At 38.2% G+C, this 72,089-nt stretch overlaps 3 protein-coding genes across 4 annotated transcripts in view; 1 reads left to right on the top strand and 2 right to left on the bottom strand.

The window, feature by feature from the left end:
- The window catches only part of LOC104439721 (AP2-like ethylene-responsive transcription factor At1g79700), a 25,160-nt gene extending 9,080 nt beyond the window's left edge, over nucleotides 1-16,080 (top strand). Inside the window, exons 2-9 of the mRNA XM_039309634.1 lie at nucleotides 12,945-13,136; nucleotides 13,241-13,323; nucleotides 13,476-13,484; nucleotides 13,670-13,758; nucleotides 13,882-13,955; nucleotides 14,092-14,142; nucleotides 14,290-14,366; nucleotides 15,530-16,080. Of these exons, the coding sequence (XP_039165568.1) occupies nucleotides 12,945-13,136; nucleotides 13,241-13,323; nucleotides 13,476-13,484; nucleotides 13,670-13,758; nucleotides 13,882-13,955; nucleotides 14,092-14,142; nucleotides 14,290-14,366; nucleotides 15,530-16,080 (1,126 nt within the window). The remainder of the gene's footprint in view (nucleotides 1-12,944; nucleotides 13,137-13,240; nucleotides 13,324-13,475; nucleotides 13,485-13,669; nucleotides 13,759-13,881; nucleotides 13,956-14,091; nucleotides 14,143-14,289; nucleotides 14,367-15,529) is intronic.
- Nucleotides 16,081-43,592: 27,512 nt separating this feature from the next.
- Nucleotides 43,593-52,016, bottom strand: LOC120292137 (transcription initiation factor TFIID subunit 4b-like). Of its 2 annotated transcripts, none has more exons than XM_039310107.1 (15): nucleotides 51,678-52,016; nucleotides 51,448-51,549; nucleotides 51,215-51,320; nucleotides 48,693-49,228; nucleotides 48,502-48,597; nucleotides 46,919-47,710; nucleotides 45,992-46,110; nucleotides 45,797-45,884; nucleotides 45,552-45,687; nucleotides 45,399-45,454; nucleotides 45,274-45,330; nucleotides 45,059-45,199; nucleotides 44,801-44,866; nucleotides 44,328-44,568; nucleotides 43,593-44,098 (listed from the first exon to the last, which is right to left on the bottom strand). In XM_039310107.1, exons 2-15 carry the CDS (start codon nucleotides 51,484-51,486, stop codon nucleotides 43,926-43,928), a joined length of 2,646 nt encoding a protein of 881 aa, XP_039166041.1. In that variant the 5' UTR covers nucleotides 51,487-51,549; nucleotides 51,678-52,016; the 3' UTR covers nucleotides 43,593-43,925. The 2 variants fall into 2 exon arrangements, with proteins under 2 accessions (XP_039166041.1, XP_039166042.1); XM_039310108.1 differs by having other exon boundaries at nucleotides 51,254-51,320.
- Nucleotides 52,017-64,249: 12,233 nt separating this feature from the next.
- LOC120292138 (transcription initiation factor TFIID subunit 4b-like) lies at nucleotides 64,250-68,452 on the bottom strand. The gene is made up of 5 exons (XM_039310109.1): nucleotides 68,193-68,452; nucleotides 67,485-67,830; nucleotides 67,254-67,354; nucleotides 67,066-67,171; nucleotides 64,250-65,077 (listed from the first exon to the last, which is right to left on the bottom strand). Exons 3-5 carry the CDS (start codon nucleotides 67,290-67,292, stop codon nucleotides 64,500-64,502), a joined length of 723 nt encoding a protein of 240 aa, XP_039166043.1. The 5' UTR covers nucleotides 67,293-67,354; nucleotides 67,485-67,830; nucleotides 68,193-68,452; the 3' UTR covers nucleotides 64,250-64,499.
- Nucleotides 68,453-72,089: the final 3,637 nt, after the last annotated feature.

The following is a 72,089-nucleotide window of genomic DNA, read 5'->3' as shown; positions in this document are numbered from 1 at the left end:
AAGGAGAAAGATGCCGCAACATTATAGGCAAAACTTGAAGCACTCTATGTGAAGAAATGCTTGAACAATCGCTTGTACATGTTGAAGATGATGTTTTAATTTAGATATATTGAAGGTATGTCTATCATAACCCACTTGGATGAATTTAATAAACTCATGATGGATCTGAAGAATGTCTGTAAGATACTTAATGATGAAGAATATGGCATGATATTGTTAGCCTCTCTACTAGAGTCATGGGAGCACTTGATCGATTCACTATTGCAGGGGTGTACTACAATTACCTCAGAAAAGGTAAAATCCGCCTTATTCTTTAGGGGGTGGCAGAGAAAGTTGTGAGATGGCAGTTTGGCGTAAGGAGTAGCACAAGCAATGACAATTCGAGGTAGTGAACAACATTGAGGGCTTAGTAGCAGTAGATGTAAAAGTAGATTGAAATCACACCATAGAAAGTCCAAGGGACGCGTGAAGTGCTTTAAGTGTCATGAGGAGAGGCACATCAAGAGAGATTGTCCAAAGCGGAGGAATAAAACTGATAGACAGAATGCTAGAAGCAATGTGGCAAACGTTGCCGATGGGAGCAATAGTGATGCAAAAACTGTTTTATGTGTGACTATTACTTCGTTAGGAGATGAATTGGTGCTAGATTCGGGTGTTCTTATCATATGACGCCTTATAAGAATTGGTTTACTACTTACGAGATTGTAGAAGGTGGTAGAGTTCTTTTGGAGAATAACGTAGTCTGTAAGGTTGTGGGGATAGGGACAATTTGGATTCGGATGCGCAATGGGGTGGTGCGCACATTGACGGATGTGAGGCATGTACCAAAGCTCAAGAAGAATATTATTTCTCTAGGGATACTCGACGACATCGGGTGTAGGTACACCGCTGAAGATTGAGTACTGAAGATCTCTTGAGTTGCCATGACAGTAATGAAAGTGAAGAAAGTAAATACTCTCTATCATTTACTAGGAGAGACCGTGATCAAAACCACTGCAGTTTCATCAGGTGAGTCAGACCCTAACTTGACTTAGTTATGGCATATGCGTTTAGGATACATGAGTGAGACAGGTATGACGATGCTGAGTGAAAGGGGGTTGTTGAAGGGTCAAAAGACAGGGAAGCTGGATTTATATGAAACACTACCTCTTTGGGAAGTAGCACTGAGTTAAGTTTACTACAGTTGTTCATTCGACCAAACAACTAATTGAATATATTCATTCAGATGTTTAGGGCCCATCTTCGGTTCCTTCGAAAGGAGGTGCCCAATATATGTTGATATTTATCGACGATTATTCGAAGAAGATATGGGTATACTTTCTAAAACACAAATATGATGTGTTTGATCGGTTTAAGAAATTTAAGGCATTGATTGAGAAGTAGTCATATAAACAAATCAAGTGCTCGAGAACCGATAATGGCATGGAGTTCTATGGTAAAGATTTTACCGAGTTCTGTGAGAAAGAAAGTATTGTGAGACACCGCACGGTACCTGCGACACCATAGTAAAATGGCGTGGAAGATCGGAAGAATAGAAATTTGCTTGAGAGAGCTTAATGCATGCTTTTGCATACATGACTTGGTAAGGAATTTTGGGCCGAAGCGGTAAACATGGCATGTTACCTAGTTAATCGATCTCCATCATCTGCTATCGAGTGGAAGACTCCTGAGGAAGTATGGTTGTGGAAACCTGTTGATTATTCCAGATTACGTATATTCGGATGTCATGTGTATGCTTGTGCAAGTGATGATAAGCTTGAGTTGAGGGCGAAGAAGTGCATATTTCTGGGTTATGCACATGTGGTGCATTGATCTCAGATCACCCGGTTTTCTAATCAACAGAGATGTGATATTTGATAAGACTGCAATACTTCAACAGAGGAGTTCTGAGACCAGCAGAGAAGACAGATCATGGTGTCATTAGTGAGGTGGAGCTTCAGGTGGAGATTTGGAGACCTCAAAGGTAACATAAGTTGAGACAGTAGATGAGACTGTAGTTTCTAAAGTTGGTAATAGTGAACAACCAACAAAGCTACAACATACTATAGTCGCAAATAGATAAAGAAGACAAATTAAATCATTGGTATGTTATGGTTATACATATATTACTTATGCATTGATTGTAGGTGATGAGGTGGAGACAGATGAGCCTTCATCTTACTTTGAGGCGATGGCTAGTTCGGAGTCGTCGTAGTGGCTAGGGGTTATGAGTGAAGAGATGTAATCACTCCATCGAAATCAAACATGGGAGCTAGTCAAAGTACCCAAGAGTTAAAAGATTGTCGAAAGTAAATGGGTCTTCAAATGGAAAGAGGGCATTACCAGCATGGTATAAGGTGAGACTTGTGGCAAAGGAATATACGTAGTGTGAGGGCATTGACTATAAAGAGGTGTTCTCTCTTGTGATAAGACATACTTCTATTCGTGTTTTACTTGCTGTAGTTGCTTCGTAGGATCTCGAGTTAGAGCAACTAGATGTGAAAACTGCGTTTCTTTACGGTGAGTTAAAAGAGTAGATTTACATGAGGCAACCTGATGGATTTGCTATTATAGGTAAGGAAGATTACGTTTGCTTGTTGAAGAAATCTTTGTATGGATTGAAAGAGTCTCCTAAGCAATGGCATAAACGTCTTGATACTTTCATGGCTAGTCAAGACTATAAAAAAAGTCAAATGGATAGCTGTGTCTATTTTAGGAGATTTGAGAATGGTTATTTGATTTATCTACTTTTATATGTTAATGATATCTTGATAGCAGTTAAGAATTTGTCTGATATTGATGTGTTGAAAAGACGGTTAAATGTTGAATTTGAGATGAAAGATTTAGGTGCTACAAATAAAATTTTGGGTATGGAGATTTTGCGTGATAGGACTACAGGAATTTTACGTCTATCCCAGAAGAAATATATTGAGAAGATTATGGCATGTTTTAATATGCAGTCAGCAAAATCTGTAAGTACACATTTAGCGAAGCACTTTAAACTTATAGATAAATTATCACCGCAGACTGAGGAGAAGGAGAAACATATGTCCCGTGTTTCTTATTCTAGTGTCGTTGGTAGTATTATGTATGCTATGGTGTGTACTAGGCTTGATATTTCACAAGTTGTGAACGTGGTTAGTCGCTATATGAAGTGTCCTAGTAAAGCTCATTGAGAAGCTGTGAAGTGGATCCTTAGATATTTTAAGGGGACAATAGATGTTGGTATAGTGTATCGAAGGGAAAGCAATGGAAGTGAGACCATCAGTTTTGTGGATTCGGATCACGCCGATGACTTGGATAATCGCAAATCTTTAACAAAGTACGTGCTTACGCTAGCAGGTGGTGCAATTAGTTGGAAAGCATCATTACATGATTATATTGTCTCATCTTCGATTGAGGCAGAATACATGACACTAACATTTGTAGCAAAAGAGACGATATGGTTACAAAGTTTGCTCTCAGACTTTGGGTTAGAATAGAAAAGTGTGGATATACACTATGATAACCAAGGTGCGATATATTTGGCGTATAATCCAGTTTATCACGAGCGAACAAAACATATCAACATCATGTACCACTTCATCCGAGATGTCTTAACTAGGGGTAATGTTATTGTCAAAAAGATTGCTACAACAAATAACCCAGCAGACATGATGGCTAATTCTATTCATTTGATGAAGCTCAAGCTCTGCTTAAGCTCTATTGGCATACGTGGAGAGTGAGCACCCGCTAGGGCGTTGGGAGAGCAGCATAGATGATGAGTACTATAACTTGGTTTCAAACATCGAGCCAAGGTGAAGAATTGTTAAATTATGCCTTGAGTTTGAGCGTTTGCAAAACGCGATTTGCTTGGATAAAATTTTTATTATTTGATCGTAAATATACTTTTTTTATGATAAATTCAAGATTATGTACAAGAAAAGAAATTCATTTTTTTTTTTTTGGGCCTTGGATGTCTTCAGTTAATAGAAAGAGGTTTTATTGGACTCCATGAAGGATTACAAAAGATGAAATAAAATAGAATAACAAAAGGAAGCAAAGTTTATTCTTTATTTGCGGAAGCCTGCAGAAGCCGAAAGATGTTATCTTCATGGGGCCAAAAAGTCAAGACTTTGACTTTTGGGCGCACACAATATAAAATCGTACGTGGACCAACTCCTTTGCATGTCCACAATCCGAGAGATTTATGGAGCCGCAAATCTTTTTAAGCCACGCGAAGCCTTCCAAAGGAAAGTGAAGACTTATGTACGTGGATCAAAGACGAACACAGAAGTTTTTGATTTTGGCGTATGTAGAGCATTTCTGTTTTGAGCTTGAACAAATGGTAATTTTATGCTGTAAGTTTATGTCTAAGTAAGTGGTTTATTTATAAATACTTTGGCTTTGGGGTTAAATTTAAGTGTGGGGAACACTTGAGCGTGTGAGTGATTGTAAATTATGATTCTCCAATTATAATGGATTATTTGCTGCTGGCTCTCTTTGTGGATGTATGTACTGATATTCGGACCGAATCATGTAAATTTATAGTATTTTTATTATTTCTCATTTATTTCTCTAGTGATTTCGCGTTAACGTAAATTACAAGATTCTATCATTTTCGCGTATAATATTCCAACACTGGCCTACGAAGAAATCGAATCCTAAGGAGAGATTCCTACTTTCAAGTCAATCATGGTGCTAGTCCACTTTGGCTAAGCTAATGATGAAAATTCCAAGTGCTGTTGCTAGATTGAGATATGAAGGATTTTCTAAGGATCTAACTTTGTGTGACATAGACACACAATATAGGTTTAAACCTCCGTGGTGCTGAGCACAAGCAAATCCACTTTTCAGCTACTTATTCGAGACTCTAGTTCAGGTCATACATGACCCACAGAGTTAACGGGGATGATTTTTCAACCAAAATTATCCATGTAAGGTGTACTTTTAACATCATGAAAGGATATATCTCCGTGAATTCATTGAATTATCTACGTGAGGTGGGTTTTCCTTGTCATTGAAAAAAAGAAGAATATAATGGGTCCGCTTGTTTTATGGCAAATGAATCATTTGAAAAACATTTGCTGAAAAAATGTTCATTAGCTTAGAAAAACTAGAAAAAAAAATATTTTCATCATCATCAATAATCCATGTCTAGACATTTTAATTGATGACAAGAATATTATTCATATATTCATCTTTGTAAGCGATATAATAGTTTTTTTTTTGAGTAATTTTTTTCTGAATTCTTAATTTTTCGTGAAACAAACGCACGCTTTCATTTTAAATGTTGAAATGCCAAAATGCCATGGGCCATTGGGGATTCTTAGGCATTTAACACGTCTTTCTCGAGGGTCTAAAACTGCTAAGGGGTCGAAGGAGGGTAATAGACATAAGAGTGGCCGAAAAAGAAGTGAATTGGAGCGATGAAACTCGAGTTAAAAAAAAAAAGCTATGAAACTGGCCAATAAACCAAATAAATAAATATAAAAAGACAATAAATAAAATATGAAAAATAAAAGAAAGGTGATGAAGTTGATACATGATTCTATTTGTTTCGTAAAAATGAATTATTTAAAAATATTTTCTAAAACCTATTACTTGTATTACTTATAAAAATAAAAAAAATAGAAAATATTTTAGTTAGTTAATGAATATTTTTTTTCATTAACTAATCATTTTCAACCATACAAACGAATAGGTTTTAGAAAAATATTTTTCCATAAATGTTCATATGTATCTTTGAAAATAATTAGGCTCATCAAACATGACGATAGGCCCAATTTAATCTTGGTCTTTGGTGGACACGACTTCACGTCTAGCGAATTGCAAGGACACCAGCAACGTAACGGTGGTACGTACCATGACATGAACTAAAAATGACGACTTGATTTTTTTATTTTTTCCGTCCACTCTCGAGGGGTGAGTGATGATATCATACTCCACGAGCTTAGTTAATGGAGATTTCTATGGTGGAAGATCGTTTTCCCCGCTCGGTTCTCCAATCACCCGTTTCGTTCATCTGATGCTAACATGTGCACTCCTTTCCTCCACCATAGAAAGTCAAATCCGGGGGGATGGGGATAGACGGCCATCACGATCGGCCCCATTGCTCGTCCTTTCCACACCCTCGGCCCTCGCCCACGCCCTACTGTGCCCCTGGATCTTTGCCCTTTGACCTCCCTCTTATCTCCTCCTTTTGCCCTTTCCAAAGTTGCCATTACTTCGTGCTTGGTGACAGCATCGAACCTAGGTTAGATCCAAGGCGATCGACCTTAGCTTGAGGTCGCTAAATCCCCCAGTGTCAGTTTGGGACTTTGTGTGATTAGGAGTGATCAAAGATCTAGCACTCAGAGTCACTACTAAAATTCCCGGTTCCATAAAATTAGAACCGGTGATTTTGATCTGATTCCCGATTCCAAGGATGGAACTGCTTGGACCAGACCGATTATTTTAAAATTTTTAATTTTGTTTCTTCAAAATTATAAAATATATAATTTGATCAATCAATTATTAGGGATTTTCATGCAAATATTTAGACAAAAAGCCAAGAAAGGTATACTTTGGTTAGGCGCATGACCTGGCTTTTATTCACGACCTCTCTTACGGTTTCAATGTGCTCGTTTGATGTGGGACTCTTGACTTGTCTCTACTATTATGTCTAGCCTTTCATGCGAATGTCGAGACTCTCATATCAAATGGGCACATAGAGATCGTAAGAGGGGGCTGTGAATAAAAACTGAGTCATGTGCCTGCCAAAACTTGACTTTCTCGACCTTTTGGCTAAGTGTGGATGATGCTCATTTTGTGGGTAAAGCACCAATGCTTGATTTTAAAGGAGGGGAAACGAGTGCATCACTATAATATTTCACCACCGGTTCCACAACCAATTGGTTCGATTTGTAGTCCTAGAAATGGGGAATCGATCCTACCGGCCTGATTCTATGTAGGATTGGACTATACCGGGAAGCCGGTTACACCTACCTTTAATTGAGGTTGATCAATCTTGATCCAAGCTACTCTATCTCTAGATTGTATGCAGCTGCTATAGATAAGACAAGTCTCATGGAATTAATTTAGCAACGAGAGAAAACATTTCACCATAATCGACTCGCAAATATCCTTCATAACTAAATGAGTTTTGTATTGTTTTATCTCTCCATTTGCACACTTCTTCTTCTTGAACAACTACTTGTAATCAATTGCCTTTTAATTTTAGGTAATTTTACCAAACTCCACATTTCACTTTTGTCTAGTGAGTTCATCCCATCTTTCATGGCTTTCTATTAGAGTTTGGCATCTTTCATGCTTCTTGCTTCCTTCACAATATTTGGATCTTTGGATCATCTCTTGTAACCATCAGAGCAAAATTCTCATTACCAGCAAGTATGGTATATCTCTCAGGTAGTTTTCTTAGCCGCATGTACCTTCTTAAGACCGATTTAGGTGGTGCTTCAACTTTAAACTCAATTTTAGAATCTATTGTGTGTGGTCCACCTTATCAAGCTCATTAGTTTCAGAATCTGTAATTTCTGTTCCAGCTTGTGTAGCCTCTTTTTTTTTCTTTTTTCCTTCCTTCAAACTAACATCCTACTCAACCATTTATGGTTTTGAGGAGCTTGTGGAATACTCTAATTTGTCGTCAATTCTCTAAACACCACATCCTTATTGTAGATTACATGATTATTATCAGGATTTCACAGCTTATGCTCTTTGACACCATTCTTGTACACAATGAATATGCATTTCTCTTACTTCCTCTCAAACTTGTTCCTCTTTTTCTTTGGCATATGTACATACGCTTTAAAGTGAAACACTCTAACATGAGATATGTCGGCTTCTTTCCAAATAGTTCCTTGAATGGTGTCTACTCTTTCAAAGCTAAGGTGTAGGACCTGTACTTTAAATAGCATGCGATAGCCACTGCTTGCCTCCAAAATTCAGCTGCTTAGTTTGTACCACTTAATATATTCCTTTCTTGTCCACGAGAGATTGATTAAGCCTCTTTGCCACCCCATTCTACTAAGGTGAATATGGCGTTGTCTTCTACCTTCTTGTGTCCCTGGTAGCACATAATTCATCAAATTTCATTAAATAGGATTCTCCTTCGTTGTCAGTCCGTAAAATTTATATTTTCCCATCAAGCTAATTTTCCACCAAAGTTTTGAACTCACAAAACCTTTCACGTACATCATTTTTCCTCTCGCAAGAAATATATCCGCATCTATGGAAAAAATCATCAATAAAAATAATATCTTGATTTTCCAATCAATGCTATAGGTGTAAAACCAAAGATGTTGCTATCCGGTAATCCCTTTTGCTCTCCCTCTTATGAATTCATACTCGATTCTATTCTCCATGTAGACAATGTCACAAAATTCGAAATCCATATAACAGTTTGGGATTTCATTCATCGTCTTCTTTTAAGGTAAGGGTCACCAAATCCTTTCTCATTGATACAACCCATTCTCCATCGTGCCATAGTGTCGAAGGTCTTCGACTTATTCTCGCGATGCAACTCTCACCATCGATCATAATTTTTCTATATACTTCCACAATTTTCCATACCATTCACCTCTAGCGATCACCATAGATACATGGGTGAGGTTGCATGAATATTTATTGCTGGTGATAGTAATGCCAACATCTGCCATAGTTTTGAAAAATGAAAATGCATCACATTCAGAAGATTCTTGATTGTCCCATGTGTTATTTTCAACTTCACCTTTTCACAATTAACAAGACCAAATGTTGTGTCATCTCTCATTCACATTGTACCTCTCCGATGTAGCTTATAACAACAAAACCAATCCTTATGAGGTGTCGTGTGGAAAGACGCTTTGGTATTAATTACCCATGCATTGCGGTCATCCTGAGATGAATTGCAGATAAGATACATGTATCCTGTGCTCCTGTCATCATCCTTTGCAGTACTTGAGGATGGTGCTATATATCGCTTCTCTAGCGTTACATTTTTGCTTTTGCAATCCCTCTTTAAGTGTCCAGCCTTTTTGCAATTCAAACACTATATTTCCAATCAATCTCAGCTTTTAGATCTTCTTCTAGACTTATTCCTATCACCAAATCTAGATTTGGATCGTTCACTGCTCTTACGAAAAGGAGCCTCATTCGTTGCACCATTAGAACCTACTCTCCCATTTCTTCAGATATTAGAGTAGAACAATTATATGTTTGTATGAATTCGGCAGTGAACATAACCGGGTACATGCTTTATCTTCCTATCTAGATTAGCATCAGTAGATCCAAGTTGCCCACAAATAGTATAAAACTTGTTTAAATGTGTAGAAAAGGATCACCTTCATATATCCAAAGGTTGTAAAGTTGTTCCCGGAAACAACTTGTTCAAGAGCGACTTGTTCTGATAAAAGCTTTTTATTTTCGTTTAGAGATCATTCACCATCATTTCAGAAGTCATGTTCACCAAGATATTATCTGTAAGACATAACCGGATTAGGCTTCGTGCCTTTTGATCGTTGTTGATCCACTTCTTCAATTCAGTGGACGTGGACTCCTTCGTCTTCTCCCGGGATTCTCCTTAAGTTTATCATCTTTAATCACCAGCCACAAATCTCTATCTACAAGCAAGGCCTTCATATTCAATTTTAATAACTTGAAACCCTTTCCTTTGAACTTCTTTACTTCAATCCGTGATTGACCAACTTACATCTCCCCAATATTCAATTTTTCAGATCTCTCTTCATAAAAAAACCCTAACCTTAAACCTTGCTATAATATCAAATGTTAGGATTAGGTGCACAAATACGAAGAAATAGAGTGTAAAGACAAGAAAGAGAGATCGAGATGCAAAATTTACCTTGGTTAAATTAGGATCACACCTAACAGAGGATTCTACTATTTAGCACTTTTTACTTCCCTAGTACCACTCTCAATTACAAGAGAGATAAATTATATATTGATGGCGTAAGAAAACCGTAAGGGTTAGGAAAGCCCTATGCCACTTAGTAGTTACTCATGGGTCAAGATCCAAACTACCAAGCCCTTTGGTGGCTTGGTGGCGTTGCCCCTTGTGACCCCCATAGGAGTTGAATCTTGTGCCATCCTATTAATGTGGAGTATGAATCAAAATCCTACATGATTCTTGATTAATCCTAGATGCAAATTACTATATGCATGCATGAATATCATAAATGAGGGTTCAACTATTCGGCTCGAAGTTGCAATGCCCCAATTTATGTCATGTTTAATGCAAAGTATAAATCAAAAGGAATGAAAATAACTTAAGGTTTGACAACTATAGAATATGCAGCCAAATTATGAGCTAAAGTTGAACAACCTACCAATCTTACCTACCTCGATAAGGACTAACCCTAGGATACCAAAGGACTTGAGGGCAAGAGGGAAGGGGGTGGAGCTTGTTGAGCCACCAATGGAGTATTCAAGGGACGGTGATGAACGGGCGTTAGGGATGTGTAGCAATTTTTGGGCGATGCCAAGGGGAGCTCTGGATGTGATAGAAGTTGACTGAAATGACTACAAAACTTGGAGATTGTCGGGGAAGCCACGGATGCACGAAGGACGTTAACAAGCTTGATCGAAAGATGGTGGCATCGAGGCAGAGCTAGCGAGCTGCTGGACATTGAAAGACTCCTAGGGATGTGATGGGGGCTTTTGCAGGAGTTCGTCGAGGTTGAGAGGATTTTCAGGGAGTCGTTGGTGTGAAAACCAAGGAAAGGACTGTCGGAGAGAGGGGTGGGCATTTTCAGGATTAGTCCAATTTCCACTTGAAACCTGAAATCTAACTGTCAGAATCGGTTTCTAAATTTTTGGAATACAGAACCTACTCTACATATTTTGGAACCTGAAATCCATCCTTTCATAGGTTCCAAGGTCTACACATATTCTAGTTATATTCTTAATTGAATGATTGTAGTGAATTGTCATCACTAATGACCATCATTTACTGTTATAATCTACTATTCACAATTCATATTTGGAAATATGAAGAATATGAAATATTAATAAAATAGAAGTTTCAGTCATAAATATGCCCAAATGGAAGCTCTCATCAATGGTGTTAAATTACATAGTCGTCATTAGATGTCCATAAAATTGCAAAGATACAAATACTTGTTCTAGGTTCCATACCTACCCATCGAAACCAGCTCCCCAGTTTTTGGAAATTGAAACCTACCTTATATATATCTTGAAACTTGGAATTGGACCCGTTCCCACTGATCCAATTCCTGTTCCCACCGATCCGATTCTATGGTTCTCGTATCTCCCCTAAAACCAAGCTCACTCCTAGCCAGAAAGAGCTTCGCCATGGGAATGTTTCAAAGTTTTTCTGAGAGTTCTAAATGGTGTTTTAAGCTTGTAATGATTAATGGAGGGGTCTATTTATAGGCTCTGGCTCAAACTGGAATTAGAGATATTGTGATAATATTTATAGTATATCTGCCAATTATCTCTAATGTGCACATTAACGGATGAATGGTCGAGATCAAGGTGAATTCAGGGCGGAGAGTGAGGATTAGATTTGGTCGATTAATCAAATCACGGAGATAAGATTGCAATTTAATTCCACGGTATTTGCTGATTAAGAAAAAATGGCAACTAAAAGCATTTGTCGGATCAATCAACAACTAAGCAATCAAATCGTATAACATACATGAAATCAGAGGAAATATTCACTTATGGCCAGCCACTCGAGGCTTAGTAGCGCAGGAGATGGTCTACGGTAGCATCCATACAGAAGCCTCGTGAGTTGCACGTGAGAAAGGCATGTGCGTGGCACATGATTTGAGGCATGTGCATGGCACATGACCTCCAATGCTTAGGCGCCTTTTCCAGTTTGTGATGATCCATGGAGATGCAGTGGAATAGCCATGTAAATGGCATACGATCTTGGCATGTGATTGGCATTAATGTTATTGTAGATTTCAAGGCTTGTGGACATCAATTTGAGGGCTTGTGGACATCCATGATTGTGTCACATGGTGTTGTGCAATACTGCCTTATTTACCATCTCCGCTTCCTGTAATTATGGAATTGTTATTTGGTTTACAGTTTAGGATCCTACGTTTCTCATATTTTTGAAAAGCGTGCTCCCGAACTCATTGAGCTAGTTTTTTGCTTCCATAAAATTTTGAAATGTGATTCTAGGTGCACCTTGCTTTCTTGAGTTCAATTTTGAGCTTCAAGAATTTTGGGATTTCAAATCACGACTTTTCGCTCCTTTTTTAATCTTGAAATCTTCTATGGATTACTCATTGAGTCACCTCTGGTTCCCTGTAACATGGTTAATCCTAAAATGCAATGAAATGTATCCTAGAACCTAGATGTAATGCCAATATGGATAATGTAAATGATTTTTTTTTGTTCAAGGATTGAGGTCGATCCCTGATTTCATGATGCAGATATGAGAGAACTAAAATTTAGGCATCAACAGTACTGGCTCATAATGTCTTATGAAATAGACTAAAGAAAACTAGATCTAATCAGGCATATTATTCTGTTCATAACGTCCTCGGTTATAGGTTTATAAAAATTAGGTCTAATCAGGCATCTTAGCACACTCCAATCTGGCTCCTTCTAAGCGATATCCATGATGAGACATAAGACTTCCGTCGTGCCTGCCAACGGGTCCAATAGAGTATTTATTACCCATTAAACGAAAGCAAGATCATTAAATTAACTTAGTTAAGATGGGAACGACACAAGGTAGGGAATTGCACTCACTTGAAAACAAGAGAAGAGGTTATGACAAGCCGTTTAGACGGCAACATTTAAAAAAAAGAAAATTGTCAATAAAAAAACTCACCGTTTGGCCGGCCTCTCATCTTAATTTGCCAGCCCATAACCTTCCATGGCCACCTCCTTTATAACCCTTCCCTTCACTGGAGGACCCAGTTGTTCCTTCTATTCCTTAATTATTATTATTTTTTGTTTCACTTTCTTCATCTTCTTCTTCTGCTTCGTTTATGTTCTGGCTTTGTCATTAGTCCCATGGTGAAGTTATCGCAGCAAAGCCGGAGAGATGTCGCTGCTGCGAGCGAAAGCAACAAGAGCAGTAACAACGGCAGTGCTGTGACCAGTGTTGTCAATGGTGGGGTGGCCAAGGTGAAGCGGACTCGGAGGACCGTGCCGAGAGACTCTCCTCCTCAACGTAGCTCGATATACCGAGGAGTCACAAGGTCATTGTCAGCTGCTGCCTTCTATCTTGCTTCTCGTGCTTGAATTCGACTTTAGCTTCGATGAATGATCTGGTCTGGCTTGTTCTTGTTGTTAACTTATTCAGGCACCGGTGGACCGGCCGATATGAGGCGCACCTGTGGGACAAGAATTGCTGGAACGTATCGCAGAACAAGAAGGGACGGCAAGGTTCGCGAACTGAATAGATGTATATCGATGATGAGATCTAAAAATTGTGTTTTTGGTGATATATCAATAGCTGATGATGGGTTCTTCTCTTTTGCCATCTGGGTATCTGCAAATGTTGGTGATTTGCGTGGGATCTTGCTCAATCACTTCAGTGTATCTTGGTAAGTGCCTTACTTGATTGATCCCCCACTAATGTTTGATTCCCATTGAAGATGACGTTTTATCAGTTAGTCCTTAATTATTATTATTTTAATTATTCTTGCTTTTCTCTTCTTAATATTCTCCTTCATTACTTTTGGCTCTCTGATGAAAACCATTCATTCTAACTTCTCTGGTGTTTTCTTAGGCGCTTACGACAACGAAGAAGCAGCCGCGCACGCTTACGACTTGGCAGCGCTCAAATACTGGGGGAGAGACACTATTCTCAATTTTCCGGTAACTATGCCGTCGTCGTCGTTATTTTCTGTTTTTTTTTCGGTCACCATAAAGATTATACTCAACATGGTTATGATAAAATACGACAATTAAGAAATATAATTTTTTTCTCTTCCAATGTAGGTTTCGACGTACGAAACGGAGCTAGTAGAAATGGAGGGACAGTCAAGAGAAGAGTACATCGGATCATTAAGAAGGTGAGGCCATCACCTAACGTAGCATAGCACGGCCGACTCGATTCATTTGATCCAACCTTGATCTAGGGAAATTAAATGTAGACGACGGGGGTGACGTCATACATTTGAATAAATTGGTGTTGATTATGTCATGCAGGAAAAGCAGTGGGTTTTCTCGGGGAGTTTCGAAATATAGAGGCGTTGCAAGGTGCTTATGTTTTTCCCATGATTCATATATATATTTATTTATTTATAGTAATCATTACATTATCATAATGTTGTGGTTATGTAAAGTATGGTAGATTTAGAGCCAACCCTTGATTTAATTATCTTTTCTATTCTTTGTTTAATTTAGGCATCATCAAAATGGAAGATGGGAAGCTCGCATTGGGAGAGTCTTCGGAAACAAATATCTTTATCTTGGGACATATGGTAAATTCCTTCTTTTTGATCATTATCAATTTGAATATTATCAAGAAAAAAACTTATAGATCCGAAGTGAAATATCGCGAAAGATCCTCTCTAATCATCTTGTCATTTAATTAGTGAGAATAATACGTGGATCATCTAATTTATGAATAACATGTTAGTCAAATGGCATTTTTTTTCAAGACAACGTTGCTTGTCGAACTCTCAACTTCAATTGATAATATCTAGCGACTTTGCGACCTATTCTTTTCAGAATCTAAAATTGAGATACCTCTTAAAAAAATTTAGAAGGAAAGTCCTACATAAGACGGGCAACTTAATTACACTACTCTTATGCTCTTCATCCATACTTCCTTTCACACTTGTCTAAGATTGATGTTAAATTGGCTTTTGTTATGTCCAGGACACAAATGCCAAACGTATAGATTCTTTCTTTTGTGTGGTGAAAATTGAAAATAGAAGAATCTATATGTTTGGCATTCCTGAGTAGAATCTGTGGTTCTAGCCTTAGAATCGGTAGGTCGGTTTTAGGTTTGTGGAACTAGAAAGCGAACTATTTTCTTTAGAATCGGCCTTGAACTAGTTGGCCCAAGCCAATTTGGTCCTGTTCTCGGATTTAATCAAACCTGTTGCTCACTTCTAGTGAATGGTATAAAATATGGAATAATATATTGGAAAATTTAGAAAAATTAAGCCAAGCCAGCAATGTCTCATTTTTTTTTTTTATATGGAAGTCCCGCAACCATCGGCAGGACAAAATTTATTAGGTGAAATGGTACCTCTATTTGGTGCACTATGGTTAAAGAACTAATTGTTAGGATGCACATACTCCCTCTAGCCTAAAGGACTAGTAAATTAATTGATTTTAATTAATAAGTAATGATAAGTAAGATCGAATAATTGAATCGAGACAATTACCTTTTTGATGATATCCTAAGTATTTTTATTTACCATACATGAGAAAATAAGAAGGTATAAATATTTAAGATGGAGATACTTGATTAGATGTGTTGTGTGATCACGTCGTGCAAAATAGAGGTAGCTAAATATCCTTTTGAAATTGCTTCTTTCGATCATATTTTCTTTGTGGCTATGTTTGTTTTTGCTTCGCTATGGCAACTTTTTCTCAAGAGCCTATGTTGAGCCATGTCTCATTGATTTTGCAGCCACGCAAGAAGAAGCTGCCGTTGCATATGATATGGCGGCCATAGAGTACCGAGGACTCAACGCCGTCACAAACTTTGACCTCAGTCGTTACATCAAATGGCTAAAACCTAACGCCGACGCCGCCGCCGCCGCCGCCGCCGCCAGAGGCATTACTCAACCCAATACCAACAATAATAACACCGACGTCTTAACCTCAAACCTTAGTGATGGGTTCGGTCTTAGCTATTCCCAGAAACCCCAAACATCAGATTCTAATCAAGAAGCTATCCAAGCTCAGCCTCGGAGCACCACGTCAGCCCTAGGGCTTTTGCTTCAGTCGTCGAAATTCAGGGAGATGATGGAGATGGCGTCTCGGGCTGACGATGCGGCATCGGCGACACCGCAGGAGGAGTCCACTGAGGCCTTGAAACGCAGCTTCCCTGCTGATGTTCAGACATACTTCGAGTGTCATCAAGATTCCTACAACTTCGGTGGCGACGGAGATGACATTATCTTCCGCGAGCTCAACACGTACGTTCCGCCGAGTTATCAATGTGAGTTCGACGCATAAAGGGAGGGAGATTACTCTCAGCTCGCGAAGAGGCACGCTCTAATCATTATACTAGGTCATTTTTTTTTTCTGTGCATACGAAGCAACCGACCCTACGCCGGAGAAGAGTGCCGGAAAAAAAACTGAGTCATTCAAAACTTTTATCAGTTCGATCATCGGTGAAAACAAACATCTCCACAAGCACCGAAGGGTGACCAAAGAGTCATCATACCCAGGTTGAATTAGAATGCACCTTCGCATAATTACGACGGAGCTAGTGGAAATATTTCATTCCACCTTGGTGGTCTTTAATAAGGTTCTAGGGTCTTTTCAATTTAAGGAGGGAAGGAAAAAGATTAGTGATGATCATTCGGTTTATTTGTTGTAGATGTAGAGGATCATAGAAGGGTTGTGTATGCCCCAATTGAATTTTGAGACATATGATAAGATGGCATTCTTTTTGTTGACAAGTGGAATGAATTTGTTCGTCCATCTATCTCATGACTCATGAGCCAATCAAATTAAGCCGTCTAGGCATATATATATATTGTCTCTTCTAGATGCACAACAAGCATAATATCCTTTTTATGTGATACAGTTTTAAAATAATAAAGCTCTTATGTAGTGGTGCCACGTGACTCAACCTCACGAGTGTTATTAATATAAATGGTTTTACACTATGAAACATATTACGAATCCGTTTTATATTTTTGTCTATTCTGCACCTGTAGTTTATAACATTGGAGCACTGCTTTACTTTATATATTGGTATGTGTATAAAATGAAAAATTATGTGAGAAACTATATTTAATGAAAAATATCAAATATATCTGTGTGTGCGCGTGCGCGCTGGTTCACTCATTGTTGACCATCTTGCCACGTCAGTAATTTTCAATAAAAAATGATCGAAATTATTATATTGAAAATCCGCATAAAAGTTTAAGATTATATTGCAAAATTAAAATTTTTTGAATTGAATTAATATTTGTACGATAAATTTAGAACTCATTAGATAGTTTCGCTTTCTTCGGCATTACTACTATAACAGGCCTGATAATGAATAAATTAAAGAAAAGTGCCGTGCCTTGGTCTCGGTAATCACAATGTGTGTTGGCCAGGCGACGTCACCACAAGGTGAGATCATATATTTTAGGGACCGGCTCAAAATCTAATTTGTAGTAAAATGATTTCATAAAAAACAAAGTATACATCATTTTTTTTTTGGGTAACCCAAGAACCTTGTAAGTAGGACCCACCACCACAGTACTCAGGTAAGAATCCCTAACAATGCTGCCTCTGGGATTCGAACTTCTCCCCTTCATGAGGGGAAGAGAGCCCGAGCCAACTGCGCTACTAAGAGCGGTGGTAAGTATACATCATTTTTAGTAAATCTTTATATTTCAAAAGGAAAATAGCACGTCTCATCATATATAGTTATTATCAATAACTTCATCTATTTTATGGTACATACTTTCATTAAGAGTAATAAGAACTAGGGGTGATCATGGTTTGGGTTAGGCTGGTCTAGCATCTAACCTAGGGACCAACCTGCATAGTGTTAGTCGTCAAATTTTCGAACCGAGGACCAACCTGTTGAGCCTAAGACTGAGGATCAGATCAACCCTATGGGTCCAGTCTGGTTCCAAGGTCAACCCAGAATCGGCCAATTATTTTGTTTGTTTCATTTTTTATATTCCTTAGAAGAACAAACATATTCTTTCAAATTATATGTTCATCAGCAATGCGACATCGATAAACCAAACTATGAACACCAGTACATATCAAACATAAATATAATATAAGATAACAACATAAATTTACACTTGCTAAAAACAATAAACCATTAAAACAAACAAGTGAGGGGAGTGGCAAGGTGAGTAACAAAGGTGAGCGACAAGGTGAGTGGCGAGCAAGGCGAGCAGGCGAGCAAGGCCATGGCGAGCGAGTGAGGTTGAGGCTAGTGAAAAAGGTTTCTTCTTTTTTGTCGAATTATGATTGGGTTTCTTTCTACTTTTTAATTTATACAATAAATTGAACTATGAAGTGAATAGATAAGGAGGTGCTAGAATTTAGAATAGACAAAAACATATATTAGATATATAATACATAATATATATTATGATAGAGTTAGTTCGGATTGGACCGACCTAGTCCCCTTAAGAATCGGACTAGGACTTGCCGGGTTAGGCCGGTCTAGGGTTGGTCCACGATTAACCCTCGACCGATGCTCACCCTAATAAGAACCAATTTGTCGGTTAAAATTAGATGTTGATGGTGCACTTTACTAGTTCATGGTAAATCTTCTCAATTTTTTATAAGTAATTTCAAATCATAAAGAACCATCAGTAATAAACCATTTTCATGCGTAGTAAACCATATTTATTCTTAGTAAACTTCTTCATTTCAATTAAATATACTTAGATAATTCTTTAATTAGATAATATGTTTATTATTAATACTAGATTATGTAAATAGGAAAAACAAAAAAGTGGACAGAGGGAGAGATGTCGTGCCACTGCCCACCACCTTTCTTCTTCTTCTTCTTCTTCTTCAAATAATAATAATAATAATAATAATATTTTATTTTTAAATTTAAATTTAAAATTAATTTTTTTTTTCAAACGACTTGTTTGATTTGATTTGATTTATTTTGCTTTTGAGTTTCTTAGTGCATTAACTAACCAATATTTGGTTTGGTTGGTTAATTTTTGTCAATATTACACTCGTGAAAAAGAGACGGTCACTAAATATTATATGTGACTATGAATATGTGTTTTTACTACAAATGAAATATCTTACCACGAAAGAGGACTATTTACTGTATAGTGTATATGTTACTAAAGTATAAGTAAGTTTTAAAAGAATAATGGGCAACTGTATCAGAAAGTTAATAAATGGACGGCTTAGATTAATTGAGATAAGTCTTAACAACGAGATTGAACCTTATAGTTAGGTCACTTGACCATAAAAGCCGCGTGCGTGGGAAAGCGAAAGATGAATGCCATATATCGCTGCAATGTGTTATCAAATTGCCCGGCCACTAGGCAACTCCAAGAGTTTATTCACTTTTCTTTTACGTGAATCAATTGAAAAGAGTACGTTATTGCTGCAACTATTGAAATGATGAAAATATCTATTTGGGCTAAGGTCCATATAAATCAGATTCATTTTAACTAATGATCATATAAATCCATATATCATGCACGTAGGAAATCCATAAACCTGATCAATGTAGACTCCGGTTCATACAAGTATTTCTAGGTCTGCCATTATTCATCATATATACAGCATACGGTTGCTTACAGCAATGCAACATGCAACCATTTACAAGGAAACACCATAAACAATAAACAAGAATAATACAATAGCAATAATATCTCATTTTGAAGAATATGAAACAAGAATCTCGCCAACACTCTCCCTCAAGTTGGGGTGAAGAGTTCGTTGGAGGTCAATTTGTCCACCACAATTTGGAAAAACCCTTTTGACAATGCTTTGGTGAAGACATCTACACATTGAACTGACTACGAATGTACGGAGTCTCAATTGTTTTATCCTGAATCTTCTCTCTCACAAAGTGACGATCTACTTCAATATGTTTGGTTCTCTCATGAAAAATTGGATTCGAAGCAATGTGAGTTGTAGCTTGATTATCACAAAATAGCTTTGTAGGTGTAGCTGTAGGCTTACATACCAATTCCTGAAGTAAAAGACGTAGCCACACAATTTCACTAGTAGTGGTGGCCATGATGTGATACTTGGCTTTTGCACTTGAACATGCAACAACCGTTTGTGTTTTGCTCTTCCAAGTGACAATATTACCACCAACAAATGTATAGAAACCAGTTGTGGATTTTCTATCCACCAGACTTCCAGCCCAATCTACATTAGTTTAACCCACTATATCTGTGTAACCATTGTTCTTCATCAAGATTCCCCTCCCTGGTGAAGCTTTCAAATATCGTAGGAGATGATCCACCAATCTCATGTGACCTATAGTGGGATTATGCATAAATTGGCCTACATAACCAATAACATATGCAATATCAGGTCTAGTGATAGTTAAGTAAATCAAGCATCCTACTAACCGTCGAAACTAACCAACATCCTGCAGTGGTACACTATTAGAAAAAAAACTTGCTGTTATACTCCATAGGGACACTTGCAGGTTTTATTTCGAACTTACCAGTCTCTTTTAATAAATCAAGAACATACTTTCTTTGGGATAAAAATAGTCCTTTGTGAGAGTGTGCCACTTCAATGCCCAAAAAATAACGCAAATTGCCAAGGTCTTTGATATCAAATTCCTTGCTCAAATGATGCTCGAGTGCTTCAATTCTAGGTTGGTTACTACTACTTGTAATGACCAAATCATCACCATACACAAGAATAATAGCAATACCCTAGTCATTTGACTTTGTGAACATAGAGGAATCCGAAGCACCTCTCTTGAACCTGAATTTGATAAGTGTTGTACTAAGCTTGCCATACCAAGCTCTGGGTGACTATTTAAGGCCATAAAGAGCATTCTTCACTTTATAGACAATTCCATCCTTACCCTGTAACGAATGCCCAGGTGGTAAATTCATGTAGACTTCTTCTTCTAAGTCTCTATGTAGAAAGACATTCTTCACATCCATTTGGAACGAGAGGCCACCGATGATTTACTAATATAGACATAAGTACTCACATTGTGTTCATCTTAACCACTAGAGCAAATGTTTCTTTATAGTCTATGCCGTAGATTTGGGTGTAACCCTTGGCGACAAGCCTATCTTTGTACCTCTCGACCTTGCCATCACTATTATATTTGATCTTATAGATCCAACTACATCCCAGTCTTTTTTTCTTTTGGCAACTACACCAACTCCCAAGTCTAGTTTCAATTCAGCACCTCAATCTCATCTTTCATGGCTTTAATCCACACACTTTTCTTATTTGCTTCCTCAAAACTCTTGGCTCCTATTGTTCTTCAATGGCAGACATAAAACTCAAATAATTGTAAGACACTTTGTCATATCCAACAAAATTCTAAATGAGGTGCTGAATTGTATGAAAGGTAGAAAAATCTTGAAAACGGGTTGAAGGTTTAAGGATATGAGTTGACTTGTGAACAAGAATAGGTGTGAGAACCTCTACTGTCAAAGTCTCATTATCAACTCTTCACTTACAGCTTCAAAATTTTCACTAGGCACTAACACACTTGATTCTGACGATGAGTGCCTAATAACCCCAGCCTCCTGACTTTTGGTAACAATCCCATCCCCTTGGTGATTTTCTACAACAGCCCCAGTTTCAACCTCCTGATTTTTGGGGTTATTTTATGTGCTGCCAACCACTATAGGGACAAGAGCGGGCTCAAATTTGGTAGAAAAGTCTTGATAGTTGTCCTCCCTCTAAATTTGAGCCCTATTGGAAAAAACAAGATGAAAGCCTTCATTAGATCCATGGATCTCTTGATGTGGGATGTTGTATGAAATGAGATTAATCCAACATCGGACTCAGCTACCACTCCTATAGCTTCAAATGCAGTAGAGTCCAATGAAAACATAACTCCAGCTACTATAATCAATCAAACAGAGCTCGCAAAAAGAGAAGCATTGGATGCCAAAAATTTCTAGTCTTTACTCTGCTCTATCTCCTACTCAATGTAATTGCATTTCTTCAAGGAAACAACTAAAGAGATATGGGACAAATTGCAAGTCACCTTTAATGGAATTGACAGAGTAAAGGAAACTAAAATGAACATTCATCTTGTCAAATATGAATCATTCAACATGAAGTCATATCTGTCATTAACATGTCTAATAGGTTCACTGATATCATCAATGGGCTTGCATATCAAGGAAGACCATTATCTTTAGAAGATAAAGTGAATAAGATTCTTCAAGCACTCTCAAAGGATTGGAACAACATCAAGACTTCCATTTGAGAAACACAAAGAATAATGCCTCTTTCACTTGATGAACTCATTGGAATCCTCATGTCCTATGAAGTCGAGGGCAATAATGATGAAAGTAATTCCAAAGGTAAGAAACCAATAGTTTTGAAATCTAACATCAATGATTCAAGTGATTCAAATTCTAATGAAGATGAAAAAGTTGATGAAGAGCTAGCCCTAATGGTAATGAAATTCAGAAAAATGGACAAAAAAGGTTGAAAATTGAAAGGGAAGAAAAAGTTGAAGCAACCAGTATAGAATAAATCATCACAAATGAACTATCAAAATTGATGGAGCACTCTTAGATGAAAGTTGGAAAGTAGCAATGCGAGGAAGAACTATTCCAGTTTAAAGCAAGTGAAGTATAGGAATTTATACCAAGACCTAGGCATCATCCAGTTATTGGAACCAAATGAGTTTTCGGAAACAATTAGATGAGAATGGCAAAGTGACTAGAAATAAAGCAAGACCGGTGGCCAACGGATACTCACAAGAAGAATGAGTCAACTACGACAAAACCTATGCACCCGTGGTCAGGTTAGAAGCCATTTGCTACTTCTTGCTTATGCTTGTTATTGTTGTTGGAGAAATCCTCATGAAGAGTTTTGAAGTTGACAAAATGTTTCCGTCAGTCTAGTCTGAAGGTCTGCAGACTCTGTAGTTAAAGTCCGAAGACTTCCGGACAGAGACTCAAGACTCAAAGTCTATCCTCATTGGAGTCTCGATCCGTTGAAGAAAGGTTATCCCGAACGGATGTTTTGTTCAGGATTTAACCTTATCATCTGGAGAAGATCTCGTGGCTGGAGAAGACGTATCATAATCCTTTGATTGATCAAGATTGATTCAATGACTGAAGATTCGATGATTGTCTAAATATTATTGGAAGGTTTTACTTATGGAAACCGAGATCCTGATTGTATGGGCGAACGTGATTGATGGGCTATCAACACGTTCCTTTAATAGCTCGAACGATCTTCCTAATTGATTCCGTCCAACGGGTAGATTGGAGGAATTCCTTTGGAAAGTGCCAACGGGTATGATGGCATAGAGGAGTATATAAAGAAGACGTTCTTAGTTGTTTAAGAGAGAGTGCGCGATAGAAAAATTCCAAAGTCTGAAGCTCCTATTTGTTTAGATAAATCTCTTGAGCGAATACTTGTATACAAAAGAGAGTCTATATTTGTGAGAGACCTTGAGGAGGTGTGATAGAACATCTACACTGTGGAATCAAGGCAAATATGTGCTGTAACTTCTCTTTTGATCATAGTGAAATCCAGCCGGTGGGCTGTCAGTGTGGAAGAGTGGACGTAGGCTTGGAATAAGCCGAACCACTATAAATCTGTGTTTGATTTTCTCTTCCTTACTCTCTCTACCTCGATCGTATTTCAATCTGTTAAGAATTGCTTCCGTATTTGAGAAAAATTGTTTGTGCGCCTATTCACCCCCCTCTAGGTGTTTATACTAGCAATATCAATTGGTATCAGAGCCTGTGTACTTACTTTATTTGAAGTGTTTTACTTCATAGTAAAAGATCCATGGCTAGTATGCTAGCACCGGGGGGCGATGGAAGGGCAAAGCAATACCAGACCACCTTACTTTGATGGAAAGGATTACAACATCTGGAAGAACAAGATGAAAGCTTTCCTACGATCAAAGGATCCCTCGGAATGGGATGTTGTAGAAAAAGGAATTACTCCTATCACCTGCATCGGTCTCGAAAGAGGAAAAGAAACTGAAGAATCCGGCGGAATGTCTCGGGAAGAAATAACCAAGAGACGACACTCGATGCAAAAGCAATTTATTCCTTATATTGTGCTTTATCACCAACTGAATATAATATAATATCTTCTTGTGGTACAAGCAAAAGAAGTTTGGGACAGATTGCATATCACCTATGAAGGAACAGATCGAGTGAAGGAAACAAGAATCAACATTCTTCTCGGTCAATACGAAGCCTTTAGAATGAAACCAGGAGAATCAATATCTGACATGTTTAGTCGTTTTACAGATATTGTAAATGGTCTTGAAAATCAAGGTCAACCAACTTCTGATCCCATGAAGGTAAACAAGCTACTGCGTGGACTCTCTAAGGATTGGAATCACATAAAGACTTCGATAAGAGAGACGCAGAGAATAATGCCACTATCTGTTGATGAGCTGATTGGAACTCTTCAGTCCTATGAAGTGGAAAGGATCAATGAAGATGAAGATCCAAGAGGTAAGAAATCCATTGCATTAAAATCAAATGATGATTCTGATGTTACAGATCTCGAAGAAGATATGGACGATGAGGAGCTTGCTCTCATGATAAGAAGATTCAGAAAACTAAACAGAAAAGGAAGAAGGTTCAACTCAAAGAAACAAGGCTTTCAAAGACAGCAGACCAAGTCTGTTGATGATGAGGAACCAAACAAAGATGTAGTCGCTTTGAATGCAAGAAAAAGGGACACATCAGACCCAACTGTCCTCTTTTGAAGAAGAAGAAAGGAAAAGCTGAAAATTTTCGAAAAGCTCTCAAAGCTGAAACCTGGAGTGACACTGAGTGTGAAGAAAGTGATAATGAATATGCCAATCTATGTCTGATGGCACAATCGGACTCGGACTGGATCGACTCGGGATCGACTCGGACAGTGAATTTGAGGCAAGTAATTTTAAAATCCTGTCAAAGTTTCTAAATATATTGAGGAACTATGTTTTAGTCTTAAGACTTCTCTCAAAAGTATTTCCAAACTAAAAAAGGAAAACTCAGCTCTAAAACAAAAGGAAAATGTTTTAGCAGAAAGAGTTAAAAGTCTAGACTTGTCTGTTTCCAATCTTAAAGAAAATGAAGAAAATCTTTTAAAAGAAAATGCTTTTTTAAAAACAGACTTATCTAATATATCAAAGAAATTTTCTATGGGTTCTAAAAAACTTGAGAAAATTCTTTCAAAGATAAAGACCTTACTTCAATAAGTCTGGTCTAGGTATGACAGAAGAAACAATTCCCTTGATTGATTTTCCTAAAGTAAAAGAAAGAATTAAGAAAAGGCTTTGAGTGAGGTTTACAAAAATCACTTCAAGAAAGTCTTTGTAAAACCCGTAGGTAGAAATGCTCTCGGATGTTCTAAGTGCAACAGTCTTGATCACTTTGAAAAAGAGTGTCCTATGGTATGGAAACCTATTAAGAAAGTATGGGCTAATATCTTGTTTATCTTACTAACACCAAAGGACCCAAGAAAATTTGGGTACCAAAGAAAGCTTGAGACTCTTTGTTAAATGCAGTCTCCATCAAGAAACAGTAAAGTGGTATCTTGACAGCGGATGCTCAAGACACATGACGGGAGACTCAAATTGCTTTATAAAGCTTGCTCAAGTAAATGGTGGAAAAGTTTCATTTGGAGGAAACAGCAAAGGAAGTATTGTGGGATTTGGAACCGTGAAAATTGGAACTCTCACAATAAGTAATGTTTCCTTAGTGGAAGGACTCAATTACAATCTTCTCAGCATTAGTCAATTGTGTGATACTGGTTTCCAGATCTCCTTTCAAGAAGGAACTTGTTCCGGAATCAATAAAGACTCTACTCAATCTTTTCTGGGTCGAAGACATGGAAACATCTATCTTCTGGATGTGAAACCAAATGAATCGCAATGTCTGATCTCAATTCAAGACGAAGCAAGCTTATGGCACAAAAAGCTTGGACATGTCAATATGAAGCAATTAGCCAAAATCTCATCAAAACAGCTTGTTCGAGGTCTACCAAAATTGCCATACCAAAAGACTGATTCATGCACTCCATGTATTCTGGGAAAGCAGGTAAAAAATTCTTTTAAGCCAATAAATCATGTCTCTACTAATCATGTTCTACAGTTGCTGCATATGGATCTCTTCGGACCAACCAGAACTCTGAGTATTGGGGGTAAGAAGTATTGCCTAGTAATTGTTGATGATTACTCCCGTTTTACTTGGGTATATTTCCTTTCAAGTAAGTCCGAAACCTTTTCGTATTTTGAAAATTTTGCTAAAAAGGTTCAAAATGAAAAGGTTGTGTTATCTCTAGTATAAGAACAGATCATGGAGGTGAATTTGAAAATCAAGATTTTACAAAGTTCTCGTGATGAATCGGCTGTAAGCATATGTTTTCCTCTCCGTATACTCCTCAAAGCAAAATGGAGTTGTGGAAAGAAAGAACATATCTCTTCAAGAAATGGCTAGAACTCTTTTAATTGAAAGTAAAATTTCTTCTCGATTTTGGGCTGAAGTTGTTTCAACAGCTTGCTATATCATCAATAGAGTTTTCTTAAGATCTATTCTTGAAAACCCCTTATGAGATATTCAAAGAAAAGAAGCCTATTGTTTCATACTTTCATGTATTTGGTTGCAAATGTTTTATATTAAAAAATGCAAAAGATCGAGTTGGTAAGTTTGAAGAAAGATCAGATGAAGGTATCTTCCTTGGATATTCTATATCAAGCAAAGCTTACGAGTCTATAACAAAAGAGCAATTCGTAGAGGAGTCAATGAATGTCAAATTTCAAGACTCAATGCAAGATGAATCAAGTCAGACTCATCAAGAAGAATCTGAACCTACATCAGACCCTCCAAAGTCTACAACTCAAGAAGCATCTCAGACTCTTGAAAACCAGCATCGGGTCGTTAGTGAAGATCCAAATAAAGAAAGAGATCATCAACCAGACAAATCAACAAGCAACTGGAAGCATAAGTCCAGTCATCCCAAAGATCTTATAATCGGCGAAATAAATGAAGGAATTCGCACAAGATCCAAAAGGCGAGAAGAGTCTAGTGCCGTGGCACTCGTTTCTGAAATTGAACCAAAGGGCATAGAAGAAGCTTTATCGATGAAAGCTGGATTGAAGCTATGCAAGAAGAACTCGACAGTTTAGCATAAATGATGTTTGGGAATTGACATCCAAACCAAAAGGAAAAACTGTTATTGGAGCCAAATGGGTGTTCAGAAACAAAATGAACGAGAAAGGAAAAGTCGTATGAAATAAAGCAAGACTCGTGGCCAAGGGATATACGCAAGAAGAGGGAATAGACTATGATGAGACTTACGCTCCAAAGTGGCAAGGTTAGAAGCTATTCGACTATTACTTGCGTTTGCTTGTTATAAGAATTTCAAGTTATTCCAAATGGACGTCAAAAGCGCCTTCCTAAATGGATTTATCCATGAGGAAGTTTATGTGGAACAACCGCCAGTGGTTTGAAGACCCAAAGAAGCTTGACTCGTCTTTATACCGAAAAAGGCTTTGTATGGTTTAAAGCAAGCACCTCGGGCTTGGTACGACAGTTAAGTAATTTCCTATTACAAAATGGTTTTGTCAAAGGTAAAGTAGATACGACTTTATTTATCAAGAAGGAAAATAAAATTTTCTTACTTGTTCAAATATATGTGGATGATATTATTTTTGGATCCTCCAATGAAAGTCTCAGGCAAGAAATTTTCAAAGTCTATGCAGGATGAGTTTGAAATGAGTATGATGGGAGAATTAACATTCTTTCTTGGTCTTCAAATAAAACAATTGAAGGAAGGAACTTTCATTTTTCAAGAAAAATATGTTAATGATCTTGTCAAAAGGTTTGGACTGGAGAATTGCAAAAAGACCGACATACCAATGTCAAGTTCTTTAAAGATAGACAAAGATGAAGAAGGGAAGAAAGTTGATCAAAAGCTGTACGGGAGCATTATTGGATCACTTCTTTATCTTACCGCCTCTAGACCCGATATTTTGTTGAGTGTTTGCATCTCGTGCTAGGTTTCAATCGAGATCCTAGAGAATCCCATCTCTCTGCTGCCAAACGCATCATAAAATACGTTGCTTCATCATCAAGCATCGGTCTTTGGTATCCTAAGAAGGAGACTTTAAACTGGGATATTCGAGACGCAAATCTAGCCGGTTGCAAAGTTGATAGAAAGAGCACTTCAGAACTTGCCAATTGCTTGGAAGCGAACAGTGTCTTGGTTTTCAAGGAAACAAAGTATCGTGTCTCTTTCAACAAAATGCAGTATGTAGCTCTTGGAAGCTGCTGTTCACAAATTCTATGGATAAAACAACAGCTAAGAGATTTTGAAATTGAAGACTCTTGCATAGAGATTAATTGCGACAACACCAGCGCTATCAACCTCACCAAAAATCCAATTCTCCACTCAAGAGCGAAGCATATAGAAATTCGACATCACTTTATTAGAGATCATGTTCAAAATGGAGATGTTTCAATTCAATTTGTTGACTCAAAGAATCAGCTGGCTGATATACTCACGAAGCCTTTGGAGAAAAATCAATTTGAGTCTATACGGACCAGACTCAATATTTTGAGGTATGAGGATATCAAAGTCTAAAGACTTTCAGACTCAGGCTTACAAGACTTTATCAACAGTCTTGTCTCGACCTTCAGACTGTAAGTCTTTCTCTCTCCAATCTTATCTTGAAAAGGTACGATCATCAGACTGTGTTTAAATTGTTGCCGTAAATATTACATCGATTCATTTTCAAAAGGGAAGTTATTTTTGAAATAGCTATTTTTACGGATAAAATCAGTTATTTTGAAAAGGCATATTTTTATTTCCTTTGTGACGATTCGTTTACTCTTCTTTTTAACCGAACGATCACTATCGATTACTCTTCACTTTTCTATTTACTCTCTCTCAAAAACCTTAGAAAGCATCGATCTTCCATTCCCGTTTGTCTACTTCTCTAAATCTTCAAAAAGTTATCATCTTTTATGGGAAAGTCAAGCTAGGAAACTTCCAAACACCGAGTTAAAGATGTCTTCTTCACGAAAGTCGTCAAGAATCGCAAGCGGGGGACCACGAGAGAATGAGTAAAGGGCCTACGCACTTTGATCTTCGAAGATGAAGTTTCTCCCGGATCAGCAACCGAGCCCACAACATTCTCAGCAGCGTCATTCTCCATCATCTAGTCCTCAAGGCGTTGTTCATCAGGAAGAAATCATCGAGGAAGCAGACCCCGTAAGAGTTCAAAAGCCTGCTTTTATCTACAAGCTATATCGTGCTTTAAAAGGAATTCGTACTCCTTTGAACTATGTTGATAGTTTTGTTAAAGAAAAAGGATATAGGAACGAATATATCTTTCTGAAAAGAATGGAAAGTTTGGGAATCGCTCGTAAAAGGGTGGCTGAGGAAACCCTTGCGAATATCCCAAGTGATCCTCGTGACTGGGGGCCAAATCCTGTAGATGGGAATGATGATGACAATCTGTTCAGTCTATTTCAACCGAAAATGGGTATTGCGGCTGAAATTCAAGGAAAAAGGGGAGATTTGTTCAGATCAAAGGAACAAAAGGATCTGTACTCGAAATTGCTGAAGCGTGGGGTAATAAACCCTAGGAGTGTGGACTTTGATATTTTGGATGCCGTGAAAGTGAACTTGAGGGAAAAGTTCAGTTATCTTCAACTTGAAAAGTTCATTCGACTCAACCGAGGCTTATGCTGAATTGACCGCTTACTTCTATTCAAATCTTAGCTTTTAGATGCGAATAGATTTTCCTTCGGTGTCAAAGAACAAGACTATGTTGTGGATATGGATATGCCGAGATGTGTTAGAAGTTGAGAGAGGCATATATCAACCGATTAAAGTTTCCATTGCTCGGGCCACACTTGAATTGGTGAAGGACAGGAGAACAGAAGAGAAGATCACCTACTCAAGGATGAATGCATTCAACATCTTGCTTCACAAGACTGTGATTAATTGCCTTCGGCCGAAATCAACTTCCAAAACTGATGTTTCAAGCTCTGAGGCAAAATTGATGTATGCCATCCTCTCGTGGAAAGAAGTTTTCTCTTCCTCATACTGTCATGTTTCACATGTATAGAGCAGTGATGAAGGACATATGTCAACTCCCTTACCCAAGCCTTGTTACGAAGTTATTCAGACATCTGAATATTCAGCCTCTGCAAATCTTTTGTGTTCGATCATGCGATAATATGGTGGTAGGACTAAAAATGGTGACCAAAATGCGTCTGAAGGAACTGAGCAAGGAATTGGAGAAATTCAAGGAGAAGACTCCTGCCAAGTCTCATCAACTCTCTTCTGCTACTAAGAGAAAAGGGAAGGAGCCCATGGCTGCTCCATCAAAGAAAAGAAGAGCTCTCCTCGTTGAGGATGAAGATGATGACGATGACATCACCATCTCTGCAATGGCTTTGAAGAACTTAAGTCGTTCTGTTCCACAGAAAGAATCGGAACAAAAGACGAAAGAAGCAGAGGAGAAGGAAGAAGAAGAGAGAGAAGCAAAGGAGAAGGAAGATGAAGAAAGAGAAACAGAGCAAGAAGCAGAGCAAGAAAGACCCGAAGAAGAAAGAAGAGAAGGAGAACCTGAGGAAATCTCTTCTCCACCGTAGGCATGAAAACGGGGGAGTTCGGGAGAAAGGAGTGACATCTTCATTTCCGGATGAAAGTGAAGGAGTCGGTCGTTCGCCCTGTAGACCCGTAAGATGTTTATGCATCTCAATTTCCAGAGGAAGGTCATGAAGCTTCATCGCCCAACCCGCAAGATTATGCTGATCCACCATCGTCTGCTTTTACTCCATCAGAACGAGCGAAGCAAGTACTCAGACTGATAATGGAGCAGATTTTCGCAGAATCATGGATATTCTCTTGGAGATGAAAGGTCAGATTTATGCATTGGGATGCGAAGTTCAAAGCTTGAAGAATGAAGGTCAAGCTTCTTCCTGTTCATTAAATGAAAAGATGCAAGCCCTCTCTATTCAAAATCAGGCCAATGCCAAGAGTGAGGAGGTTGTACAGCTGAAGGAAGACTTTAAGAGGCTGGAAGGCATTGTTCAGTCTATGGAAGATTTCCAGCTTGTCCGCGTTCCCAAGCAATCTTGATTTCATCTCATCCCTTTTAAATGATGACAAAAAGGGGGAGAGATGCATGATTTGAAAACTTTCAATCTTTTTAATTGTTTGTTGGATTGTGTTTAACTAGAATTGTCTATTTATTTTTTGTTTTTGAAAAACTTTGACTTTGTTTTGTGTCCGGATAAGAACTCTTTGGCCTAGACTTGGATTTGACTGCTTCTATTTATCAATTTTGATATCTTATGAATGGCTTAATCATATACTGGACTAACCTATTTTCTGTGGTTGCAGATTCTAGTGTTATTCTATTAGACATTTATTTCTATAAGATATGCATATGTGGTAGAGAAATGTTTTGCGGGTCAAAGTTATCCAAATGTAGGAAGGTTTTGTCACCATAAAAAAGGGGGAGATTGTTGGAGAAATCCTCATGAAGAGTTTTGAAGTTGACAAAATGTTTCCGTCGTCTAGTCTGAAGGTCTGCAGACTCTGTTAGTTAAAGTCTGAAGACTTCCAGATAGCCAGACTCAAGACTCAAAGTCTATCCTCATTGACAGTTTCTGATCCGTTGAAGAAAGGTTATCCCGAACTGGATGTTTTGTTCAGGATTTAAGCTTATCATCTGGAGAAGATCTCGTGGCTGGAGAAGACGTATCAGAATCCTTTGATTGACCAAGATTGATTCAATGACTGAAGATTCAATGATTGTCTAAATATTATTGGAAGGTTTTACTTATGGAAACTGAGATCCTGATTGTATGGGCGAACGGGATTGATGGGCTATCAACACGTTCCTTTAATAGCTCGAACGATCTTCCTAATTGATTCCGTCCAACGGGTAGATTGGAGGAATTCCTTTGGAAAGTGCCAACGGGTATGATGGCATAAAGGAGTATATAAAGAAGACGTTCTTAGTTGTTTAAGAGAGAGTGCGCGATAGAAAAATTCCAAAGTCTCGAAGCTCCTATTTGTTTAGATAAATCTCTTGAGCGAATACTTGTATACAAAAGAGAGTCTATATTTGTGAGAGACCTTGAGGAGGTGTGATAGAACATCTACACTGTGGAATCAAGGCAAATCTGTGCTGTAACTTCTCTTTTGATCATAGTGAAATCCAGCCGGTGGGCTATCAGTGCGGAAGAGTGGACGTAGGCTTGGAATAAGCCGAACCACTATAAATCCTGTGTTTGATTTTCTCTTCCTTACTCTCTCTACCTCGATCGTATTTCAATCTGTTAAGAATTGCTTCCGTATTTGAGAAAAATTGTGTGTGCGCCTATTCACCCCCCCCTCTAGGTGTTTATACTAGCAATATCAATTGTGACTTTAAACTATTTTAGATGGATGCCAAGAGCGCGTTACTAAATGGTTATATAAAAGAATACGTGTGTTAAAACAACCCCAAAGATTTGAAGATCCCAAAAAACCCGATCATGTCTTCAAATTGAAGAAAGCGTTGTATGGTCTCAAGCAAGTATCTCATGCTTGGTACAAGCATCTTAGCAACTGATTGAGAAAGGTTTTTAAAAAGGTAAAGTTAATACTACTCTTTTTTATTAAAAAAGAAGGTAGATATATTCTTTTAGTCCAAATTTATGTGGATAATATTATATTTGGTTCTTCTAACTAACGTTTATGTAAAGATTTTTTTTAGAATATGCATATGGAGTTCGAGATGAGCATGATGGGTGAATTAAATTTCTTCCTTAGTATCAAGTGAAGCAAACCAAAGAAGGAACCTTCATTTGCCAAGAGAATTACATGAAAGAACTTGTGAAGAAGTATGGAGTGGAGAACCGCAAGAGAATCAAAACACCAATGTCACACTAATGAAAGCTTGACAAAGATGAGAATAATAAATCAATATATGAAAATATTTGTAAAAGCATGATAGGTTCTTTATTAATATTACTGCTTTGAGACATGATATACCCCTCAATATATGCATATATGCTAGATTCCAATTAAATCCCAAATAATCTCATCCTAATGTTGTAAAAAGAATTATTAAATTTATTGGCACCAATTCCAAGGTTTTAGATTTCATACTTATTGGATATTCTAACATTAATTTTGTTGGTTGTCGTACTGATAGAAGAAGTACTTCAAGAACATGTCAACTAATGGTTTGCACGTTAGTTTCCCAGTACTCCAAAAAGCATAAAACTATTGCACTCTCTACAGCTAAAGTAGAGTATATAGTTTTTGGAAGTTGTTATGCACATATACTTTGGATGAAGCAATAACCAAGTGATTTTGAAGTTGCAGATTCCAGTGTCAAAATCAAGTGTGACAATACCAGTATCATCAATTTAACAAATAATCCAATTCCCCATTCTAAAGCTAAGCACATCGAAATCATGCATCAATTTCATTCACAATCATGTGCATAATGGTGATGTCAATATCCAATGTGTTGAATCTAAAAATCAGTTAGCTGGTATTTCTACAAAGGCCTTAGAAAGGAATTTATTTGAGCGTATTCTAAATGAATGTTGAAATTTGTTTAAGACTATTTGTGATATGTTGAAATTTGGCCCATTTTTGAAATATATGAAATAGTTATTTCATCGATACACCAATGGTTAATTTAATCTGATCGGATCATTCATGAGTTAACTAATCTATTATGTGATGCCATAAATGATTAAAATGCAAAAGACTGGATAATTCAATTAGGGATGGACTGCTCTCGACCATAAGGATTGACAATGGTCAATTCTACGCTGTTATAAGTCAATTAGCGAATGGACATAAATCAATTTAACAAAAGTGCATAGTTGGTTCGCAAGTGATTCCACACAATTACAATACTCGTCTTGAATGACGATAAACCAATTTCTTATTGATTTTGTACTTAGGGTATGTAACTGAACCCTCGTGATCACATGACAATTGGGGGTTATTTATGATTTGAAGATGCACAAACGTGGATCGAAAATTACTGAACACGGGTCAACCACGTGAAAACACCTAAAAGTCACATGATAATTTAGGTCGTACTAAAGACGCACTCAATCGATTTTAACCACGAAATTTAATTTGATTTTGGGTATCGAACTTTTGAGGATTTCAAGACTAACTTATTGGATATCACCTCATTATCTGTCGAATTATCGATAAATTTGAAATTTTCAAAAAAGAGTTATCAGACAAAAATTGGAAGTTGGAAAGGGAGCTAGGCCTAGTGGCAAAGTTGTGAATTTTGGCCAAAAGCTTGGTTTTTAAGAAATTAAAGACAAAAAGAAATAAGGGGACAAAATGCTAGGTTATGAAGGTCTTAGGGAAGTTGGTGAGGGAAATCATGATTTCTTTTGGGGAAAATCTTGGAAAATCCCTTCTTTTCTCTTCTCTCTCTCTTCTTTCTTTCTCTCACGCCTTTCCCCTCCTCTCTGTCGATCCTTCCTCCTCCTTTGCTTCCAATTTCCCTCATGCTTCTTCATTTTCTTCACCATCTTCTTCTCTTTTTCCCCTTTCATGGCCAGCACTCATCACCATCGCCCACACCACCCCTCACTGCCAACGTTTAGCCACTGCCCAAGCCGAGCACTCATCGCCTCGAACCACCCTCTCCACCGCCAAGCCTCCCAAGTTTGCTGCCGCTCAAGCCACCCTCGCCATTGCTCGTGCCATCGTTGCTCGCCGTCCCTTGTGCCGACACTCACCCGCCATCACCACCACCAAATACCCTTCCCCCTCCCTTGGTGGCCGTGAGCCTCAAGAGTCTTTGCTGCCGCTGTCGAGTCTTTGTTCAAGCTAAGAACGCCGTATTCTCAATGCCGTTGTGCTGCAATCATCGTGGGTTTGTCACTGCCGGAAAAACGTGAGTTAACTCCTAATCTTTCATTATGTAGTTAATTACGTTTAGGGGTAGGTTTGGTTTAGGCTAATAGTGGTTAGTGGCATATAATGATAGTTTAGTGCTAACAATGGTTAAGGATGGGTTAGATTAAGGCTAATTGAGATTAATGTGAATTAAGGATGATTAGTTTAATTAATCATTATTAGTTTGATTAATCGTAATTAGTTTAATTAATCATAATTATTTTAATTAAAACAATCATAATTAGCTTAATTAATCACGATTAGTGCAAATGATGTATTAGTCGTTAAGTATAATTTATACTTTTTTTTTGGATAAGTTTGTGCATAATTTAGATTGTTTGAGCTTGTGATGCCATGTTATTGATTGCTCAATTATAAGCTTATTTACTATTACAAATAAATTTTTATGGGCAAGAAAATGACAAATTTTGAGGTGTCCGGTTTGGACACTGTGTTTAATGTGTTAAATAGGGACAATGGGATTTTAAAGTAAAAGTGTGTAAAATTTGATGGGTTGATTTTTAATGAGTTACCACGTGCGAATGTTTTACCAGAATTTTTAATTATGAAAATTTGCCAAAGTTTGTTATTTGAACATGGAATCCTTGTACTAGGCTAATTGATGGCAAATAAAATTAGTTTGAGTGTTGGCATGCTATCACTTAATCCAACCCGTTACCCAATAGGAGTTTAGGGGGATACCCGATATTTATTGGATGCTCGGCAAGAGTCTAGATGTCGAGTCGCGATTGAGTCCGGACCGATACTCCTTAGGAAATGTAGTCTAGGTAGGGGTTCTAAACGATGCATGCTCGATGAGGTAAGACAATGGTCAGTTATATTAGATGACCACCGACTAGTGTGTTGGCTTAAGGGGTCATAACAATTGGAACACGTATGTTGATAATGCGCCTAGTTATTGTGGAATGTTTTTTTTTTTTGTTTTTTTTTGTTTTATTATTGCTTATGCTTGTAGCATTGTATTGCTATATGTGATGTACTAATGTGCGGGGGTGTGCCAAGGCGAGGTAAATTTGTATATCGTGTGTGTTTGTGTTGGCTTAAGGGGTCATAACAATTGGAACACGTATGTTGATAATGTGTCTAGTTATTGTGGAATGTTTTTTATTTATTTATTTTTATTATTGTTTATGCTTGTAGCATTGTATTGCTATATGTGATGTACTAATGTGCGGGGGTGTGCCAAGGCGAGGTAAATTTGTATATCGTGCGTGTTTAAGTTACCTCCGGGACGAATTATCATCTTAATCGAGGTTTAGGACGTTGAGATTTTATTTCACCCCATCATTGTTTATTGCTTTCAAGGCCATAGTGTGGAGGACCATCAGGTGCGATTGTGGTGGGCGCAAGATGTGTCACTTTTCGGCTGGCCTTGCCATTAGTAAAGTTTAGGTTAACCCTAACCCCAATGAAAGTTTTTTTCGAGAGGGTCGATAGGAAGGGACTGTAAAAAGGCCTGTAATTGTTAAACTTCTTAGGGTTAACAATGGATAAATAAATGTTGTGCTTTTTGTTTGGAAATGTTTATTGTGTTTTTTATCCCTACTATGATAATTGACAAAGTGTTGTTTATATTATGATTTCACTCGCGTTTAATTGAAACATAAAAAGAATGAGTCGACGACGTGTCATGGGACGTCATAATTTAATTGATTGTTGATGGATGTTTGCACACTCTGGGTTTGGAGCGTGACACTATTGACCAGAGAAAAGTGATTTTATCAAAAGAAACAAGTGATCTTATCCAAAGAAAATAGTGATTATATTATAAAGGGATAGGTAATCAGGGACTAGTTATCATATCCATTCATGAATATGGGAAGTACTTGTAGAAGACGTGTTAATTTTTGGCGCAAAACTTAGTTTGGCAAGGAAAGCAGGCACGTGTTTTAACTTTCTTAAGATAAAAGGACATATGAATATTTGATTGATTGAACCATCTGCCATGGTGGCACCGATGGTAGATCCTAGTGCATTCCTCCGTGGAGGCCTGGGTTCGAAGCTCCTGCAACACTTGCAGGGGGCAGTTGGGTCATTTGTGCGCCTTGCCTGGTGCGTGGGGTGGTGGTTTTTCACGTTGCCCCCAAGGTTTACTCTCCGGCTGCTGGCCGTGCGGGGGTTCATTAGGTCACCAAAAAAATATATATATATATATTTGATTGAGTGTTCAGATTCGAAACCGACTTTTACATTTACTCTTTTTCTAGATTCCTGATTTTTCGAAGAAGGAAAAATATTTCCAATTTTGTTATCAAAACTCCCGTCTTCAAATCTTGGGTTTCCAAAACACCTCAAACTGAATCATCCTCTCATCTTTCTTTTGGACACTCCCTCCTGAACACAAAGATTCATCCTACTTCCTCGGCACAGCAACAGTCGCAAGTCCCTCCGTACAAAGCAATGGCGACTCAATCTACTCAGGGTAATCTTCCACCTTCCTCTTGCTAATTATTCAACTGTTGAAGCGAAATTTGTGAAGAATACTATGGATTTCTTTAAGAGTAGAGGAGCATCTATAGAAACGATAAATCAGTTTGTGAGAGGCTCTGGTTTTGAGCCTGAGGCTGAAGTTGAAACTGTGTTTTGCTAAACCTCTAAGATCACTGCCAGTAGAGGATGTTACGTTTGTGCCAGAAGAGATGATGAGGCCGGCCTGACTCGTCTAGAAAAGTCAAGGAAAATGTTGAGGAAACACCTATGGCTGAATCTAGCCGTGAATCTGGGAGAACTAATGTGAGAGATTCCGAAATTCGTCTGGGAAAGAATGATAATGATTATGTTTTCTATCAAAGATTTGAAAGGAAAAAAATGACTTTGGAAAAGAAAAGGGGTATAAACACAAGATTGTCAGATCAAAGCCACATCATGAAACCTACGATGAACTGGTGGCCAGAAAAGTGTTGCCTCACAGATCAGTTGATTTTATCTTCTTTGAAACACATGGGATTTTTATCACCAATCTCTTTCAAGAACTTAGACTTGAAAAATTCTGCACCAAGTTTGATGAAGTGTCTCCTCGACTTAATGCATACTTCTATTCCAATCTCTCTTTCTATTCTCCGGATTACATTCGATTTTTCATTGGTGATTCATTATAATATTTCTGCTCAAGAACTCGCCAAAATTCTGGGTGTTAAACATGATTACTTCACCCTATCCCTGCCTCTTTTGAAGAAGCTTATAAATTTCTTACAGAAGATGATTCTTTTTCTCATGAGCAAAACACCTATGAGTCTCACATTCTCTTTCCCCTCATATACAGAAACCATCATTAATTGGATTAGGCTAAGGCCTCTTTCACAAGTGACATATCCAGATATGAGGCACGATTACTTTGGGCCATTGCTAATCATGTCCCTTTCTCTCTTCCAAACACTATATTCTTTCTCATGTATAGAACTGTGAGGAAAAAACAAAGGGAGTTGCCTCGTGGTTCCCTTGTCACTAGAATCTACAATCATTTGAAAATTGACATTCGTAGAAAGTTCAGGCGTGGTGGCTTAACCAGACTTACTCTTGGTGAGGAAACTTTGTTCAAAATGCATATGAGACCATCTTTGGAAGGGTGGAGAGAGAGACGTGGCAATCTAGTTAGAATTGGAAAAAATGAAGATGAAAGCTTGAGAAAAATATGAAATAGCAATTCATAATAGAGAAGAACTGAGCAGAAGAGAAAGAAAAATAAAGGCTCAGTGGAACCTTCTGTTAGTACAGTAAATTCTGGAATATCTGAACGGGCTCCCAGAAAAAAAGGGGCCACTAAATCTTTGAAGAAATGGCTTTGAGATGAACCTCCTGGAGGGTCAGAGCAAACATTGGCTGACAGATTGAAAGAGCTCAGACAGAAAAGAGAAGTGCTGATGAAATAAGGGCAGAGCTGAAACGGCAAAGAAAAGAAGCAAAAAGTGAAGCAGAGGAGAAAAAGAGAAAGGAAGCTGAATCTGCCGGACAGACAGAAACTGAAAAACAAGCTGAAGCTGCCAGAAAAGCCAGAATAGCAGCAGAAGTTGAAGCAGAAGCAGATGCAGATGCAGCTAACCTTGAGGGAGAAGAGAAAAAAAGAAATTGAAAGAAAAGAAGAAAACGAGAGGAAATTGCAGTGTGAAAAAGAAAGACTAGTAAAAATCAGAGATTCATTATTCGATGAAAAAGCAGCTTTTTCAGGAGAGATCGAACCCGAGGAAGAACCTATTGGATATCCTCATATTACTGCAACTTCAGTAAGTCCTACAGATTTGGACAAAGGGACAGAGACTGAGGACACTGAGCAGAATGATATGACTCAGGGGGAGCCAAAGGACAAACATCCTTCAGTCCTTGTGACATGAAGTGCTGAAGCATCATCCAGCAAGTGTGAAGTAATGCAGATGCCGCTTGAGATCAAGGACAATCAAGCAGCATTGAGGGATAAGATAGCTGTCCTGCGTGCTGAGTTCTTTGAGGAAATACAAACTATGCAGGTCATTTTGGATGCAAAAGTGAATAGCATTCAGGGGGAGTATGGTAACATGCAAGGTAAATTTGATGGCTTGAAGGAAAACATGAACAGAATGGAGCTTGGTCTTGGAAATTATATGGCTAAATTGGAGAACAAGATCAATATTTTGAAATGTTATGACCCTGTTCGAGCCTATCTTGAATCTTCCTCCAAACACATTCCATCTTCGTCCAAATGATTTTCAAATTTTCTTTTATGAACTTTTGGTTGTGCACTTAATTGCTTTTGGACTGTAATGAACTTTATGTGGATCAGTTTCTAGCTATATTATTTCTCCATGTTTTACTGTGATGCAGACAAAAAAAGGGGAGAAACTTTGCAGATACTATGCAAAGGAGCAGATTTAGTTGAGTAGAAACAGATTCTAAGAGATCAGAGATTGTGTTGGAGATATTGAAATTTGTATGACTTGCAAGTGTGGTGGTACTTCTAATACCTTGTTTTCGCAGGATATACTCAAAATGATCAGAATATGCTTATATTTATTAAAAATTATAAGGAATCTTCTTTATTTACTCGCAAATTTTTACCAAGCTTCCTTATAAAAATAGTCATGCACTTACTGGATCCTTGACCTTAGTAAGTTTTAGTGTTAAAAAAACTGTCCTTTGTTTTTATCAATCTCAATAATTAGTAAGACTGTTTAAGTTTCATTATAACATTAGCGTTAGAGAGAATTTTTATCAGATATGGAACATATCGGGTGTTTAAGGGAAAATAATCAACATCTCCATCGTCTCAAAGCAATCCCAAAAGGAACAGTCAAGTATATCCAGGAAACCAGTTGTATCTAGTGGGTTGATAGAAGCAGTAAATTGCACAGATAGAAAGAGCGTACTGTGATGTAGAACACTGCACGGACAGAAGTAGGAACCCAGTACTTTATGGATAAAAGCAACATACTGCATAACACATCAGCGCATTGAGTGAATAAAGGCAGGATATAAGCACTGATTGTGAATTCAGCAATACAGGATTTTGGATATGAGCACTGATTGTGAATTCAGGCGGAGCATGTCTACAACCTGCACCCTCAACTCAATCACGAACTTCAATAATATTATTTTAATAACTCTATATCATCCCTTGATAGCTAGTGATATAGTATGGATTCCTCATTTTACACTATTTTGATTTGCTATCAATCTTAAAGAATATTTTCATGATTTACATAATCATGTGAGATATTTTCATTGATTGAAAAATCATTCCGAAGACAAGAATCTTGATAAAATATCTCAATTTTTGGAAACCAAGATTTGGTTGTGTGGGTGACCAAATCTACAGGGATTCTGATCTACCAACCTCAACGACTACCAAATCTTCAAGATAATTGTCGAACGGGAAGTTTGGAGACAGAGGTGTATAAATAAAGACCAAGGCGTCGAAGAGAAAATAGAAATCAAGAATTAAAATTCCATAATTTGAGAGAGTTTTACATATTGTCTTGAGCGATCTTTTCTCTATAATCTTCTGATAGGTATTGGTAGAAACATAGCTTGAGATAAACTGTGAGATAGTGAGCTATATTTGCTTTAATATAAGCGGCTACAGCTTCTATGATCTCTCAATAATTAGGTGGTGAAATCCAACTTGTAGGCACTCACTTGAGAGAGTGGACGTAAGCTTACAATAAGTCGAACCACCATAATATTCCATGCATAGTCTTCTATCTCTCTAATCTCTTTCATTTACCGTTTGATATTCTATTGATATCAATACTCTATTTCACTTGATTGCACTCCAACCACACTTGATTAGTTTTATTCCACACCAGTCAGTCGAGTTTTTATAATCACCTGTTCACTTCCCTCTCAGTAATACTATTAGCCACCTTCATTTCTAACATTATCATCCACTACCACAACCACATCATCACCTCCTTCCGTATGGGAGAGAAGGTGCCATTACCAAGCACCATGCTCGTCTCCTATTATCATATTATCTATAGCTGGATTTGTCCCATTTTTGATCTCATATATTTGGTAGAACTTGAAGATTTTGGAGAAGCCATTTCTAGAACCCTCCTCCATGACAATAACAAAATGAGATCAAGATTAAAGAACAGCCCATAAGTCCTAGAGGCCTTGGATGAATTAGGGGTCTTGAAGGTTGAGAAAAGAAAAGGAAAGAGGAGAGACTATTGACCCAAGAAAAGGTTGAAGAAAAGAGGTTAGCGGGTCTTATAAAACAAGAAGCAAAAAAGCATGTTTTGGGCAGGTGTCACCGAGAAAAGGCCATATCGAAGAACGATGAGGCATTAGATATTTGCCGATTGACGCTGAGGAAGGACAGGACAGTAACTTAAAGCAACCGAACCTAGTATCTCCTCTTGCTTGGAGATGCAGGTTCTGCCATCAGAGAAGCAACAAGAGCACCGTGCCTGTGGAGAAAATCACAGGCTTATATCAGGTTTAAAGCAGGGAGAGCTTCCTGATGGACTGCTCGGTGTTGCGCAACGGGTGCTCGAGGGCGGACCAGAAGAGGAGCACACACTCAAAGACCCGGCACGTATCAATCAGCAACCAGATGGAAGCCGTGTGGCTGTTATCCGGTTCGAGGTCAAAGGCGATTATGAGTTGTGTGGAAGAGGAAGATGGGAAAGGATGAGAATTATTTGACCTGAAGAGGAAGAACATGAAGTAGTAATGAGGATAATGCAGTAGCTTTTACATGGTAATCCAAGTCTCTTCGTATAGTTCATGTTTGAAGTTTCTTTTTCTCTTCTAAATATAATGCGCAACTTCTTTGTCTAAGTAATTCCATCTTCCACCTTCGTGTTCTGATCGATACATACTTTTCTGTGTGCTAAACTTCACTCCTTTGACGGAAAAGAAAGGATCATCCAGGACTTACAATAAGGGTCATAACGTTCTGGATCAGAAAGTCTCCTTTCCATATCCTTTCGGAATACGATGTTCTAAACTTCACACGATGATGTTTGCATAGCCTTGTCTCGTTAACTGATCCATTTGCCCATCTGTTCAAAATTAAGCTAAGAAATGACCCGAGACACAGATCAAGCTAAATCTGACCGCTTTTCCGAATCTAATGGCGCGTTTTTTCATACAAAAAATGAATGATTTAGAAAATATTTTCTTAAAAATGATGACTTGTGTCGCTCAAAATAATTAGTCAATAAGAGATATTTTCTTTATTAACAATAATTCATGCTTAAATATTTTTGTGAACGATAAAATTGTTTTCGTCTATTTAATTTTGTAAGCAATGCAATGGATCATTTTTGGGAAGTATTTTCTAAATTATTCATTTGTTGCAAAATAAATGAACACAAGTATGTTTGTCTTGGTTTGGAAAATATTTTCTAAAAAATGATCATTTGAAATAATTAATCTACGAAAAATATTTTCATTATCAACAATAATTTATATCTAAACATTTTCGTGAACAATCAAAATACTTTTTCGTTCATTTGTTTTTACAAGCGATATAAGTGGTCTTTTATTGAAAAATATTTTTTCAAATTATTTATTTTTTGCTAAATAAACAAAACCTTAATGCGAACGGATATTGAGGACGACGGTTTGGATTCAACCATCACTAGAAGGCACCACGTACATCTCGTCAGGCTACTTTGAAGCTGCCGAGACAGATTTTTATGGCTATGATTTCTAGCGACCGACCAGAATTAACACATACGGTTATTGAAAACGAACCAAAGTATTTCCAATGCCACGGGAAAATTACTATCTTGATCATACTCTATCTCACTCATGGATGTTAATTGAGTCTAGCAACATAATGCTACTTTTTCTTGGGAAAATATCGTTCAAACCACCATTCAATTTCACATAGAATGACTAGGGTTATAGAACATAGTCACTTGAAGCGTAAATATATCGCAGCACTTTCTGTTGTCATCCATGAAATTTTTATATTATCACAAGTTTTTAGAATCTCAATCTATAAAATATTTGAAGAAGGATTATTTTCCTCCATTCCTAATTGGAAGTGGCATAATTTACATGTCTATAAATTGTAATCCACCAATCAAAAGACTAGAGGGAGCAAAACATAGCCGTATTCGAAATAGAACATTCATCGACAATCCACATGTCGAACTCTAATAGACTTGTTATGATGATCAACTTAACACTCGACAGTTCAAGCCATAGCACCTTTATGTCATGGAGCCCAAACGTGACAACTTGTACAGGAAAAAAAAATGCATAAATGATCCGGTGTATGATGCTTTCACTAGGGAAGTAGCTGTATTTTGCCCGATGCTGAAAAAATATCGAAAGTGATTCCACATTCCCTACAAGAAACCTGACAAATCTGATGTAGTGCACACAAAACATTCCCCGAAATGCACAATGCTGATGTTTTGCCAAGAAAAAGATGCATATGCAAAGAAACCGGGAACCAAGTGACCGAATCTTGATGAAGAGAAGACAACGACAAATTCCATATGAGTTCCCACACTAAAAAGGTATACTAAACATGTATCGACAGAATACAACTACTGCCAGGAAAATTGTGGCAGAGTGATTACTGCAAAAAGTACATACAAATCAAAAGAAGTCATAATACGGATAATTTATCAGGAAAGAGTAAGAAGGATCTCTAACTAAAGAGAGGCTGAGCTAAGACAGAAATAGATGATTGTTTTCTGATCAAAGAATGAATGCACTGGTGAGACTTGATCTGGAGCAGCAATCTTTTGCACTTCATTGAATGAATTGAAAGAGTGACTGGATAAGGAATTAAAAAGCTGAGACCAATATTGCCACTTCAATTATTCACCACTTTTCTCGGAACCGACTTTATCATAGAGGCGATATATGAGACTAGACTTTGACATCTGAGGTTCCCTTTCCAGAACAGCAATGACGTCCTTCACAGAAATTGTACGAGCTACCTTCGGTTGTGATGCAAAGGCTTGGTTCCTCCCTAATTTTCTATTGGCCCCTGTAAAGCACAAAAAAGTGGGTTAAAGGCCTGATTGTGACGAGGCATCACGCATGAGAGAGTTGGAGATTACATTCTGAACACTATTGTATTATGCATGGTTTGTCAGACGAAAGTGGTACCCTGTCCAGCATTAGTTTTTCACGATGAAGAATCATTCTCAGCCACTGCATATACTTTAAAAACCAGAAGTCTAACACATTAAGATAGCTACCAGTCTATGACATACCAGATGCAGCTTGCCCCTTTTTTCCTGCTTCTTGATTGTCCTTATTGCTTCTTCCAGAGATTGAAGATTTTTGACTGTCTTTACCGACCTGAGATGCCACTTCCAATCCTCCCTCACGTTTTTGACGGGCTTTTTCAGCCATAAGCTGCCACTTGGACAACACGTCATCTCCTCCCACAGCAGCTCGGGCAGCAACATTTGCAGCAGTTGCTCTCATTTTGTCATCTTCCTCTTTGTTTACCTAAATAGAGAAAAAAGAGGATGCACGTATGCTCTCAGTTGCCTAGTAATAACATCAGGCAAGAACCACGAGAAGCTGCGAGGCGAGCAAGCTTAGCAAATAAAGTAACTATGTGGATGGACCAATGACTCAGAATTTGATCCTCCTTTAAACAAGTAGGTGAGGGGTTCAAGGGAAGGGGGATAGCTTCTGTCAAACCAAGCCATTTCACCCAAAAGACATTTAATATTACCTTCACGGATTTCCCACGGTTTTCATCCTTTTCTTTATCACCATCAACTCCCTGATTGCTATCAGGCTGCAATGATGTATACTAGCAGGTGTCAAACAAAGAAGCAGAAAGGGAGGTGAAAATGAAGAGGAAAGAGAATCAACTACGGAAAACATATTTTATATGTATAGACATATTTATTAGATCTGCAAACGTGTTCATACTTAAGCACAGGTTTTGTAGTTGTAAAGGCGAGCAGAAAAAAGGGGATAGACTTGCCTCACTTTGCTTCCTTAGCTTTTCTGCTTCAGCCTGTTTCTTCTCCCATTCTTCCCTAGCCTTGCGGTTCAAAGTCATAAGGTGCTGGCGGACATCGGAAGTGACAATGGTCCGGTGTCTGGGCTTCTCGATATCAACCCTCTATCAAAAATAGCTTAATAAGGAAAGTCTAATATATTTGAATCAAGTTAGCAGGAGGGTAGAAAAAAACTGACCTGCTTTGAGACTCTAATTAAATTGCACAGCAGTCCACGCAGCCTTTCCTCCACACTCTGAGAAAAATGAGTTGGTTAAGAGAATAAACAGGAAAGATTAAAGAGCAGAGAAGCAAGCATCTCACCAAAGACAGACACCGCTCCACATCGTTGCTTATTGTCTTCACACCACATCGTGCCACTGGCAGAAGCATAAAGTCAGATCTCTAGAATGTACCAGGGTATAACAGATGAGAAACAAAAAATTTCAAAGGTGAAGATTGAAGAAGGGAGTTAACTGATCTCGGCCAACTTTTTCTGCAGGGGAGCTCGCTGCAATATCAGAGTTTCTTCTTCCTCTTGGACAACTCTTCGGGATGCTTCCGAGACTCGACTGTCTTCCTTCGGCCCAGAAAACAGCTGTTCTTCTTCTTCCTAGTTCCAATACCAAGTTTCACAGATTGAAAAGTCCAACTCTTAGAAATTGAATAATTAGTTAGTAGGAAAAAAAAAAAAAATACAAAATTCAGATGTCAATTCATACCCTGAGATTGACCCCACTAACAGCAGTGACATCAATGAGTTGTTCGATGCTCTGATCTGCGAAGGACCCAGATACCTTTTGCTTCTTACTGCAGAGATTTGATACACAAAATTACATTGACAAATGTTAATATCCAAGGTAAAATTTCATACTCAAAACTGATCAAGATAGAATGTTCGGTAAAAGCCACATCACCCTGAAGGAGGTGGCGAAGAACCAAGTGCCTCAAGTGGCTTCTTCTGGCCAACAGAAGGTTTTTTAGAAGGCGTCCTTGCATTATTCCCCGCTGGTGTGGATGCTGTACGGGAGCCTAGCTGATATAATAAAGGCAAGTAAAATCTTTTTAAAAGGGCATACATGCTGTCAAATTTTCTTCTGATATCATCACAGAATGAATACTTGTACTGATGATTATTCTCAGAAGAACCACCAGTTCTTGTAGCAAAACACAGAGCAAAGTGAATGAAGAGGGCCACAAAGAAATTGCATGCACATACATCCCTACAATGCTTCAAAAGTGAATTTTCAAAATCACTACCCTACTAAGGGAATAATGCAACATAGCCCAATCAGTCTAAAAATTGCACATGGGGAATGAGAGAATAAGTTGTGCACTAAGCAACCCTCTGTTCTGCAGCTGTAGATGCAAGATATGTCCAACGCATAATGTCATAGCAACCACTCCTAGTGACAATGGCACTAGAGAATTCCTTTCCTAAGTGGAAGGAGTATATTTAATTAGTAAATATGCTCTTGTACTGTATCATCCTCATGAAGATTTTATTTCATTTGATAATGCTTTATGATACAAGCACTGCCTGGTAGGTCTTTTAGTTGCAAATGAAGAGGAAGGGTTCAAGTAGTTCTAACACCCAAAGCATCCAGAGTCTTCTTATTCACTCCCATAAGCAAACATCTTCTAGCCCTCGCATTTAAGAAACACGAGATAAACCTCCCGAGCAGACCATCAGGACAACCTTTTACATCTTTGCCTATGCAATCAATTGTTCAATCTAATAAATTATGTCTACACCGTCCACATACTGACAGAAATCAGTGCATTCAAATAATTAGCTGAATTAAATTACAAGATAGAAACATGGATGAATGTTAAAAGATCACCTGGACGTTAGTATCCTGAGCTGGTGTTGCAGATAGAGAATCCTGACGTGAAGTCCCAGCACCTGTAGGAGTCAAGAAACCCACTCCTGGAGACTGCGGGTCAAAAGAATTGTCCCTAGAGCTTCCTGATATGGGCATTCTTTGCTCAAGATGCCCAGCTGAAACAGAAGACAGTCCTGGAAGGGAAGATAACTGTTGTTTTTGTTGATCACTGGGCTGATCAACAGGTTCATGTTTCACATACACCGATGATGAGAAAGCACCAGAACTTTGGTCTTTAGAAGTAGAGGGCTTCCAAGGAACTGAATTTTGTTGGAGTGATATATTGCTTGCAAATGGAGGGAGAGAACCAGATTGCGCTCTCTTGTTATCATTGTTAGGATGCTGCCGATCAAATTTTGGTGCAGTCGCCAAGCTCATTGCCTGAGTTGATCCTCCTGGATGACTTGAACCCATGTTTTGATGAATTGGGATCTGCTTCATTTGTGCATCATTAGGTTGTGTTTTGACAGATGAAGCAGAACTAGTCATATTTGTTCCACTGAATGGATGGTAACCACCAGGACTTCCATACTTGGGGAATGTCTGCATGTTCTGAAAATGCTGCTGTTGCATGAATTGAGAATCTGGTATCCTTTCCACCTCTCCAGCCTTTGGACCATTTCTATCCATTGTGGAATGGACTTGGCCTGATGAAGATGAATCGTTGAATTTTGCAGCACTAGCAGGCTGCATTCTAGGGTGCTGCGGTAGAGCTGAAGTTTGACCTTGGATATGCAACTGTGGAGGAGGCTACAAGAGAGAGAAATCTTAGTTAAATATTGGCATTTTATTGCAAAAGTGAGCGCAAACAATAAAATAAATTGAACAAGGAAATAAATCGAACACCAGATTTATGTGGCCTGGTCGTTGTGACCTAGTCTCCATGTACAGCAGTAATGATTCCTCTATAGATCAAGCAATTCAATGGAGATTTCAATCACACTCGAGTCACAACACTTTCAGCATTTTAAAACTCCCATTTACACCAATAACTCACTCGGTGTTTAGCCTCACACAATTCCTCATGAAATAATCACTCAATCTCATAGAAAAATTCACAAATCTTACCACGAGATTTGTTGGCCTCAAAACACTCTTCGAATCGTGCCTGGATGTAAACACGATATAGCCCACCTTTGATTCACGCCAAGCACAGCACACCCATGGGTGCACTTACAGCGCCTTAAAAGCACTCACATGGCACAAAAGCCTAACTACGGAAAGAGAATCCTTCATCTTTATAAATTAAAAGTGGAGCCCTTGGGCTTGCCGACTCGAACACCAAAACTAATTTCCGGGTTTTGCAGGCAACTTTGGACTTACCCAAATCAGCAACAAAATTACAAATATGGAATTTCCAAATTAAGGACTTTCTTTATGAGTTTTCTATTTCCAAAATTAAGATGTCCATTGGATAAAGGCTGGTCATATCATATAGGAAATCTCCCATATGAATTTAGACTTTTGCTTACGAGCTCAAACTATTCATATTTTGACAACATTTATAATTCTGTGTACGAGATCAATCATGCCAATCATACCTGCGTTTGCATTTTCATAACCGCCAGCTTCAGCATCTGATCTCCAACAATTCCTCGCATGATTCTCACAAATCCATCCTTGGCAATTTCATTTTTCTACAATAGTGAGACCAAACAACAGAATGACTAACAACCTCATTGAAATTTCCTTGACAAGTGAAGAATTCAAAAGAGCTGTACCAAAATTTTACCTTCAGTTTGGCATAAAGAGTTTGCAGTTGCATGGCTCTATCTTTATCAAGCTGGGGAAGAATCACAGGGAGCAATAATGCAAATGGAACTTGTTTAACGCGATTTGCTTTATTTGGTGCTTGCCCAGGGACTGTTGCCTGTTGATTACTCATTTGCTGTAACTTCAAGTACTGAGATTCACTGTCTAGTGTCTGCACTCTACCTGGCTCACTTACAGGGAGGGAATTGTTTTCTGACACTGGCATGCCAGGAGATTGTTTAATCTGAAGAGAATTTTGTTCTCCCTGCCCTAGTTGATGACCATCTTGCACTTGTTTCTGCTTCAAATGCTGGTGATTGACTTCCTCCAAAGTGTTATTTTGTTGGGGATCAGCAAGAGAGTCACCTTGTTGCCGTTGCATCTGTGCCAACATCTGTTCCTGATCTGCATTTTTTTGTTCTTGTTGAATTTGAGAATTTGCATTTTCAGCCTGGCTAGTAGGTTGCCATCCAGGATATGATTGGCTGGGCATATGGTTGTCTCCTTGAGAGACACCTGAAATTTGATTAAGAGTAAGACCCTTTTAGGCAAAAGATATAAGATTGGCAGCCCAAAAACAGAGAGAAGGGAGGGAGTGTTCAACGTGACTTAGATAGATAGCTGCTCTCCAGTATACATACTGACCAAGATTCTACTTTTGTTTGCATTCGTCCGATATTACACCAAAGCAATAAGCATACCAAGCGAATATGTCCATTCATTGGACACATACTTCATGTAGCAAACAAAGTATAGTAAACTTCTTACAGCTGACACTGCCAAACACTACATCCACATACTGCTGGCTAAAAGTATTACCCAAAAGCACAGCACACCACAAGCTTTGAAACTACGAATAATTGTCTTCTTTTCTAACCTTATTTTTCATTGTAACAAAATGGCTTCTCATCACTTTCAGACATTAAGATTAAATCCTAAAGAAGATTTCACAACTGAGCTCCATTTAAAGCTCAAACCTCATCACATCTACATATTTCTTTAGTGATCCAACCATAATGTCCAAGAACCAATCGCCCATCTTAAATGGTCTAATTATCCTTTCATACACAAGCCTCATAAGCAAACTTTGTTATATACACCCAAAGGGTGCATTAAAATCCATTAAAGAAGTACCTTGTAACAACCAAAGAAGACAATAAATGATGCCAATACATCATCTCAATGACAACAACATAATTATAGCTTAAAAACTCTATTCACATAGTGCTTATCTTCTTTGGAAGGCATAGACATGGAACAGTAATGCTCACGGTTGAAAAGCAGTCTACGCTTTCAAATGACAATTTTGTTGCTCTACTAAAATACATAATACTCCTACATTTCACACTTACATTCATCTATATGCAAATAGAAAAGGCATTGGACAAAGGCTAGGGATTGGAGAGAACAATTTTTTCCTGCAGCATCACTTTTGACTCTAATAAGCTGGCTTTTTGATGGGCTTTTGATGCCAAGCAGCAAGTTGGACAAAATGCAGAGAGGTAAGAGTCCCCTGGACAATCTCTTAGTTATGGTAATGAATATCAACCTACTTATCCTCCTCATGACAGAAGATTACTCACCCCCCCAAAAACAAAAAAAAAAAGAGAAATGCTCCCTGTTGTATTAGAGGCTTTGCATGTTTATGGCTTCAGCAAGGAAATCCAAAATCAAGAATAGGATAAAAAACCAAAGAATCATATCATCATGCTCATCCTCATGTGCTATTATATGATAATTTCTCGATTGGCTCTAATTTACATTCAGACATAATTGAACTAATGCATTCCCGACAAATTGGAACTAAGGATTGATATAGGCCAAACAAAGTTGGGTTCATCAAAATCTTCAACAGCCTAATTGCCCTTCAATCTCACAGCCCATTCAATAGGCCATAATCTAACTTCTCTAGAGTCATGCAAGATTATGATGTACCAAGATTCCATAACATAAATGAAATCCATCGGAATTGGCTCGTTAGACTGAATATCATTTGCTCCTGTCTTATCCTCACAAACAGCATCTGAAGAAGCCTAACTATGGTTCCACGTAAACTCAGTAGTCATGACCAAGGACCTGATTACTTGAACGAAAGGTCAACACTATTCTAAGGAATCAACAAAGAGACTAGGATCCAGATGTCGCTAGACTTAAGTTTCAAATTTAATCTAAAGTCCCATCTACATCAAACCAGGCATAAAGGTCCAAACATTCAGCAGTAATTAGATCGATTACTAAAATTTGCAAGCAATTTCCTTGAATGGCATGGCAAAATCTTCATGCTATTCCAAGCCAACAAAAACTTGACTTGTTAAACGTTAAAAACTTTCAATGTGGTGTGACAGAGACAAAAACAATATATGTCCTCTCTGAACTAACTACGTTTTATTATCACATAGACCCGATATGCAGCAACATCCTGATAACCTAAGAGTTCGCATTAAACACTACCCAAAAAGAGATTCCTATCCCCAGACAGCAAAAACTTAAAGCCAACAACACCTTTATCAGATGATGATGGTCGAGAAGTTGATGCATCACCTCCGATATCACGATTAAGGGCAGCCTGGAAAGCCTCCACGTCAGCCCCTGAGTGCATGGTTTCGTCCTGCAGGCACACAATTAACCTAATTATTAAAAAAAAAAAAACCCTCTTCCCCAACCAAACCTCAAATCCAAGGAGAGAGCAAAATTTTCCAAATGAATGGGAAAAGAAAGAGTAAGAGAATGGAAACCTCATCTTCTTCCAGAAGCTTCATTATGGAAAGATCCATAGCATCCAGCAGTTCCCCGGTTCAATTGTTCACCCAAAATCAATGACTGTTGAACCAAATCACCTATTTTTTGCACAGAAAAATACTACTCAATCGAACAAGTAGTTGATCACATATAGCCATAACATTCAATTACTAATTCAGCAAATGATCAGCCCTAATCCCATACAAGAGATGGGATTTGTCGATACCTCAACGTTTTATGCTCAGATTGAGGTTGAGTAATAGGCAGTTGAAAGCATCTCCCTCGTTATGACCTCAAATTCAGCAGAGAGAATAAACCAATATAGCTATTGCCACAGATCAAAGTGACGACGGTGTGTGCCTCAGGGATGTTCCTGTGAACAAGCTATCGGATCACCCGAGGAAGAAACCCAGCAAAACCTGACCTTGGGCTTCTCAATAGAATCGGCGTAACTCCATTTCTTGCGCGATCACCGATCACCAGCAACAGCAGCACCCAGCTCCATCTACTCTTGATTCAAGGGAATTACGAGGAGCTCCAAACATTGCGATTCAACCGAATTGCGCCAACACTTCAAAAAAAAAAAACTCTACTTTAGACGGAGACAGAGTGCAGCAAAAAGCGGTCGGCCATGAAACGAAAACGCCCAACGGTGCAACGAGAGAGAAGACAGAGATCAGAAAATGGGTTTATACAGGCCTTTCAGCAATGGCTGCCACTGCCCATATTCGTTCCAATCAGATAGAATTCGATTCGACAACCTGAAAACAGGATCACCGTCGAGCTCGGCTCCGGCTCGAGCCGGCATCCATGGAAGCTCCTTCGCTTCATCGATACCCTTTTTTCCCCCTTTGACGTTCACGATCGCTCGAAAAAATTCAGAGAGACAAACCACACGCACCCACCATGCCAAGCTTCGAACTTTACCTCAAATCCAGAGGTCCCCAGGTTCCAACGCCGGCGCGCGCTCTTGATATGAACGGAGAATCGGCCGGTTAGGGCACGAGGAAGAGAGACGAAGAGACCGCCGGATTGGTACCTCAGGACCGACGGCGGCGAGGGCGGCGGGCGGCGGCGGAGGGATGCGCCGGTGAGGCGGCGTCTCCGCGGTTTGTCAGTTGGGCGACGGTGGCGAGGGAAGGCTGCGAGCGAATGAGCGCGGCTTTGTTTTTGGACAGGGGCGAAAGAGGTCTTTTAAGTGTAAAGTGGACCTCATCTTATATAAATGTCCGAAGTAGTGAGGTGTCCATCTTAGCTTGAGCCCGACGGTCTGTCCAAATTTTGGCCGGCTAACGAGCACTTGATTTTTCCGGCGGTCAGGGCATTTTTGTTTGAGATAAAATCTGGATAAAAATTAAGAAGAATGAAGGAAAAATTAGAAAGCCAAAAAGAAAAAAAAGAATTCGAACCAGAGAGGAGAGAGATTGTCGATGGTTTTTTTTTTTTTTTTTTGGGCATCATCATTTCGACGTCTATGGCGAGTGCCGTCGACCTCCACCAGGGGGTCCGGTAAAGGTCGATGTCATGACGGAAGTCAACCACATATCTAAGGGGGGCAGAGCCTGATGCCGTACTTATCTGCACTCTTTGAGTTCGATGTCACGAAGGAGGTTGATCGTAAATGTGAATTGAGCTCAAGCCAAGACTTGCAAATAGTAAAGTTGCTAATGGTGGATTTTTCAACAGTGCTAAAAATTTGAAAGTCACTATTTTTGTAAATTATGACACCATCAATTATGTAACGGTTTTGAAAATCACTATATTATAACGGTCATCAATTTAATGATTATAATTTGATTTGTGATGATTTCGTAACGGCTCTTTATTTCATTTGCCTATAAAATGAAACTCCAAATCACAATCCTTTAGTACCGAAATTAAACCAAAATTGTCCCTCTCCTTCCATTTCTTTCTTTGTTGGGGCACGCATACAATTTAGCTGTTCTTGTTACTTCTGTTATTTTATGTGGAGTAAAGAAGAAGGTTTGCTATATCATGAAAAGGTAGCCACTAGAGCCATCCCACCAAATTTTATACTCTAAATGACGGAATTATCCTTAATACAGTGCTTACACGTCTAACACAACTAATCTTATTTTTCATTTTCGAGGAGATTTTATAATAATTTTATGTTACGTTTGATCGTTTGGATTTCTAATCGGGATATGACTAGATATGATAGGATGTGAAATCTTAGAATTTTTTTTATAGCCAGTCTATTATTTGGTGAATTGTAGTATTAAAGTCGGATATATTCACATTATATCATATACATTTTTTTGATATAAACGGGCATATCATTATAAATGAACCTAAATGTTCATAAACAAAGATAGTGAAAATTTCTTGTAACACTATTCCTTAATTTATTTATTTTTTCCTATTTTTCATAGTATTAAAGTCGGATATATACACATCATATCATATATATTTTTTCATATTATTTTATTTATTATTTCTTTTTTCCCATTTCATCATTCTTTAATAAAATTTTATCAAATAGTAAACTGTATTAACATACCTAAAATACAAAAATACCTAAAATATATAATAAATATAAATATTTAATTTATAGATTGAATGTTTATTATAAGATAGAATTAAAGTTGAATATATAAATTGAAATAAGATTAATTTAAAATAAATTTTTATTTTTTTATTTTTAATTTCTTAAATTAGAATTCAAATATTATTTATATTGAAATATAATTTCAATTTTGTTAATTTAATAAGTTCGTTATTCGAGAAAATAATTTTCCTATTATGAATATTAGAAATTCTATTCATTTTTATCCCGCATCCCCTATAGATAACTTTATCTTGCTTATATTCCTCTTATATCCGACTTTATCCTGTCCTGATGAACACCAAACGCAGAAGAGGATAAATCATATCTTATCATGAATTTTATCCCAACTGTCAAATGCAGTCTTAAGGATAATTCAGATTCCCAAAATATGGTTTCTTCTATTCTAATTGAATTTTAGAATCAGTCATATGTTCAAAATTTCTTCGCTGCCTTATTTTTATATTTTGCTTTTGTGCGTCTTCTCAAGCAAAGCCATGGTTGCCCCTTGCTTGTCATTAATGCTATAACACAGACAGGAAAGAGATGGAGAGCAATTATAAACAGAAACATCAATGGCGAGGTCATCGATTATGAGGAGGAGAAGGATGATTCGTGACATAGTGACTTATTGATTCACGTAAGTGAATTCTCTCCCTTTTACGGTGATAATTGGAAGCGATTTTATTGATTCAGGTAAGTGAATTCTCTCCCTCCGATGGTAATAACTAGTTAAGTCCGCCATCAACAAATGAGGATCTGAAGATAGTTAACACACGCACCTTGTGATCCTTTAATTCCAATTTTTGAAATTTGACGTCTTGTAAGCGAGTTTTTGGTGAATTCTTGTCGTGTGTGTTATTTTCAAATTTGTCTGATCAAATCAAGAATATATTATGAATTTGTGGTTCCATACTCTTTATGGAAAATACTTACGAATTTTTCGGTTGCCTATTTAGAGAAATCTTTAATCTGGCATTGAGATTTTGTGTGGCTGCTTAGAAAGAGAAATAAAAATGAAAACTGGAAAAGAAACGGAAAGAAATCGGGCTAACCTTTTTTTTGGCGGAATGAAAATTTAAGGCGACCACATGTCTAGTTGAAACAGGATATTAAATTATAAGGCATTCGATTAAATATATTATCTTTACATTTCATATGGGACCAAAAAGAAAAAGGAATGTGTCGTCATCTTAGGAGTCAAATCCAGGATACGATACAGGTGTTTGTAATTTTGACACTGAGTCATCTCAGCTTGGATCGTGACTTTGTTTTGCATTTCTCACTCTCTGTTCGCCGTTTATGTTCCATGTTGAGTTGCTGCTCTATTTAACCAGCATACCAGGTGTTCGTGTTATTTTTACTGAATACCTAAGCTAGAAACGTGACTTACATTGATAAGGTACTTGGATTTTGTTCACCTCTACAAATCCTCACTTCCTCATCCCCTTATTCTTATTCTTTTCTTCTTTTATTCGAATTATTTTTATTTTTATTTCTTTTTAAATTTAAATTATTTTTTAATTTTCTATTTCTTTTCTTTTTCTTTTCTTTGTTTCCTAGCTTCTTCTTTATTAGCTAGTCACTGGCCATGGTAACAGTTGGCAACTGGCCACAAGCGAGCCTTGAGCTCATTGGTGAGCACGAGGCTCTCCTACCTAAGCTCGCCGCTCGTCGGCCACAAGCTCGTGGCCGATCTAGTGAGCCTTGACCTTGTTGGACTCGGGCATCACTAGATTAGCGAGCTTGAGGCTAGCCCGTGGCTGATCGCTAGCCATAACTGTGGCTGGCGGGCCAAGAAAGAAGAAGATGGAAAACAAAAAATGAAAATAAAAAAATAAAAAATAATTTAATAATCAATTTTAAAAATAAAAATAATTAAAAATCGATTTTAAAATATGAAATATCCATTTTAAAAAATAAAATAAATGAAAAAGAGTATATGGAGGAAAATATTTTTCTTACCGAACAGCAAAAAATATTTTCCACTTCATTTTCAGGTTTCATCCGATAATCGGAAAATAAATCGAAATAACTACATTTTTCTAGAAAATGACTTCTTGGAAAATATTTTCCAAAAACGTCACTTTTTTGTGAAATGAACGGAGCCTAAATGAAGCCAAGCTTTTCTATACATTGTTATGGCCCCTCAAGACCGTTAACACACACGTACCTTGTGATCCTTTCATTCCAATTTTTTGAAATTTGACCTCTTGTAAGCGAGTTTTTGGTGAATTCTTGTCCCGTGTTATTTTCGAATTTGTCTGATCAAATCAAGTATATATTAGAAATTTGTGGTTCCATACTCTTTATGGAGAATACTTACAAATTTTTCAGTTAACTATTTAGAGAAATCTTTAATCTGGCGATGTGATTTTGTGTGGCTGGTTAGAAAGAGAAATAAAAACGAAAACTGGAAAAGAAACGGAAAGAGATCGGGCTAATCTTTTTTTTTTCCTTTTTTTGCCTGATTAAAACTTGAAGGCGACCACATGTCTAGTTGAAACAAGATATCAAATTATATGGCATTTGGATTAAATATAGTATCTTTGCATTTCCCATGGGACCACAAAGAAAATGGAATGTGTCGTCATCTTAGGAGTCAAATCCAGGATACGATACAGGTGTTTGTAATTTTGACACTGAGTCATCTCTGCTTGAATCGTGACTTTATTTTGCATTTCTCACTCTCTGTTCGCCGTTTATGTTCCATATTGAGTTGCTGCTCTATTTAGCCAGCATACCAGGTGTTCGTGTTATTTTTATTAAATACCTTAGCTAGAAACGTGACTTACATTGATAAGATACTTGGTTTTTGTTTGAGTTCGTTTTCATGATTGACAATGAAAATCGTAGATATGGATTCTTCAGCCTACTCTCATTTTGATTAAATAGTGATGTACATGCTCGGTTCTCACCTTGCATTGCCTATTGTTGTTGTACAATATGAATAAACTATATATCAACCTATTGTTGTTGCACATGTTCAGAATATATTGGAGTGATGGCTATAAATCTTGTCTATGCTTAGAATTTGTTGAATTCCTATCAGAATTGTTGTTCACGCCATGAATTGGTTGGATTCATGATTATGTAAGTTGTCCAAAGTTTGAATTTGTTTGATAGGTATTTGTGCTTGTTGTCCGTATTCATTTTTGTTCGAATAATGAGGGTTTGGTCTCATTTGGATATTATTTTGGTAACATAAGCAACAATATTCATGTAGGAGGAAGCTAGTGGAATTTATATTGCTTCTTTGCTGAATATTTATATATTATATATCCACAGCTTAGACACGATTTTGATTGAGAAATACAGTGGGTAAGAGGTTCTTGGACTGGATTTTCATGGTATGCGAGGAGCCATAAACTATTGTATCCATCCGATAAGCGAATTTCCTACTGTATCATATACAATGATATTAATCGGATCTTAAATTCAAATGAGACGTAATCCACTAAAAAATATACGTTCACCCTTAGTGAAGGTGCTCTAGCTTGAAAATCAACCAAATAAGGATCATAGGGAAATGACAATCTTGCCAAACCAACAATCAGCTTGGTTGAAGAAAATAACTCTGATGACATAATTGTTGTAGTCATTGTCCAAGAAAAAATTGTGGCCAGTGTAAAAAAAAATGAGTGATCAATTCAAATGCTACGAAGCATATATGAGCAAATAAAAATGCATTTTTTTTCTACACTCTCATATGAGAAGGTGAACGGATTATTTATCTTAATGATTTGAGAATTGCTCAGATTTTTGGGAAAATGTAAAGTTCTTCTCAAATTTACAAAAAAGTTGAGTTTTTAAGAAATTTCTTAGCAGATATTCTTTTGAGAAAAAATTGACACCTTATCCGCTATGCACTGTAATAGCCAAACAACTTAGCCATTTTATAGACTAAAACTTTCAAAAGTAGAAATAGACATATCTGGTTGAGATGTGATGTAGATGTAATTATGTTCATTGATTATGTGAAATCGGAAGTGAAATTGACCAATTCTTTGACTAAAAGGAAAAAAATTGATGACATGTCAAGAGAAATGAGACGTAAGTAGCATCAGCACATGATAAAAAGACGTGATATGACACGACATGACACACCGACACGTTGGGATACGTTGTATATTAAATAAATATTTTTATTTTTAATTAATTTGATTCAAATTCACAATTAAATAAATAATAAAAAAGAGCCTATAATGAATTTACACTAATAATATTAATAAGTCTATATATAGGAAATTCGAAAGACATTCATAGTTAATGTATATCCATGTTTGAGGACATGTTTCCAACTCTAACAAAAATTATTGATGAAACTAATGACTAAAAAATTTAGAATTAACTTATTTAAATAAATCTATGATTTTCTACAATTATTCAACATTCAATACTTTTATTTTTCTAATCACAGCACTGAATGGCGCTGTTGGTTTCGGGTTTCTCCCATTCACAAAAGGGAGAAGTTTGAATCCCCAGCACGCCCAGCACGTTGCAAGTGGATTTACCTACTTTACAGAGATGGTGGGTTCCTCCATGGGGGTCATCATAAAAATAATACTTTTATTATTCGAAATAATTTTATAGCCTCCCTTATTTATTTTTCTGATAAAAAAAAAGTCCTCGGGGGCCACCCCCAACGCCCACCCCCAAATTTATTTCACTTCCCTTGTTTCTTAATCTTTCCCTCGTTTCTTCTTCCCCTATCCCCAACCTGTCACTTCTTTCTTGAAAATTGAACACTCTCTTGTCCACCCCACCTCCTCTCCCTCCAAAAAGAAAGAATCACGGCAAAGGCCCATCAAATCCCATTTTTAATTTTTTGAGTTTTCTCCTCCTCGTGCAACTCTCTTCCTCTCGATCTCTGCTCTCTCTTGGTTGCCTCATTACAATTGCCTCTAGCCCTTTGGCCCTTCTTCCTTCACAATTGCAACCTTGCTGCTTACCTTCCCTCGCAGTCGCAGCTTGGTCTCTACTTTTCCTGTGGCACTCCCTCGCCATTGCAGCCTTGCCGTTACTCACGGCCTCGCCTCCACCCTCCATGGTCTTCTTCAATGATCCTCTCTCTCAGACATGCGTGTTGGAACGTATTGAGAAGAGTTGATCACATTCGGAAATTTTGACACGTGTTGATCGTGTGTCTGAGTGTGTTTGACACGTCAACACGTGTCAGACATGACATGGAAGCTCCGACAACGTGTCCGTGCTTCATAGAATGAGACTTAAGCCAATTGAGGAAAATCTATAGTGATGGAACTCAATTGATGTGATTGGGGATTCCATGAGGTTCATTTGTGTAATAACAAGTCAATTAATTGTAGACCGCTTTAGCCTTCATTACAACTGAGCTCGAACTTGGATTCATGTATGACGCACTTTACACCAAGAAACCAATTCTTTATAAACCACTTGGTCTTATCGGCCGCTTCATTAGTTTTTTTTGTCTAGTGTTGGTCTTGTGTGGATTTGCTGTCATTTTCAAGAATGCCTTCTTGATTGACATGTATATCGCCTACGCTTACGCATTATTGACAGGGAGTCACCGCCCTAGAAGGTTACGAAATTGTTCTGCAACCTTTTTCAGCATGGGCAATCGTGGCGATGAGCCAACACCAAAGTAATCGCCTTGTGTCGACGAGGCTGTTGAACTTTGCGGTTGAAACGTACATGAAGCGGAAAAGGTGGTCCAACTCAATCGAGCAACTCGACTTGTTGGATCCTTGCCTATATGATGACTGGCCACGGCCCATAGGAAGAATCCTCAAAAACTGGGGTAAGAAAGAGGCGACCTTGAGAAGGTATTGGATTCAGTCTCGTCTGAAAATCCGCTTCTCTGTCAAGACATTGCTAATGGAAGGTATTGAAAAGCTCGAAGAGATCAGATGCCAGAAGCCCTTCGTGAAACGCGGGGAGTGGACACTCAAACTTCACAAACATGGCGACGATCAAGTGTGGAGAAGGTACATCTCAATAACATTCGACAAAAGCATCATTATTTGGCACATGGCAACGATATGTGCCTCTTTTCGGTGCACGATAATTCTCAGTCCTATGAAGGAAGCAAACTGCTGTCCAATTACATGATATACCTTCTAGCACTGCGACCGTACACGTTGTCCCTAACAGCTAGCGACATCACATTTGTGCACGCTTGCGCCATATTGAAGCCATTTCTCAGGTACAGAGACCGGGATGAGGCCTTAGAGGACTCTGTCGTCAACAGAAGAGATTGTGCTCGAACCCTACCTGGATCAGAAGAAGAAGATCATAATCACCATGGACCGGCACGTGCTGAGCGATGCACAGGAATTGGCAGCTACGCTGAAGGACAAGGAGAACATGTGGCAGATCATAAGCAGCATTTGGGTGGAGATGTTATGCTACGCTGCGTACAGTTGTCATGTTTACCATCACGCGAAGCTGTTGCGGAGAGTTGGGGAGCTTCTAACTCATGTTTGGCTGCTCTTGATGCACGAGACTTATAAGTACTCCCACACTCCCAAGGCGAACCCCACCAAAGAAACCAAATGAAAGTCCAAGAGTGAATCAAGGTCATACTCTGCCCCAGATTGTAGTGTCTTTTTAAGTGTGTGTGTAGTGTCTCTCTTTTTCCTTCGGTAAAGGGGTGCTTTTTAAGCAAAATCATTGTAATTGCATTCAGCCAAGAGACTTGTATTGGATGTGTATCCTCGATGTTTGAGAAGACTTGTTGTCTTTACAGCCCCTTGCCTAACTTTGCTTGTAAAGTATCTTTTGTTCTGTGTGTCAACGAGTTCACTCTATGAACTTGGTAAGAACAAGGAAAACGAGGTGGGCCTGCGCGCATGAGATTGGGCAGAATCAAATACAATGTTGGATTTAGCTCCCTTCTCCCTCCAGGTGCGCAAAATATACGGAGGCAGGGGCTAGGTAGCACCAAAACGACATGGCACACTGACATAATACTCTCAGAAAATAAAGAATTCCAATGCTTTGGAACACGTTTTATATTAATGTAATTTTTATATATACACGATAAATTATTATGTATACATAAAAGAGACTCAAGGACTGCAAGTTCTTTATTTTCGAAACCAGCATTGACCAGGATTATGGTTTGGTCGTTAACTTGTGACGGTGTGACGTTCTAGTTACGGGGCATGCGATTTTGGAGGGCGGAACTTTACCCTCTAGTTGTACTCAGACCATGTTCATAATGTTTCAAAATATCTTTTAAGTAATTTTGCCGATAACAGAAGTTAAGCCAAAGTATTTGATCAGTTTATCTAAGTGTTGTAGAAGCTAGATTCAGGTTCTACACTCAAGCGAGAGAGATCTGATAAGGGCGGAAATTTGCGAACGAAAGGTCGTATAACCAAGCGCAGGTTCTGCATTTGACCGGACAGTGCCAACTTGAACTTTTCCCAGTATGGGGGTTTTACAATGGTTGGAGTTTTGCAATAGAAGACACAGCTACCTTCTCCCTCTCCCTTAGGATTTCCTCCCTTCTAAGCCGTCCCAACCCTCTTCTTCTGAAGCTACATCCATGAGTCCCTCTCTCTCCCTCCCTCCCTCCCCCTCTTCCTCTCCTCTATCTGTCTCTCTCTTCGTCTGCAAGACTTCTTCCTTGATTTCACGGATGCAGTCGACATCTTCCATGAAAGTGAAGAGGTTTGTTCTATGAGCTCTGAAGATCGAAATGCAAGCACCTCAGAAGAATCTGCTCTCTCTGACTCCGAGTGCCTGTTCTAGATAGTCAAGCGCTCCACAAGTCTCCGAGACTTCTCTGCTGCTACCTTCAACATTTGACTTATCTGAAAGTGATTTTGTTATCAACTAGTATTTCTTTTGTATTTCTTCTCTCCTGATATAGAGCTAGATTAGGATAGAAGAGCACCCAAATCTAGATATAGATATGAGATTTACAATCTGTTTTTTTGTGCTCTTCAACTTGTTGGGATGGTATTTGAGAAGCTGAACCTAAGCACACACTGATTTTTGGAAAAGCCGTAGCTATGGAGAGGGAAATCACTGCGTGTAACTGATGTTGATGTGAGATTTGGTGAACAGACGTTGATTATGCTTTGATGCTTGTGGAATAAGTGAGTCTTTGCAAGCTGTACCAAGTTAACTCACTTTTCAAATATACTTGGTTTGTGGGTTTTGCATTTTTATCTTGAAGTTATGTATCCCTCTTTCATGTGAAATGAAAATTTTCCTTCTAACCAAAAAAAAAAAAAAAGAAATTGAAGACACAACTTGTAGCAATTGGAATAGGAAATTTGAAGATTAATGGAGACAGATAAGCACGAGAGATTGATGAAAACTCACTATTATTAAATGATCAGAATGTTTGGGAAAAAAAAACTGATCAGAATGACATTCTAGATAGAGAGAAGGTTTTTGCACGTGTTATTCAAGGAATTTGACCAAGATCTTTTGAGGACCTTCTAACAGATATAACAACTATACGATATTCACATACAATGCTCATATTTGGAATCTTATAAATAGGAGAAAACTTAAACATAGGACGTGACGTTGACAAGGATCTAATTACATAAAATAAAGCATAGGGACAACATAGCACAAATTAAATCAAGGACCTCTTGTGTCAATATCCCTCCTACCAATATTAGGAAGATACCTTCTATAATTAGCTCCTTTTCGAGCTTGCCAATCATGATACAATGAAGCATTCCACGTCAATCTAGTCTTTTCTTTCCTCAAGCAATACCCCCAGAATTATTCAAAATCCCAATTTATGTTTGCTGGCTCACATAGAAAGCCATATGGCATAAGAAGTATCCTATCTGACATTTGTTGACACACTTTGGACAGGATAAATTCAAATGTATCTGAATAAAAAAGTAGATAATATATTCTTACCCCAAGGGTTGGATTAAATTACCCCATCCAGATTAGATATGAAAATATTAAAAGATTAAGAAAAACGAAAAATAAAGGAGAATAAAATCGATCAATTCTATTCCCCCACTCAATGGTGTCACCATGGTACTGCAGTGCATAGCTGTTGACCATTGCTGGGTGGGCGCTGACCGTAGGCAACCACCGCACGGTGGTCACAACCCTTAGGATTCGGAACCTTCCTCAAGGTGAACCACTAGAACAGATCTAATGAGTTACTAGGTAGGCACGAACATTTAGTCATGAGAATCTGGTATCCTTTCCACCTCTCCAGCCTTTGGACCATTTCTATCCATTGTGGAATGGACTTGGCCTGATGAAGATGAATCGTTGAATTTGCAGCACTAGCAGGCTGCATTCTAGGGTGCTGCGGTAGAGCTGAAGTTTGACCTTGGACATGCAACTGCGGAGGAGGCTGCAAGAGAGAGAAATCTTAGTTAAATATTGGCATTTTATTGCAAAAGCAAGCGCAAACAATAAAATAAATTGAACAAGGAAATAAATCGAACACCAGATTTACGTGACTTGGTCGTTGTGACCTAGTCTCCATGTACAGCAGTAATGATTCCTCTATAGATCAAGCAATTCAATGGAGATTTCAATCACACTCGAGTCACTCAAACACTCAAGCATTTTAAAACTCCCATTTACACCAACAACTCACTCGGTGTTTAGCCTCACACAATTCCTCATGAAATAATCACTCAATCTCATAGAAAAATTCACAAATCTTACCACGAGATTTGTTGGCCTCAAAACACTTTTGGATTTGTGCCTGGATGTAAACACGATATAGCCCACCTTTGATTCACGCCAAGCACAGCACACCCATGGGTGCACTTACAGCGCCTTAAAAGCACTCACATGGCACAAAAGCCTAACTACGGTAAGAGAATCCTTCATCTTTATATATTAAAAGTGGAGCCCTTGGGCTTGCCGACTTGAAAACCAAAACTAATTTCCGGGTTTTGCAGGCAACTTTTGGACTTACCCAAATCGGCAACAAAATTACAAATATGGAATTTCCAAATTAAGGACTTTCTTTATGAGTTTTCTATTCCAAAATTAAGATGTCAATTGGATAAAGGCTGGACATATCAGATAGGAAATCTCCCATATGAATTTAGACATTTGCTTACGAGCTCAAACTATTCATATTTTGACAACATTTATAATTCTGTGTACGAGATCAATCATGTCAATCATACCTGCGTTTGCATTTTCATAACCGCCAGCTTCAGCATCTGATCTCCAACAATTCCTCGCATGATTCTCACAAATCCATCGTCGGGAATTTCATTTTTCTAAAATAGTGAGACCAAACAACAGAATGACTAACAACCTCATTGAAATTTCCTTGACAAGTGAAGAATTCAAAAGAGCTGTACCAAAATTTTACCTTCAGTTTGGCATAAAGAGTTTGCAGTTGCAAACCACCCGTGCGGTGGCCTCGCTGGTGGCGGACCTCTCCCCCTAACGCAAGGGGAGAGGTTCGATTCCCGGGGGACGCAATTGCGCGATTTACCCGGGGTGCGTGGGTGGTGGTTTCACCACGTGCCTCCCCAGGGTTTACCCCGCCGCGAAGCAGCGCACAGGGGTTCCCTGGGTCACCAAAAAAAAAAAAAGAGTTTGCAGTTGCATGGCTCTATCTTTATCAAGCTGGGGAAGAATCACAGGGAGCAATAATGCAAATGGAACTTGTTTAATGCAATTTGCTTTATTTGGTGCTTGCCCAGGGATCGTTGCCTGTTGATTGCTCATTTGCTGTAACTTCAAGTACTGAGATTCACTGTCTAGTGTCTGCACTCTACCTGGCTCACTCACGGGAAGGGAATTGTTTTCTGACACTGGCATGCCAGGAGATTGTTTAATCTGAAGAGAATTTTGTTCTCCCTGCTCTAGTTGATGACCATCTTGCACTTGTTTCTGCTTCAAATGCTGGTGATTGACTTCCTCCAAAGTTTTATTTTGTTGGGGATCAGCAAGAGAGTCACCTTGTTGCCGTTGCATCTGTGCCAACATCTGTTCCTGATGTTCTGCATTTTTTTGTTCTTGTTGAATCTGAGAATTTGCAATTTCAGCCTGGCTAGTAGGTTGCCATCCAGGATATGATTGGCTGGGCATATGGTTGTCTCCTTGAGAGACACCTGAAATTTGATTAAGAGTAAGACCCTTTTAGGCAAAAGATATAAGATTGGCAGCCCAAAAACAGAGAGAAGGGAGGGAGTGATCAACGTGACTTAGATAGATAGCTGCTCTCCAGTATACATACTGACCAAGATTCTACTTTTGTTTGCATTCGTCCGATATTACACCAAAGCAATAAGCATACCAAGCCAATATGTCCATTCATTGGACACATATTTCATGTAGCGAACGGAGTATAGTAAACTTCTTACAGCTGACACTGCCAAACACTGCATCCACATACTGCTGGCTAAAAGTATTACCCAAAACCACAGCACACCACAAGCTTTGAAACTACGAATAATTGTCTTCTTTTCTAACCTTATTTTTCATTGTAACAAAATGGCTTCTCATCACTTTCAGACATTAAGATTAAATCCTAAAGAAGATTTCGCAACTGAGCTCCATTTAAAGCTCAAACCTCATCACATCTACATATTTCTTTGGTGATCCAACCATAACGTCCAAGAACCAATTGCCCATCTTAAATGGTCTAATTATCCTTTCATACACAAGCCTCATAAGCAAACTTTGTTATATACACCCAAAGGGTGCATTAAAATCCATTAAAGAAGTACCTTGCAACAACCAAAGAAGACAATAAATGATGCCAATACATCATCTCAATGACAACAACATAATTAAAGCTTAAAAACTCTATTCACATAGTGCTTATCTTCTTTCGAAGGCATAGACATGGAACAGTAATGCTCACGGTTGAAAAGCAGTCTACGCTTTCAAATGACAATTTTGTTGCTCTACTAAAATACATAATACTCCTACATTTCACACTTACATTCATCTATATGCAAAAAGAAAAGGCATTGGAGAGGACAATTTTTTCTTGCAGCATCACTTTTGACTCTAATAGGCTGGCTTTTGATGAGCTTTTGATGCCAAGCAGCAAGTTGGACAAAATGCAGAGAGGTAAGAGTCCCCTGGACAGTGTCTTAGTTATGGTAATGAATATCAACCTACTTATCCTCCTCATCACAGAAGATTACTCACTCCCCCCCGCAAAAAAAAAACAAAAAAGAAAAAAAGAAAGAGGAGAATGCTCCCTGTTGTATTAGAGGCTTTGCATGTTTATGGCTTCAGCAAGGAAATCCAAAATCGAGAATAGGATAAAAAAACAAAGAATCATATCATCATGCTCATCCTCATGTGCTATTATATGATAATTTCTCGATTGGCTCTAATTTACATTCAGACATAATTGAACTAATGCATTCCCGACAAATTGGAACTACGGATTGATATAGGCCAAACAAAGTTGGGTTCATCAAAATCTTCAACAACCTAATTGCCCTTCAATCTCACAGCCCATTCAATAGGCCATAATCTAACTTCTCTAGAGTCATGCAAGATTATGATGTACCAAGATTCCATAACATAAATGAAATCCATCGGAATTGGCTCGTTAGACTGAATATCATTTGCTCCTGTCTTATCCTCACAAACAGCATCTGAAGAAGCCTAACTCTGGTTCCACGTAAACTCAGTAGTCATGACCAAGGACCTGATTACTTGAACGAAAGGTCAACACTATTTCTAAGGAATCAACAAAGAGACTAGGATCCAGATGTCACTAGACTTAAGTTTCAAATTTAATCTAAAGCCCCATCTACATCAAACCAGGCATAAAAGGTCCAAACATTTAGCAGTAATAAGATCGATTACTAAAATTTGCAAGCAATTTCCTTGAATGGCATGGCAAAATCTTCATGCTATTCCAAGCCAACTAAACCTTGACTTGTTAAAGGTTAAAAACTTTCAATGGGTTGTGACAGAGACAAAAACATTATATGTCCTCTCTGAACTAACTACGTTTTATTATCACATAGACCCAATATGCAACAACATCCTGATAACGTAAGAGTTCGCATCAAACACTACCCAAAAAGAGATTCCTAATCCCCAGACAGCAAAAAATTAAAGCCAACAACACCTTTATGAGATGATGATGGTCGAGAAGTTGATGCATCACCCCCAATATCGCGATTAAGGGCAGCCTGGAAAGCCTCCACGTCAGCCCCTGAGTGCATGGTTTCATCCTGCAGGCACACAATTAACCTAATTATTAAAAATAAAAAAAAATAAAAGAAAAAAACAAAGAAAGAGTAAGAGAATGGAAACCTCATCTTCTTCCAGAAGCTTCATTATGGAAAGATCCATAGCATCCAGCAGTCCCCGGTTCAATCGTTCACCCAAAATCAATGACTGTTGAACCAAATCACCTGTTTTTCGCAGAGAAAAAAACTACTCCCAATCGAACAAGTACTTGATCACATATGGCTATAACATTCGATTACTAATTCAGCAAATGATCAGCCCTAATCCTGTACAAGAGATGGGATTTGTCAATACCTCAACGTTTTATGCTTAGATTGAGGTTGAGTACTAGGCAGTTGAAAGCATCTCCCCTCGTTATGACCTCAAATTCAGCAGAGAGAACAAACCAAAAAGCTATTGCCACAGATCAATGTGACGACGGTATGTGCCTCAGGGATGTTCCTGTGAACAAGCTATCGGATCGCCCGAGGAAGAAACCCAGCAAAACCTGACATTGGGCTTCTCAATAGAAACGGGCGAAACTCCATTCCTTGCCCGATCATTGATCACCAGCAAAAGCAGCACCCAGCTCCATCTACTCTTGATTCAAGGGCATTAAGAGGAGCTCCAAACATTGCGATTCAACCGAATTACGCCAAGACTTCAAAAAAAAAAAAAAAAAAAAACTTTACTTTAGACGGAGACAGAGTGCAGCAAGAAGCAGTCAGCCATGAAACGAAAACGCCCAACGGTGCAACGAGAGAGAAGACAGAGTCAGAAAATGGGTTTATATAGGCCTTTCAGCAATGGCTGCCACTGCCCATATTCGTTCCAATCAGATAGAATTCGATTCGACAACCAGAAAACAGGATCACAGTCAAGCTCGGCTCCGGCTCGAGCCGGCATCCATGGAAGCTCCTTCGCTTCATCGATACCCTTTTTCCCCCGTTAACGTTCACGATCGCTCGAGAAATTCAGAGAGACAAACCACACTCACCCACCATGCCAAGCTTCGAACTTTACCTCAAATCCAGAGGCTCCCCCGGTTCCAACGCCCCCGCGCGCGCGCTCTTGATATGAACAGGGAATCGGCCGGTTAGGGCACGAGAAAGAAAGGGAGAGACCGCCGGATTGGTACCTCAGGACCAACGGCGGCGAAGGCGGCGAAGGCGGCGAAGGCGGGCGGCGAAGGCGGCGGAGGGTTGCGCCGGTGCGGCGTCTCCGCGGTTCGTCAGTTCGGCAACGGTGGCGAGGGAAGGCTGCGAGCGAATGAGCGCGTCTTTGTTTTTGGACACGGGCGAATGAGGTCTTTTAAGTGCAAAGTGGACCTCATCTTATATAAATGTCCGAAGTAGTGAGGTGTCCATCTTAGCTTGAGCCCGAAGGTGTGGCCAAATTTTCGCCGGCTGACGAGCACTTGCTTTTTCCGACGGTCGGAACAGGGCATTTTTATTCGAGATAAAATCTGGATAAAAATTAAAAAGAATGAAGGAAAACTTAGAAAGCCAAAAAAAAAAAAAAAATTCAAACCAGAGAGAGAGAGAGATTGTCGATGGTTTTATTTTTATTTTTTTTATTTTTGGGGCATCATCCTTTTGACGTCTATGGCGAGTGCCGTCGACCCCGTCAAGGGTCCGATAAAGGTCAATGTCATGACAGAACTCAATTGCATATCTAAGGGGGCAGAGCTTGATGCCGTACTTCTTTGCACTCTTTGAGTCCGACGCCATGAAGGAGGTTAATCTTAATTGTGGATGGAGCTCGACGTCGCGGTTGAGCTCAAGCCTGGACTTGCAAATAGTAAAGTTGCAATGGTGGATTTTTCAACGGTGCTGAAAATTTGATAGTCATTGTTTTTGTAAATTATGACGCCGCCGATTGTGGAGCAGTTTTGAAAACCACTATTTTATAACGGTCGTCAATTTAATGATCATCATTTGATTTGTGATGATTTCGTAACGGCTCTTTATTTCATTTGCCTATAAAATGAAACTCTAAATCACAATCCTTTAATACCAAAATAAAACCAAAATTGTCCCTCTCTTTTCATTTATTTCTTTGTTGGGGTACGCACACAATTTAGTTGTTCTTGTTACTTCCATTATTCTATGCGGAGTAAAGAAGAAGGTTTGCAGGTGGTTCATGGATTGGTTGCCACTAAAGCTATCCCACCAAATTTCTTACTCTAAGGTTCCATTTGTTTCGTAGAAAATAATTTCCGGGAAAATATTTTTCGGATTTTCCAGCGTTCATTTCATGGAAAATGAATTCCTTAGGGAAAATGTTTCCTTGAAAGGAAGAAACTATTCTAAATTAGGGGTCACTTTTGAAAAGTGGAAAACATTTTCCTCACTTGATCTCTCTTATCTCACATTTTTACAAATCCTCACTTCCTCCTTCCATTTCTTCTTCTTCTTTTCTTTCTTTATTTGAAATATATTTGAATTTTCTTTTTCTTTTTTAATTCGAGTTATTTTTAATTTCCTTTTTAATTTCTATTTCTTTTTTTTCTTTTTCTTTTCTTTGTTTCCCATCTTCTTCTTTCTTGGCTAGTCATTGGCCGTTGCTAGGCAAACCTCAAGTTCGTCGATCTCAAGCTCGCACTCTGCAATCTTGCTTATCATTTTCTTTAGGGATAATACCTTAAAAAACCCAAAGCTGGTACACTTGTGACAAATTTACCCTATGTTAGTTTTCGTTAAATTTTATTCTCAAATTATTAAGTTAAATGACACGTGATAGTTAACCAGTATATCAATTTAGGATTTTACGTTCCGTTTGTCACAGTTTACAATTTTTATGATTTTTTTGTGGTATTAATCCAATTTAGCATAGGATATATTTGTCACAAATTTACCAGTTTATGGTTTTTTGCAGTCGAATAAATTAGTTTGGGGTAAATTTGTCCTAAATGTACCAGTTTAGGGTTTTTTATAATCAGTCGGGGTAAATTTGTCACAAGTTTACCAGTTTGGGGTTTTTCATGGTCAAAAAAATAGTTTGGGGTAAATTTGTCACAAGTGTACCAGTTTAGGGTTTTTTAAGATATTATGCCTTTTCTTATTTACTCTACTATGCAATAGTACATTGCTTAAGCAAAGGGCTCTACATGTTTTGCTTCTTTTTTCTTTTGTTTATTAGAACACAAAAGACACATGAGGAGAACAGGCCACTCAATTGGAAGATTCTCATTAGGGCCATACATGCTTTGCTTCTTTTCTCTTTTGCTTCTTTTTAAACTCCATACGAACATTTTTTAGAGTAGATGAGCATTTGGTGACAATGAGGGGACAAATATATGAGGCAAGTTTGTCCGGATTTAAAGGCAAGTTTATATTTGATGGATTCATAGGTCGGTAAGTGATGCATGCCTAAGTGATGAAGTCTTAAAAAATATTTTCCTTACCGAACTCTAGAAATTTTTTTCCGAAATATTTTTAGGTTTTAGCCGAACACTAGAAAATATTGTTATTTCCCTGGAAAATGACTTTTGGGAAAATATTTTCTAGAAATGGCCAATTTTCCACGAAACAAACATATCCTAAATAGCAGAATTATCCTTAATACAGTGCTTGCAAGTCTAAGACAGCTGATCTTATTTTTCATTTTCGAGGAGATATTACAATAATCTTAAGGATAATTCAATACCCAAAAAGGAGGTCTCTTCTATTCTAATTGAATTTTAGAATTAGTTGTATGTTCAAATTTTCTTTGCTGCCTTCTTTTTATATTTTGCTTTCGTGTCTTCTCAAGCAAAACCATGGGTGCCCTTTGGTTGTCACTCGTGCTATAACACAGATGGGAAAGAGATGGAGAGCAATTATAACGGAAACATCAACAGCGAGGTCATCGATTGGGAGGAGGAGTAGGATGATTCGTCAGATAGTGATTTTACTGATTCAGGTAAGTGAATTCTCTCCCTCCGATGGCGATAATCAGTAAAGTGTGCCATCAACAAATGAGGATATGAAGACAGTTAACACACATGTACCTTGTGATCCTTTCGTTCCAATTTTTGAAATTCAACGTCCTGTAAGCGAGTTTTTGCTGAATTCTTGTCGTGCGTGTTATTTTCAAATTTGTCTGATCAAATCAAGTATATATTATGAATTTGTGGTTCCATACTCTATATGGAAGATACTTACAAATTTTTCGGTTACCTATTTAGAGAAATCTTTAATCTGGCGTTGTGATTTTGTGTGGCTGCTTAGAAAGAGAAATAAAATGATGACTGGAAACGAAACGGAAAGAAATCGAGCTAATATATTTTTTGGCAGAATAAAATTTTAAGGTGACCACATCTCTAGTTGAAACAATATATCAAATTATATGGCATTCAATTACATATATTATCTTTACATTTCACGTGGGATAAAAATGAAAATGGAATATGTTATCATCTTAGGAGTCAAATCCAGGATACGATACAGGTGTTTGTAATTTTAACACTGAGTCATCTCAGCTTGTATGGTGACTGTTTTGCATTTCTCACTCTCTGTTCGCCGTTTATGTTATGTTGGAAATCGAGTCGGCGGAAGACGACTTACCTGATTCCGATGCGCAAACAGCAAATGGCCCCAGAACGAACGTTGAATTGCGAATAAATCACGAACAACACTACCTCACGTTAGTCTGGATGCAATCACAAGGAAAACACCCGATTTCCACAGCGTAAATGCCGATTGTTCTTGCAAAAATGAAATGGAACGCCTTGATCTTCTTTGATGGAAATGGAGAGGAAAAATGGTGCAAATGAATGGCCAACTGTTCCAACAGTTGTGTTCGAGAGGCTTATATACGTCTCCATGACACCCCTACAAATGGTGTCCTTCCATCGTACCGTATCAAGTCCAAAAGGTGCGGTCCAATCGCACCCCATCATGGACGTACTAGCTAACTAGCTAAAGTACAACATCTCCC

The sequence above is a fragment of the Eucalyptus grandis genome, chromosome 3 (assembly GCF_016545825.1).
Source record: "Eucalyptus grandis isolate ANBG69807.140 chromosome 3, ASM1654582v1, whole genome shotgun sequence".
Taxonomy (NCBI): Eukaryota; Viridiplantae; Streptophyta; class Magnoliopsida; order Myrtales; family Myrtaceae; genus Eucalyptus; species Eucalyptus grandis.
The sequence above is the reverse complement of the archived record's forward strand: the minus strand, read 5'-3'. Positions and strand labels throughout refer to the sequence as shown.

What these genes read in the sequence shown, in the direction of transcription:
- LOC120292138 (XM_039310109.1), bottom strand. Translation starts at nt 67,292, where the DNA reads ATGGATCTTTCCATAATGAAGCTTCTGGAAGAAGATGAG. An exon ending in AGCTTCTGGAAGAAGATGAG is followed by an intron (nt 67,172 to 67,253) that starts GTTTCCATTCTC and finishes GTGTGCCTGCAG; the next exon opens with GATGAAACCATGCACTCAGG. An exon ending in ACCATCATCATCTCATAAAG is followed by an intron (nt 65,078 to 67,065) that starts GTGTTGTTGGCT and finishes ATCAAATTTCAG; the next exon opens with GTGTCTCTCAAGGAGACAAC.
- LOC120292137 (XM_039310107.1), bottom strand. Translation starts at nt 51,486, where the DNA reads ATGGATCTTTCCATAATGAAGCTTCTGGAAGAAGATGAG. An exon ending in AGCTTCTGGAAGAAGATGAG is followed by an intron (nt 51,321 to 51,447) that starts GTTTCCATTCTC and finishes GTGTGCCTGCAG; the next exon opens with GACGAAACCATGCACTCAGG. An exon ending in CTCAGGATACTAACGTCCAG is followed by an intron (nt 46,111 to 46,918) that starts GTGATCTTTTAA and finishes TTATTATATCAG; the next exon opens with CTAGGCTCCCGTACAGCATC.